Raw genomic sequence first — 72,089 nt, forward strand, 5'->3', positions numbered from 1 at the left:
ATTGTTGGTAAGGCGGGTACCAGGTTGAGATTCATTGGGAGAGTGCTTAGAAAATGTAGTCCATCAACAAAGGAGGTGGCTTACAAAACACTCGTTCGACCTATACTTGAGTATTGCTCATCAGTGTGGGATCCGTACCAGATCGGGTTGACGGAGGAGATAGAGAAGATCCAAAGAAGAGCGGCGCGTTTCGTCACAGGGTTATTTGGTAACCGTGATAGCGTTATGGAGATGTTTACTACACTCAACTGGCAGACTCTGCAACAGAGGCGCTCTGCATCGCGGTGTAGCTTGCTCGCCAGGTTTCGAGAGGGTGCATTTCTGGATGAGGTATCAAATATATTGCTTCCCCCTACTTATACCTCCTGAGGAGATCACGAATGTAAAATTAGAGAGATTAGAGCGCGCACGGAGGCTTTCAGACAGTCGTTCTTCCCGCGAGCCATACGCGACTGGAACAGGAAAGGGAGGTAATGACAGTGGCACGTAAAGTGCCCTCCGCCACACACCGTTGGGTGGCTTGCGGAGTATAAATGTAGATGTAGATGTAGATGTAGAACCTAGGCAGAGGAATATGCATGCAAAATCGGGGACAATTGACGGAAGTATCCACATTGAAATGTTTGGGTATTGAATTTAGGAGCAACATCCAACACACTATTGCCGTCAATTATAAAAAAACTACTTGCAAGCATACGAGCATCTGTACAAGGAAACAGTATGAGGCAACTGGACGAGATACAGAAAACCAAACTAGTAAATGTGTATATAACATCCAAACTTAACTATGTTGTCCAAGCTTTTCCGATGCCAATAGAAACAGCCAGAAGAATTTTATCCGCGATAGGAAGCTTTGTATGCCAAGGCAACATTTTCAAAGTGAAGTTCAATACACTAACACTCCCAACAAGGAAAGGAGGTTTACACCTTGTTGATGTCAGCTACAGGTCACGAGCGTTATATGTGTGTCGAATGTGCAAGCAATGGAAACAGATGCCCGACAGCTTAACGGCCCACTTGCTGAATGAAATTGCTCCAGCAAGCATGCAGCCGCCAATAGATGTGAAGCATATACCAGCTGGTCTTTCGTCACCTAAAACCTTTTCTCGCTGAGTACAGTTGTATCTCCTCGAGGCTCTCAGAACAGCAGTTGAAGAGAGTAAAGGACATCTATACATATTTGATAGAAGCTAAGGAAGGAAATATTATTGAAAGAAAATACCCCAACAACGATTGGTCTGCAATTTGGAAAAATATCCACGATCGGAACTTACCCTCTAAGGTGAAAGCAACTTGGTATAATGCAGTCAACAGGAAAATATCAACTAATTCCAAATTGTATGCTATACATCTCACAAATTCGCCCTTGTGCGCGTCATGCAACCTTCTTGACACTGAAGAACACCGATCCGTGTGTGAAAGAGTAAGAGACATATGGTATATAGTTAAGCAGAAATTAGCGACCGTTAACAGAACATCTCCAACCGTTTTCACCGCCGCAGATTTTCTGACTCCAGACGCAGTGCCATATCCTGATACGAAAAGAAATGCTGTTGACTGGCTAAAAGGGCGCACAGTGCACTGTATCTTGAAGGCAGAAAATAAAAGCAAAGAAGATTACTGGGTGTATCTAACGACTCAGCACCATCATCTCATGCGGGCAAAAGACTACAAAAAAAATTACGCATGCTTCCTAAATAGAATCATGGAATAAAATTATACAGAGAACAATAACCGATTAAGATTGGTACGGAATTCAGGGATGTCAGCCTTGCACGATTACAGATAACTGGAACCGGAATGTCTTCGATCCTTTCACGAGACACTACAGAAAAGAAATCAAGTCCGTGGAAAGACGCACCGGACTACATCCTCATGAAGAAATTAGACATCAAATTTTATGTATTTTTTTAATCATCTTATGCCATACGCAGAGAAGTTTTAAGTTCTAAAACACGTTTTTCAAGGGGATGCAAGATTTTATGTTTTCCTTATGACGATGAGAGACTTCACCTTTCAGTTTATTTTAATATACTTGTCTTTCCATTAGCAAGAGGAAGATTCATTACCTTTAATTAATATTAAGAAGAAATATTTATTCTCATTTATGTTAGCTAAGGTAATTTAGGCATCCAGCTTACAGAAAAAAATAAGAAGCCGAAATAAAAAAATAAAAAAATAAAATAAAAGATACAAAAAAAGAAAAAGTGGCCGAGCACTCGCAAAAAGTAAGAAAAATGAGGATTTGGCGTCAAAAACATAAAAAAGTACATAAAATAAAAAAGTAAAAAAAAGTTGGTGGAAGGATGGACTCTTAATAATAATAATGATAATAAAAACAACAAAAAAGAGATGGTAGAGCACTTGCCCGCGAAAAGCAAAGGTCCCGAGTTGGAGTCTCGGTCGGGCACACAGTTTTAATCTGCCAGGAAGTTTCATATCAGCGCACACTCCGCTGCAAAGTGAAAATCTCATTCTGTAAATGTAAAAGCTTTTACTGTAGATATTAAAAACACGTTTTCGAATGTAAATGCCGTCCTTCGCCCCCTTCCCCCCCGCCCCCTGTTCTTAAAACAGGAAGTATTTATGGGAAACTCACTGTAGGGATCGAACCCAGGACCTTTTAAATTGTAGTCTTACAAAGACAAAAAAAAAGTATCGGTGAATACCTGTACTGTAATACCGCTAATGACAAAATAGAACTACTCTCCATACGGCCTATCTATTGGTTTGTTTCCTGTAAAGGAGCTGTTTTTTCATATCGGCAGCCATAATCACAACGAACTCTCAATGCCTTGAAAATTACCACTCACAGAAGACTTACTACAACGCACTACCGATCGAACATACTAGTACTAACGAAAAAAGCGCATGTACCAACACTTGAGCACGATCCATTCTCGGATTTCTTGTATCTGATCACTTATAGAACATCCATGAGGAAATACCAGTTTATCAACTCTGCTGCCACATTGTAGACTTCGCTCCTGACAGCATCAGAGTTTTGTTGGAAACGATAAAAAAGTTTCCGTTACTCGTAGTTATTGTTTACTTGGGTTATTGAATTTACATATTTTGTATTTCCGTTTCATCCCAGTCTTGTTTTACGCTTCGCTTAATGTTAAAACAAATATTCACTTTCCATAAACACCCACTTGCATTAAAACATGGCAAACAGTCTCCGGAGCGTTAAATGTATGTAAAATGTTGCGTAAATATTACATTTGCTGTTACAGTTCATCGGGAAATTTACCTCTGAAACGTATAAATACTGTTTGCTGCTTTACTTTTGCTGGTTTTCCAGTTGCCGTAATTGGCCAGTGACCGCATGATGTCACAGTTAGATGGTAATAAAGTAATTTAAACGAAACACATCAACTAATCCAGTCGTGGTCCTTGAGTCTTACAGATATAGGTTCAAGCCAAGATCTGTTTTTTCCTGGCTTATCTCATACCACATCCTTCCACTCTTATTTCCTTGAATTCTTCAGGCTTCTAGGACATCGGATTTTCACAAACTTGATACTTGATTGACGGTTTTCCGTGTTATACCCAGTTAACTGTGAAAAGAAATGATTCACGTTTGTCTCTGCTTCCTCCAAGTTCACTGTGTACAGCCGGCCGGAGTGGCCGAGCGGTTCTAGGCGCTACAGTCTGGAACTGCGTGAACGCTACGGTCGCAGGTTCGAGTCCTGCCTCGGGCATGGATGTGTGTGATGTCCTTAGGTTAGTTGGGTTTAAGTAGTTGTAAGTTCTAGGGGAATGATGACCTCAGACGTTAAGTCCCATAGTGCTCAGAGCCATTTGATCCATTTTTTTTTTGCACTGTGTACAAATACATAACGATTATTTCCTGAGTTTGCGGTTACTAATTTGGAGACACTGAAAGAACTGATACTTGCCATCTACAGCAATATGTTGCCTCCGCTATAACAGAAGAAAAGTAAGTCCTCCCTGAGAGTAATTGCTATTCTCAGATATATTATATACTGACGGAAAGAAATCACAGCTCCAAAAAGTAATTAATGTATAGTAACCAAATTTCGGCAATACGTTAGTCCAGGTAACATATTTAAGCGATTAACATTCCAATATCACAGGTTAATGTAAGAGCGAGATAAGCAATTTCAAATGTGACATTCCGGTACATTAATAACAGGTGAAACTGCCAGAATGTTGAATGCAAGCATATAAACGTGCATCTGTTGTGAGGTCCAAGCATGTTGCATTTGGTCGATCAATAAAGGGACAGTTAATTTTAGTTGTGGATGACGCTGTAGTTGTCATTCGATGACGTCCCATATGGGCTCGATTGAAGACAAATGTGGTGATCGAGCATGCCAAGGCAACAAATTGATAGTCTGTATGTGGGCGAGCGTTATCCTGTTGGAAAACACACCGTGAAATGCTGTTCATGAATGGCAACACAACATGTCGAATCACTAAACTGAATTACAAATTTGCAGTGAGGACGCACGGGGTAACCACGAGGACGCTTTTGCTGTCTTAGGTAATCGAACCCCAAAACACAACGCCAGATGTGGGTCTAGCGTGTTTAGCATGTAGACAGTTTGGCTGCAGGCGTCAACTGGCCTCCTTCTAACCAACACACAACCATCACTGTACAGAGGCAGAACCAGCTTTCATCAGAAAACAACAGATCTGCACCTTGTCCTCCAATGAGCTTTCGCTTGACCCCACTGAAGTCACAAATGGCGGTTGTTGAGCTCAGTGGAATGCACACTACAGGGCGATTAGCTACAAAGCGTCCTTGAAGTAAGCGATTCGTAAGATTGATTGTGTTACTTGGTGCCAACTGCTGCTCAAATTGCTGCTACAGATGCAGTACTATGAACCAGAGCGACACGCCGACCACGATGATCTTCCTTCTCGGCACAGCCACGTGGTCGCGCGGTGTTTGTTTTTCTTATGACCGCGCATTGTCGTGACCACCACTGCCAGCAATCATGTACAGAGGATCCATATAGCGTAGGGAATGCCTAGCTTCTCGTAGCCCTAGTACACGACCTCGTTTAAAGTGAGTGAGGTGCTGCTAATGGCGTCTTTCTCGCCTTAAAGGCGTTCTTGACTAACGTTAACTCACCATACCCAGTCTCAAAGCTATCGATCACTTCTGTTACTGGTGAATTTAAAGCTAACCTCATTAGCATCCTCATAGTGGCATTAAATCGCGACTGGCGCGAAATATGAATAGACGATATCTTTCAGATGTAGAAACACGCCTACCTACTTTCGTTGATGTACACAACTCCTTCCTGATGTTGCGATATTTTTCCGTCGGTGAATGTTGATGGATCCTTTTCCTTATCTCCAATTATGATGTATCCCGAACAACATAACGATTTGCAAGGTGTCTGTTCTGCTGTGAAGTTTGGATTATTATTATATGTGAATCCTAATACGGATTGACTTGAACAAACTATGCCTTATAATAGATAGAGTAATCACCATTTGATATAATTATGACTCATGTGGCTAAGTAATGAACTCATTTTGACTGTAGTACAAAAATGAAAATAGGACTATGCATTTACATAAACAGGGCAACGATGAAATAATGGGCATAGCAAAGAGACTGAACAATATTTATCATGAAAATCATTTATAAGATTTCCGCATGGGGAAATGTGCTGCAACAGCACGACTCATAGTCGGTCGCAACACCATGTAGAATGTAGACCCTGTACTGTAATCACAACCGTCAAACTAACAACATTGAATATATTCTGTAGACGCTAATAATACATCTCTGCTAGCTGAAAGGGCGTCACACTCACCTTGTTTACTGTAATTGCACGCACGGAATAGGGATACGTAATGAGAATAGGGCGTGCTATCAATAATACCGAATATTTGTCAAGAATTACCAAATGCATCAGTTATCAGAGACAAAGGTTGCTTTCCACAACACACAATCATGTAATGACGGCACAATAAAAGATATGGCAATACACTTTGAAACGTCCCCTTTAAACAATTTCACAGGACTGTGCTTAACCTGACACACAATATTTTTTTAGCGCAACGCAATCTGACTTTCACAAAATCCCTACAAAAGAATGGCCCTGACTAACATTAAACTATACCTTTCACAAATCACTAAATCACTTACCTCACAATAATCTTCGTTTCTCCCACTACTGCAATACAGCAAGCGCCACTACTGCCAGCTAAATAAAAGATTCAAACTATGGAAGGCACTAACTACTGATAGGGATAGTTAGCAAATGAAAGATATTAATAGAGAACAAACAATGTATTTACCTTGATATCATCATATATATAGCAGTTCATGACAAATTACAAAACTCCGCCATCTCTCTCCCCACATCCACCACTGCTGGCGGCTCACCTCCAACTGCCCAACGCTACGCGCTGTTCACAGCCAGCTGCCTAACACTACAATGGCGAGTATTACAACAATGCAAAGCAGCCACAGGCTGCACACAGCACAGCCAGTGATTTTCATACAGAGGTGGCGTTACCAATAAAAAAAACCTAAACAGCCTACTTACAACTTAAATATCAAGTAGATGATCATGGAAACTGAAATGAGAGAGAAAATTTAAGTTCCATGTCATATAATTAATCAAAACTCAAATGAGCAGAGTAACACATGACCTCAAAGCAGCGCAGATACATGTAGAATCTAAGCCAGATATACAGAATCACATGTACCAAGCTGTAAACACGATACAAAGTATTTGATAAGCTAAACTGAATGGAAGGGTGGCTGCGTCGACTGTACTACTAAATTCGGATTCTGTGTCAAACCTTGTGGCTACTGACGTCGTAGGACACAGACGTAATAACGGCACGCCGAGCATAGTTCCACTCGCGGCGATGATAGCAACTTCGTTACGTAAATAAGCGAAAATTTACCCATAAAATGCAAATACTTCAGTAATGCTTAATGAAATAATTTTGTAGATAGGCAATATCTTCGGATAACCCCATTAACATGTTACATCACCAAATAGGAAACAAGCGACGGGATACATTCAGCCCAGGATGTCTCACCTTCATGCCGACAGACATACTATAGAAATTATTCAAAACTCAACCCAGGGTTTCTCGCTCGGCGGATACCGATGATCTTGTTTCGCTTAAAGGAACAACGAACACATGACTTCCTGTAGGTTTCAAAGAGTACCCAAGCTAACCAGATTGTCTGCAGCCGATTGTTGGTGTATTGCTTTAGCAATAACTAGTAAGCGAAACAAAGTAATATGAAAATTGAAAGTGGTTGTTTATCAGGACACTTTCAGACTCAGTGGATGAATCCACTAATTCGCTCTTGACCTACAGGCTCTCTATTCGAAGCGCGGTGGAGGAACAGAGTATAAAAATATTAATTTCATCTATTAGCCGCAAAAAGTGTGACACTTTTCACGCACACTTTCATTATATTCCGTCTGTCTGTTGGCCCTTGCAATGCTAGTTGAGGAGCTTCTTGTTTGAGAAGGAGCGACTCCGGTCACGAAAACTGACAACGTCCGGGAGAGCGGTGTGCTGACCACATGGCTCCCCATATCCAGATCCAGTGATGTAAAGCATCTGAGGATGACACGGCGGTCGGTCGGAAACGTTGGGCCTCCCGTCGCAGTGTGCCTGCTTGGCTTAGGTAGAAAAAACAGTGCCGTTTTTGACACAGAAAAACTCTGTTCTTTTTGAGCTACTGAATTACACTTGAAATTTTATAAACTCTCTACACCTACCGCACGCGCACGCACACACACACACACACACACACACACACACACACACACACACACACACGCACTTGAGAACGGTAAGATTTCGGCTGAGACTTGCTACAGTTTGGTGAACCCAGTGTGGGCCTGTTGTGTACGATGCCATCAATCATCTACGTGAATTAGAACACAGTTTTGACATTGTCGAAGGAAAATGAATGGTTGTCAGATCCTCTGACCTGGACCTTAAGTTGATCGCCGTGCTAGGTGTAAGCTACGGGTCACCACTAAGTAAACACTCTCTGAAATGGATGCCGTGTACACTGAGCCTAATCATCACATTCGTCTACTCGCAAAAGTTGCTCAAAGACTCTGTGCTCAGGTGGCCAGAGTGGCCGAGCGGTTCTAGGGGCTACAGTCTGGAACTGCGCGACCGCTACGGTCGCAGGTTCGAATCCTGCCTCGGGCATGGATGTGTGTGATGTCCTTAGGTTAGTTAGGTTTAAGTAGTTCTAAGTTCTAGGGGACTGATGACCTCAGAAGTTAAGTCCCATAGTGCTCAGAGCCATTTGAACCATTTGAACTCTGTGCTCACACACATCGCAGAGTGAAGGCAACAGAGGTAGCTGAGTAAATAATCTTTTGCAAGGAGGTGGACGAGCAACTCATCAAGGTTTCTTCTGTCGAAACTGCGAAGGTGTTTCTTTTCTTTTGCGTAAGCAAGCATGGAATTTTTCATTTTGCTGTCCGTTCCTTCTATATTAGAAACTTGGTTGTAGAGGGGCTTGCATGGTTCTTCTCGCAGCAAAAAGCTTTCATCATTTGCATGTTTGTCAGTATCAAACCGTAATTGTGTTAGCTACCATAGGTATCAATGCTCCTCTCATTTACATGATCAGTGAACTGCTGGGATGTGAGTGTCATTGACATAGAACGTACTGCAGTTGGCAAAACTTTTTCTATTATGTATTTAGAGAAGCAGCAGTTCGTGCGCGATATACAGGATATTAGGTGTGTAGGTACACATACTGTAATAAATGGTACCTTAATAAACTGAAGAACCAAAGGAACTGGGACACCTGCCTAACGTAGAATGGGTCCCTCTCGAGCACGCAGAAATGCCGCAACACGATGTGCCATGGACTCGACTAATGACGAAAGTAGAGCTGGAGGGAATTGACACCATGAATCCTGCAACGCTGTCCATACATGGTAATAGTTCGATCTCTTCTGAACAGCACGTTGCAAGGCATCCCAGATATGCTCAGTAATGTTCACTTCCGGGTAGTTTGGAGGCCAGCAGAAGTGTTTAAACTCAGAAGAGTGTTCCTGGAGCCACGCTGTAGCAATTCGGGACGAGTGAGGTTACCCACGTTAGTCGATATGTGCAATGGACATGAATGGATTAAGGGTATCAGACAGGATGCTTACTTACGTGTCACCTGTCAGAGTCGTATCTAGACGTATCAGGGGTCCCATATCACTCCAACTGCACACGCTCCACACCATTACAGAGCCTCCACCAGTTTGAACAGTCCCCTGCTGACATGCAGGGTCCATGACTTCATGAGGTTGTCTCCATTCGTACACGTCCATCCGCTCGATACAATCTGAAACGAGACTCGTCCGACCAGGCAACATGTTTCCAGTCATCAACAGTCCAATTTCGGTGTCGACGGGCCCAGGCGAGGCGTAAAGCTTGGTGTCGTGTACACGTGTGGGCCTTCGGCTCCGAAAGCCCACATCGATGAAGTTTCGTTGAATGGTTCGCACGTTGACACTTGTTGGCACAGCATTGAAATCAATTTTCAGTAGGGTTGCACTTCTGTCAAGTTGAACGATTCTCTTCAGTCGTCGTTGGTGCCGTTCTTGCAGGTTCTTTTTCCGGCCGCAGCGATATCGGAGTTTTGATGTTTTACCGGATTCCTGATGTTCACGGTACACTCGTGAAACGATCGTACGGGAAAATCCCCACTTCATCGCTACCTCGGAGATGCTGTGTCTTATCGCTCGTGCGACGACATTCAAACTCACTTAAATCGTGGTAACCTGCCATTGCAGCAGCAGTAACCGATCTAACAACTGCGCCAGACACTTTTTGTCTTATACAGGGTGACTCACGCGGTTTCCCCCGGTTTCCTTAGGTTATTTGGAACAAAAAACATAAATACAGTGCCGGCCGCTGGTGGCCGAGCGGTTCTGGCGCTACAGTCTGGAACCGCGCGACCGCTACGGTCGCAGGTTCGAATCCTGCCTCGGGCATGGATGTGTGTGATGTCCTTAGGTTAGTTAGGTTTAAGTAGTTCTAAGTTCTAGGGGACTTATGACCTCAGCAGTTGAGTCCCATAGTGCTCAGAGCCATTTGAACCATTTGAACCATAAATACAGTAATGTGATCGGATCCATAACTAACGAGCTACAACAGAGTTCCGAAACGTGCCACGGTGTATGGTGCGCTAAACTTGTGTTCACAGGACACACGATCAGTAGTTATGTAGACTGGCACCGAGTGGTACGTTTGCATAACAGCCACATTGTTGATACTGCAGTCAGTGTTTGCTGTTATTGTCTCCTGTGTACAGTACGCTTTGCGATGCCGTGCAAGTTTTCATCACAGATGTATGGAGAGATGGTGTACTATTTGGGCTTCTGTGATGGTAATGCGAAAGCTGCTGTTACCGAATATCACCGTCAGTACCCTAATTATAGGATTCCGAGTGGCAAAACATTTTGTGGAATATGTCGAACGATGTTAGCAACTGGTACTCTTCCCAGGATTCGTATTCACTCCGAAAGACATCGTGACTTTCAAGAAGATGAAAACATTCTTAATTCAGCAGAGCGCAGTCCTCGTTCAAGTACAAGACGCCTAGCTACCCGACTGAACGTTTCACAACCTAAAGCCGTCGGCACACGGACCGTGCATCCGAACGTTGAGCGTTGAACGTGCCCAGTTTCTGACGTCATAGCGTGGAATAGCACGCTCGGGAGTCTTTCCGAACGTGCAGAGCAATATCTAGCATGTCAGATATTCTGAGCGTGCGTCTGAGCGTTGACCAATGAGATGGCACAACGCCACCTACGTCACACGCACGCCGTCTCCCTTCAGCACAGAGTTGTGAGGCGCCATATTGGCATTCATTTCGAGTCTATACATGTATATGCCGTTTCTGAGCACCAGAGAAGTGAGAACAATTGGGAACCCCGTTGTTAACTGTGTGATTCGTTCCAATAAAATAATGAGAAACATCATAGTCGTGGCAAAAGAATTATTGTAACGAGCGTATTATGAGAGTAGGCTATTTGAAGGCAGCGACACACTGAAGATCCATCCAAAACGCATTGTTCTTCGTACAATTTGTTATAATTAAATTTCAATTAGTAACATAATTATCTACTATTGACGTTTCTGGCAAGGGGTAATCCAATATGATGAAGAAAGAGGATTGTGTTGTATGTTTAGCGTTTTCGCCGGCACGGTAATTCAGCGTGTTCGGTCAGAGGGTTAGTTGCCCTCTGTAATAAAAAACTGAGATAATGGATCAACTACGAACTGAAACGGGTGTCTTGCGACGTCCGCACCGAGCAGATACAACGAACGAAAACGAACAAAATGAGACTACAAAAAAAAAAGCGTAATGAGTAGCGTCTGTGTCCAGTAATGAACTTTTGTTGGGGCGGTGGTTCGCATCTGAACAGTTCCAAATTTTGTTTCCCAACATTCGCGTTTTTATTAGGTTCTGATACTTTATTATTAGTTTAATATAAGAATATGCTACAATATTTGATGTTATGTAAATATAAGTTCACCTTTTTATGAGGGGTGACTTTGTTGGATTGGCTTAATCTACAGGACAGCTTGCGCTACTTGTATAAAGATATTTTGCTCCTTTTTCTTTTACGCTTCGTAATTCACATGTTGCAGAGATTCTGCTGCTGGGTAGGAACAGTGATCAAGTAAGACTGACCCACTAAAATGTGGGAATGATGAAATAATGTTTATCTTATTCGGAGAAGTATTCTAAATTTGTACCGCACTGTTTGTAATGGAACTTTTATAAGCCTGTGTCCTTATTGATTGGACATGGTACTTTCCTTTTCGTGGACGATGGAGGAAATGTACGTTTTAATAGAGCGAACGTGGGAATTTTACGCGCGCCCGTTGAGTAAACAGTGTGATTTACGAACTAGAAACACCCCTCAACTGCAGCTGGAGTGCGTTGCGATCGCGTATACCACGTTGGGGCCCACGTACCGTATGCTCAAGTCGCATCGCTCCTGAGCGTTCAGCAACACGTTGAACTTGGCAAGCTCGACGTTAACGTTCGACTGCGCGGTCCGTGTGCCGTCGAACTAAGCGTTCAGCAGCACGTTGAACTTGGCACGCTCAACGTTAACGTTCGACAGCACGGTCCGTGTGCCGACGGCTTAAGGTATGTAGGATTCTTCATGGGAATGGACTGTATCGTTCTCATGTGCAGAAAGTTCACCATTTAGAGCCACATGACTGTGCCAACCGTTTGCGCTTTTGTAACTGGTTAAATAGAAATCGGCAGCTCTATCGCTTCATAAACTTCAGTGATGAGGCAACCTTTACAAGAGGTGGCGTACATAACATGCTTGTCTGGGCAGAAGAAAATCCCCATGCCACGGCAGTACCTCAGTTTCAACGCAGATTCAGTGTCAGTGTCCGGTGTGGTGCTGTGTTTGTCCATTTACTGGGGCCGTTTATTCTCCCGAGAAATTCAATTGGGCAGATGTACGGTAACTTTATAGTAGAAGACTTACCGCAGCTTCTTGAAGATATTCCCCTGGAAACAAGACGCCACATGTACGTCCAACATGACGGGGCACGTGCACACTTCGACCATGTGGTAACAGCTTATCTTAATCAGCAGTTCCCACATCGATGGATAGGTTGCGGTGGTCCTACCAACTAGCCTGCCAGATCCCCAGATTTAACAACCCTAGATTACTGCATCTGGGAGTGGATGAAAAACATCGTGTACGCAGTTTAGGTGGAAACACATGAAGAACTGATACAACGCATTTTCGATGGCGCAACGTCGGTAAGGAACGAGCATGTGAAATTACGAAATGCTACTCGTGCGGTCACTCCCGTGCGAATCTTTGGCAATATGCAGGGAGGAAATTTTGAACAATTGCTTTAAATCCACTCTGATTGCAATACTCTGCTACAAAATTGTTTAAATTAATTATTATGTGCATTTCTGATAGTGAAATCCTACAATAAAAGGTTTTTCTGCCATTTTACTGAGTTATTCAATTACTGTGTCTCCTTAATTATGGATCTGATCCTTTTACTGTATTTACATATTTTATTCCAAATAACCTAAGGAATACCCTCCAGAAACCGGGGAAAAGTCTTTGACTCACCGTGCATGGGCGATGCCGACTGCATCGCCGTATTCTGCCTGTTTACGTATATCTGTAATCGAATACGCATGCCTACACCAGTTTCAAAAAAATATTCAAATGTGTGTGAAATCTTATGGGACTTGACTGCTAAGGTCATCAGTCCCTAATCTTACACACAACTTAATCCAAATTATCCTTAGGACAAACGCACACACCCATGCCCGAGGGAGGACTCGAACCTCCGCCGGGACCAGCCGCACAGTCTTTGACTGCAGCGCCTCAGATCGCTCGGCTAATCCCGCGCGGCCCCTGCACCAGTTTCTTTGGCGCTTTGGTGTATGTACCTACTTCAGTGCCTTTTTTTTTTTTTTCTTATTAACCCTGAGTCGAACACTCTTCCTACAGACAGATCACTTAATTTAGTACCAGATGTTTTCTGCTCAGTCATAATTGTGCCGCGAAGTGGATTTCAGCTGTCAGTGTAGACTACCCCCTATGCGTCCATACTTCGATACCTGATCTGCTGCCCGGGGGAGAATAAACATTAATCCAACCTAAAAATACACACCTCGTAATATCTATGATTATTAGTCTGTAAATGAAGTAAATATCGATGTAATATTATTTAGTAAGCTGTCCTGAGTAATTAATAGAAGTTTCTGCTCTTATGCCCCGAAGACCATCTATATATCGTGTGTACACTTCATTAAACGAAGCAGTACCCATCATCCACCGTGCCTCCTCAGTAACACGGAAATTACTTGTTCAAAGGTGATTTGCAGAACCTCATTAGCGAAGTTGCTGAGAGCCTGCAGCTCTCGGCTGGCGAACGAGGTGTCATTTAGCAACCTGCCAGCAGCACTGATGCCGGATCCGTAAGGTGATCAACGGGTCAACTCGTAACATCTTAGCGCTACCTTGTTTACACTACCGTACCTGCAAAGTTTATGAAGTGTCATCAGATTACCTAGTCATGATTGAAGAAGATGCTATTTTTGTTATTATGCTAGCTGTAGAGGGAGAGAGTTATCACATGATAAAAGAAAGGGGGGGGGGGCGGAGGATTGTGAAGGTAGTAGTGGTTATGCCCCATAATCCGCTCAAGTCTTCTCAAACTAGATCTGTAAGTATGTGGATAGATGCTTGTAAGAATTACGTCATTTATTCTTAAATTCGAATATCACGACGTGTCCAGTATTGTTGTAAAAGGGATCAGCGGATGAATAAAGCTGCAACAACGAAACAACAACTATTACTACTTTATCATTTTTACAGTTTGTCTCACAAGGGGAGGCCGCCAATTGTGAAATTCAGATTCGATTCATACTGCGCATAATAAAAGCTCATGGCCAGAAGTGTAATGTGGCGAAGCACCAAGATGCACTTCTCAGCCGTTGTCGAGAAAATTGACAGTTAAAAGAAACCCTTGCGGTGAAATACTCTCTACAATTAATAGTTTTCTACAGCGTCGTGGCCCAGCGGTAAGCGCTCGGGTTCGTAATCCAAAGGTCACCGGATCGAATCTCGCGCCATGCAACTTTTTTTTAATTATTTGTTTTTTTTGTAATTCAAATATATATATATATATATATATATATATATATATATATAATTGCAACAATTATGCGTATAATAAGTTGTTGAAAGTCGTTTGTCGTGGAAAAATAAAACTTGAAATAAAACACAATATCACAAATAATATTCAAGTGTATACAATTTATTGATAAGTTCGGTATACACTCGCACATAATTAACAATTAGTGACCAGAAGTAGCTGGAGTATCACACGAACCAGAGTGATAGTTATCATAGAAACATGGAAAGCAGAAAACAGCACGACATCGAGCACATCTGATAAACGATGCGTTTTTACAAGAACAATTGCTTTTTAAATTATCTGTTGGGAAACACACCTGATGGACATTCTGAAAAATTGTTCTATCGTTCGTCAGGTTTGATGCATACCACGCGTATCGTATGATATCGGCAAAAAAAAAAAAAAAAAAAAAAAAAAAAAAATATATATATATATATATATATATATATATATATATACATTTGAATTACAAAAGAACAAATAATAAAAAAAATTGCATGGCGCGAGATTCGATCCGGCGACGTTCGGATTACGAACCCGAGCGCTTACCGCTGCGCCACGACGCTGCAGAAAATTATTCAGCGTAGAGAGTATTTCACCACAACGGTTTCTTTTACCTGTCGATTTTCTCGACAACGGCTGAGAAGTGCATCTTGATGCTTTGCCACATTACACCTCTGGCCATGAGCTTTTATTATGCACAGTATGAATCGAATCTGAATTTCATAATTGGCGGCCTACCCTTGTCAGTTTGGAAAACTACCTTCAGAAGAACATAACACGTTACCTGAATACTTCTAACTACGTCTGTATTCATCTACCGTAGGCCTACTCTAGCTGAATTTAGTAGTAGTTTCGTTAAACCCCTTCTGGAACTATACCGCACTATCTCTCTTCCCCACTAGATGAAGTCGGCCTTGGACCCTACAGCGTACTCCCGCTCTGGTCCCTTAAGTTTCAGCAGAAGACGCTCACTTCGGTGTTCCGCCTAAAGTCACTGCCTGTGACGAAACTGGTCAGGAAGGTAGCGTGCGACTTTGAATTAGTTCAGTCCCCTCCGTCAGATCCAGTTTATAAGTGGCCAGTACTCAGGAGTATATGACTTCTAAGAACTGCAGCGAGCGGTTCCTTTTTTCCATGTCCCTGATTTCACTAGTTAGCAAATTAGTAACTTAATAGAAGTGATACCGTAGTTAGGCATCCCCTAGTGCTTAAGTCGAGATATATTGAGCTATTTCTCTTCTTTGTGGGTATAATTTTGTAAATAAGGTGAGTTACCAGTGATGAAATATTTTAGGGTTTGCAGTGAAATTCACTGAGATAGCCTGCATTTTCGTGAACGTGTTCAGATTTAGCAGTTAAATGCTCCGACAGTGAAGAAATCATAGACAGCTCGGCAAATCAGGAGATCGAAGACACATGAAGGAGAGGAACTCGTTCATATTGACGAGACCTTTCAAGTTGTGAGATAGGGGAACCATGGGGTAACATAAAAACAGTGACCGGGCGGTCATCGTGAAGCGTTTCCTCTCATTTATGACGTAATATGTGCTTTGTATTTGCTGATTGTCGGATTCTTACTGAATGAAAGACACATGACTATCGTTATGAAGGGGGATCCAAAAGTAAGACACAAAGGAAAAGATACACTATCTCCCTAACTGGTTCTCCGGTGTTTGTTGGATTTCAGTCAAGTTCTTCAGCTAATAATGAGATCATTTTATTGATAAAAACGCTTAATGTCTTTCGTCAACAATTGACAGTTTTAGTAATACGTAGACTTTTATAGAGTGAGAGGTAAAGTTGGGATAAATTTCAGACAGAATCAAATAGAGTGGGGAGATTACAGAATAATATGGTGTGTTGGAATGATGAATAAAACCAACCTTCTTTTAGAAAAAAAATGTATATAATTCCATTTTGACTCGTATGTTATGCAACTCATCACACATGTGAAATATTACTGCCCTATGGCTGAGATCGATCAGTATCAGGCATCAATAACACAACGAAATACTGGCCTCCGCGCGGCCACATATAATCTGGTATGAGGATCTCGTGCACGCACTAGCTCAGCGGGAGTCCCTCGTCCGAGGCAGCTTACTCCGGGGTCTCCCCGGCTGAGAGCTGTTCCCTATTCTTCGCCGGGCCGGCGGCCGGCAAGTACCCTACACTACGCTACCGCCCTCCCTCCCCAGCCGGTATTGAAATTGTAGGTCGGGACGCCGTGGCACCGGCTATAGTATTAAATATTGAGCGCGCGGTCGCATGTAGTATTAAAAATCCTCTCCAGGCGCGCAAGCGGGGCTCTGGGAGGGATTGTAAACCAGCAGCACACGGCAACGTCCGCCGTCGGGAACTACAGGGGAGCAGAGCCGGCTGGCTACACTGTGGAAACCCCAACTGCCTTCCGTACGAAATTCCTTCATTTACTTGTTCTCCTTTCCCGAATTCTGGGGCCTGCAAGGTACTCGTTACACGGATCCTACACACGTATATCACTGCCATAAGAAAATATCATTCTTCTTATCATATCAGGATACCTTGCTACTAAGTTTCGGAACATATTTCTAAGCGTGGTGATTGATTGCAAGCCTGAACTCTATTTCGCTCAAACTTTTATTTCTGTGTGATCTAGTTCATACCATTATAACCAAATGAAAGAAAGAAATTATTGTAAACAGATGTGTGTTTGTTATTTCGGACATGTCTAAAAAACAGGCACCACATCTATAATTAATGCTGTGCCGGCCAATGATTCCTTCACTGCGGCTACACTGACTTCGACTTTCTTGTTCTATCACCCAGTGCAAGTGACCGGGATAACGTAACTCATCCACTTGCTTCAGATGCCAATAAACAACTACGAACGCAAGTAAAATACACTCTGGTCGGTCAACGGTCTTCCGTTCAAATTTTGTGAGAGTACAATTTACACCCACGAAGAGAAGTAGGAAAGCTAATCTGTGGATAACGTAAGGCAAAAGAACAGTAATTGCAATTGTCTTTTCTTATTTATAATTTAAAAAAATGGTTCAAATGGCTCTGAGCACTATGGGACTCAACATCTTAGGTCATATGTCCCCTAGAACTTAGAACTACTTAAACCTAACTAACCTAAGGACATCACACACACCCATGCCCGAGGCAGGATTCGAACCTGCGACCGTAGCAGTCCCTCGGTTCCGGACTGCAGCGCCAGAACCGTACGGCCACCGCGGCCGGCTATTTATAATTTAGATACGTGTAGTACACTGCTAATAGTTTGAAGCATTTCAACCTTTCGTTCTTTAGAACACACTCTACTCACACAAACCTTCAACTCAACACGTTTGACAGAACGACCAGCGTGCATTTTACAAGTGTTTACTTGTGTTTACTGTCAATTCGAGCCAGAGGATGAGTTAACGTTTCCGCGGATAACTGCACCGTGTGTTACAACAGGAAAATGAAAGTCAGTTTTACGTTACTCTTCTAACAAGGCATGTTTACGTGAATGGTACACTTATATGTTTTTGAACATGTCTTGAGGAGAGGAAGTAGATTCCAGAATGAAATTTTCACTCTGCAGCAGAGTGTGCGATGATATGAAACTTCCTGGCAGATTAAATCTGTGTGCCGGACCGAGACTCGAACTCGGGACCTTTGCCTTTCGCGGGCAAGTCCTCTACCAACTGAGCTACCCAAGCACGACTCACACCCCGTCCTCATAGCTTCACTTCTTGTAGTACCTCGTCTCCTACCTTCCAAACTTTACAGAAGCTCTCCTGCGAACCTTGCAGAAGAAGATTACCGAAAAAAATGTATGATGTTATTTGAAGAAGATTATTGCTGATCATACCTTCGTAACGAACAAAAGTACAAGAAAGGTAATTGGTCTGGTTAATATGACCCTGGTACGTAAAAAATATTTACTTGATACATTTTTCTTTTTGGCAGAAAGGTATTTTGTTTAACCAAGATTAATGGGAAACCATACGTGCCATGTACATGTAGATGTGTATATCTTATAACAACACAACTCGGAAACAGCATCATGCGTCAACGAGAACCAGAGCAAGATACTGTACAATGCTGCGATAAAACGTACTTAATGAGGAATAATTACCAGATTCATAGCGTATTTTCATATAGAATTATATTTGGTTTGGCATTTTCTGAAAATAACCAGGTTTTATTTATTGGAATTAATTTTGTGTGTAATTAACATGAATTTTCTTCTCTTTTTCTCGTTTATATAACTGTAATGACAGGGTTTGCTTTTGCTTCTAGCCAGAAAACTACAGACTTGATGGAAATTAAGCAAAGAAATAAAGTTATTTGTTGCCCGCTGTCTTAGGTACTGGAATGAGATCTTCCATAAGTAAAGATTCGCCGATGAAAAGATTTTTATTTTCAAAATGTAGGCAGGAGCCCTGTCACAAATATAGGTGATGGATATTCGTGGGGGCTCAGTACCATCTGTCATGACTGTTTATTACTGGATAATAGGATTTTTTGCGTAGTCGTCTGAGCGCTGCAAATCTTATAGTTCCAGATGCTCATTTAAGATTTCCTCTGGAGAAACAGTGAATGTGATAGAGAGTATCCTGTTGGAAGGACTAATAATAAGAGAGAGAGTTTTGAGATGACAGCTTCCCAATATCAACTATTATATGCCACCCTGAATAAGATTTATGAAAAACGTATATCCAGGTCCAGAATACGCTTGGAAACATATTTTCAAATCTCGTTTCGAGAAGGGAATGTTTAATTCGGAGTGCATTTGCAACTGTCATCTGGCTGTAAACGTGAATTCACCGTCGTATTCAAGAGACAAAGCTGCGACCATATCATTGAAACCAATAGCGTGAGTGTACTGACAAAAAGGATCAATCCTTTGTCTCTGGCACACAACGTGTCCTACAACTGGCTATTTGTAAAAAAGCACAACAAAGACTGGCTCTTGATAAGCATTTCCGTGTGGTTGAAGCAGAAACACCATGATTTACACGCAATGTTCTTCCACCAGAACAATGCGTACGCCTTTCGCTGGGTCACATACACCAGTCCACACGGTTACCCATCTCTGCCCAAACTGCAACCTTTTCTGTTGCTCTGCGAAGGACGTTTTCAACGGATAGAGAGTAGATAACTCTTAAAAGGACAGTAAATCATGGGGAGGAAAACATTTATTTTCTGGGGTAAGAAAAATTGAAATCTCCGTCGATGAGTCGTAGAACTCAGCTGGGATAATACACAGTAAAACAATTTCTTTAGATAATTTATTTTGCAGTTATGTCTGTGTGCGGACAGAAAGGTGACTACTGTTAAAAGGACAATAATGCATGGGGAGGAAAACATTTACTTTCTGGGGCAAGAAATTTGAGAGCTCGGTTGATTAAATCGTTTAACTCATTTGGGATTATATAAAGTAAAACAATTTCTTTATACTATTAATTATGAAGTTATGTTTTTGTTCAACTTAATAAAAGTCATTAATCTTTTGCAGTACGTGTTTATCAGTTTAGTGAAGCATCTCCAGTGATATGCCACCTTTATTGTAATTACTGTAATAATTCCTTTACAAGCAATTCTAGCTCTTAAAAATTCTTGTTCAAAATATGCTTTATTACTGATTACTGACTGTGTTGTAGTCTGCACATTTTGCTTGTTCCGGTTTATACGTGTAGAAGTAGAATAAGAGAGGACCATTTTACTTCAGTACCATATTCATTTGTTCAGCAGTCGTACACGATGCCTACCAGTTGTCCTGATTTCCACATTACTTTTCTGTCTTTCCGTGTGCCACTTGTGTCATTTCACAAAATAAGTTTTTTTTTCTGTCTGCAAACTACTTTCCCTCTCTCTCTCCTAGCAATCCAATACAGTAGCACTCCAATAAGCCTAATTACATAAATAATTATAGTTAAATAAAGATGTCCATGCAGTGTCGTTAATGTAATTGACTCTTCAAACTAAATAATTTCAAATTTTCTATTTCTTCTTGAGTATCTGAGGTGTATTCCACGAACCGGGATAAATGTGCTAGCACCCTCCACAAAATGTCTTTCACCCGGATATGTTGACGGAAGATCCATTAATAATGGAGGCCACTGATGTGCTGTGTGTGTGTGTGTGTGTGTGTGTGTGTGAATGGTGCGGTAAAGGAAGGGGCCACAGATGTTGGTTCACGGTTTAATAACCGTCATAACCAAAAGGCACAATTTTCCAGTCCTCTGATGACTAACTACTGGACGGCAATATATTTAGATTCCGTGAAGCGTTACGAACCGTTTCATCGTCGCAGGCGGCGTATGAGCACCCCCCTCGCATTGTCTCTGTGTTACAGGCGGTGACAGTGTGGAAATTGCTACGTCACGCGCTGTCGGGGTTTGCCCTTAAAATACGAGGAAAGCCATTAATTTCAGCGCTGTGGGCGAGCAGGTCTCAGCGATTTTCTCTCCGCTTTGCAGTTAGTTGTGTTAAACGTTGCCAGTACTTGCTGCAATGGCAGATAACTCCTGGACGGAATGAACTTACTGACAACCGCAGGCAGATCGACTGTAGAGATTTAATATTTTATGATGTTCATTTGTGTCGCATTGACTTTCGATTGTGCTATAAAATACAAATTACGCAATGGCAGTAGCCGGGTTCCGTTTGTTCGTAATGCACATTACGTCACTATCGAGAAGGCTGTTCAGCCCGAGCATGCATTTACGTGTTGAAGTGAATAAGTTTGGTGCTGCTGCTCTTTGTTTTTCTGATCAGTCCGGCCTGACAACGGAGGACAGCAAAACGAAAGCTTAAATTTTAAATTTAGCACTTGAGAAAACTTTCACGCAGGAGGATCGTACAAACATACCGCCGTTTGAGTCTCGTACAGATTCCCGTATGGAGGACATAGTGATAGACATCCCTGGGGTTGTGAAGCAGCTGAATGGGTTGAAAATAAATAAATCACCAGGTCCTGATGGGATTCCAATTCGGTTTTACAGAGAGTACTTTACTGCATTGCCTCCTTGCTTAGCTTGCATTTATCGCGAATCTCTTGCCCAACGTAAAGTCCCGAGCGACTGGGAAAAAAGCGCAGGTGACGCCTGTATATAAGAAGGGTAGGAGGACGGATCCTCAAAATTACAGACCAATATCCTTAACATCGGTTTATTGCAGGATTCTCGAACATATTCTCAGTTCGAATATAATGAATTTCCTTGAGACTGAGAAGTTGCTGTCTGTGCATCAGCACGGCTTTATAAAGCATCGCTCCTGCAAAACGCAACTCGCCCTTTTTTCACATGATATCTTGCGAACCATGGATGAAGGGTATCAGACGGATGCCATATTGCTTGACTTCCGGAAAGCGTTTGAATCGGTGCCCCACTGCAGACTCCTAACTAAGGTTCCCAAGTATGTGAGTGGCTCGAAGACTTCTTAAGTAATAGAACCCAGTACGTTGTCCTCGATGGTGAGTGTTCATCGGAGGTGAGGGTATCATCTGGAGTGCCCCAGGGAAGTGTGGTAGGTCCGCTGTTGTTTTCTATCTACATAAATGATCTTTAGGATAGGGTGGATAGCAATGTGCGGCTGTTTGCTGATGATGCTGTGCTGTACGGGAAGGTGTCGTCGTTGAGTGACTGTAGGAGGATACCAGATGACTTGGACAGGATTTGTGGTTGGTGTAAAGAATGGCAGCTAACTCTAAATATAGATTAATGTAAATTAATGCAGATGAATAGGAAAAAGGATCCTGTAATGTTTAAATACTCCATTAGTAGTGTAGCGCTTGACAAAGTCACGTCGATTAAATATTTGGGCGTAACATTGCAGAGCGATAAGAAGTGGGACAAGCATGCAATGACAGTTGTGGGGAAGGCGGGTAGTTGCCTGCGGTTCATTGGTAGAATTTTGGGAAGATGTGTAGAGGAGACCGCTTATAAAACACTAATACGACCTATTATTGAGTACTGTTCGAGCGTTTGGGATCCCTATCAGGTCGGATTGAGGGAGGACATAGAAGCAATTCAGAGGCGGGCTGCTAGATTTGTAACTGGTAGGTTTGATCATCACGCGAGTGTTACGGAAATGCTTCAGGAACTCGGGTGGGAGTCTCTAGAGGAAAGGAGGCGTTCTTTTCGTGAATCGCTACTGAGGAAATTTAGAGAACCAGCATTTGAGGATGACTGCAGTACAATTTTACTGCCGCCAACTTACATTTCGCGGAAAGACCACAAAGATAAGATGAGGTAAGTGCTCGTACAGAGGCATATAGGCAGTCATTTTTCCCTCGTTCTGTTTGGGAGTGGAACAGGGAGAGAAGGTGGTAGTTGTGGTACGAGGTACCCTCCGCCACGCACCATATGGTGGATTGCGGAGTATGTATGTAGATGTAGATGTTCTGTCGGGTTTGTTCGTTCTTTTATAAATGTTGAAGTGTGCTTTGGCTGTATGAGAAAACTGTAATAAAAGAACTAAATGTGTAGTATTACGTATCATAATTTTCGCATAGGTTGGAAAACCTGTGCGCAGTGGTTCATGTCTGCAAAGGAAGTGGTAGTATTAACATTAACAATGGTACCATCTATAGCATACAGAGGACAGCTACGATATCTACGGGCCTAACTACTGAAATTTTCACAAAAGGGCTTAAAGCTGACTATAGTGCCTACATTCGGTATCGTTAAGGCTATTTCCCCTCCTGTCCCATCCTCTACCCGACAAATATCAAAGAGAAATGACTGAAGGAATGCTCGTAAAACCCGTAAACGCTTGCTTCATTCTCATCCAAGAAGAAAAGGACAAGAACAAACCACAAAAACAGGGAAAAAGTCGTATCGGAGATGACACTAAGAAACCTGAGAAAGAACTGACACTAACGAGAGATAAAAATTAGCCTTTAATATAGAAAACAAAGCGCTGAAAACAATAAAATTACTGGCTCATGAGCCGGCCGCGGTGGTCTCGCGGTTCTAGGCGCGCAGTCAGGAACCGTGCGACTGCTACGGTCGCAGGTTCGAATCCTGCCTCGGGCATGGATGTGTGTGATGTCCTTAGGTTAGTTAGGTTTAAGTAGTTCTAAGTTCTAGGGGACTGATGACCACAGCAGTTGAGTCCCATAGTGCTCAGAGCCATTTGAACCATTTTTTACTGGCTCATGATTTTCTCAGGTAGAGGAAGCAATACCAATGGCTTAAGTTTCGATGTATTTCAAAACCAAGGAGTTTTGATAAATCAGAATTTATAGAAAGTCTTTAGAGGAAAATAAAATGTATGTCTCGTCAAATATAAGAAGATTCAAATGGTTCAAATGGCTCTGAGCACTATGGGACTTAACATCGATGGTCATCAGTCCCCTAGAACTTAGAACTACTTAAACCTAACTAACCTAAGGACATCACACAACACCCAGCCATCACGAGGCAGAGAAAATCCCTGACCCCGCCGGGAATCGAACCCGGGAACCCGGGCGCGGGAAGCGAGAACGCTACCACACGACCACGAGCTGCGGGTATATAAGAAGAGTGCCCATTGAAATCGATTAGAAATAAGCAAATTATTTCTTTTATGCTCTTTGACCTTACATTTATGTAACCATGATCGCGTACCATCAACGCAAAATTTCATTAAACTATTTTTGTGTTCAGACACTCATTTCCAACGATACAGGACACGTTAATGCTTTATACATAATATACGTGTGGTGTAGCATCAACGGCAAAATTCATTAAACTTTTTCTGTGTCCAAAGACTCATTTTCAAAGACAGAGAACATGTAAAATCCTTTATACGTAACCATCGCAGGAATTTCGTTTGTCATTCATTTCCCTCAGTGTTCGTTTCCCTCCGTCTTCTGGCGCTGCATCTTCGGTTGGCATCGGAGCGAAGTGGACGGACAGGAATCTTATTCTAATCGTTCGATGGTTAGCTCAGGAGCACGGACACTGATATATATATATATATGTATATAAAGAATTCATTGTATACTGCACTGCATTCTGAGAAGCAAGGTCAAATACAAGGTAAAAAAATATTTCTGTTATAATTTATTTTTAGCTAGCCTGTATCTGAATGCACTCACCATTTTGTATAAATGTTTATGATCCAAGCCTTTGTTTATGTTGTGACTATCCGCGTGTAACTGTAAGATGGGGTTCAGACACCTGTAAAAGTTTAGAAGCCATCTTTTATTATTTAAATTCGATAGAGCCTAGTAATCAGTCTTCGGCAAAGGCTTCTGAGAATTATTTATTTATTAATAAGCTTATTTGCAATTTAATTTAATGTTTTAACATGAAAATAACGTCAGCTAATTAACGCGTTATTATTACTGAACAACGTTAGCTAGAGAAAACTTTAATTAAATAACTTTTATTTTGTGAAAATATTTCTACACGGACGCCACTATTGTTACACCGTTAACGGGATTATGGGGGTGGGTATCTAAATCTTTTTCGCTGTCTTTCCTGGCATTTTTTGATTAATGTTTGTCGCTTAATCTCAAGCTTCTGTATAATTATGTGTGTCAAGTAATTGAAATTATGGCATTTTTTTATTGCTTCATGTTTCAATCTTCATCTTTCTGTATACGAGCAGTTTCGATAACCGAATGGTTCATTGATTGCTGCAAAGGCGTTATGTTTGTCGTCTGGAAGAGTGTTTGGAACCGACCATTTTCCCTACCAAGAAGGCTTTCGGGGGGTGGGTGCACTGTCCAGAATTAATATCACCTTACTTCCTTCCCTTCCCTATGTATTTTTGGTATTTTTTTTAAATTCAGTTATGAAAACTGAATACTACCATTCGCAAAACAAAACTAGTATTCATCCAGACCTTTGATTCTTGTAAAATATTTTTGAAAGCCCAGGGGATTTTAGATTATCCTCCTTTGATAGGTTTTCACCAACATATGAGTTTCACAGTCATAGGAAATAGTCAGGTAGTAACATACAGTCCCCGTGTCTGTGTATATGTTTCTGTCGTACCCTGGAATGTCGGTGTCAGTACAAGCTCGTGGTCTCAAAGACCTTTACAGTTTTTATCGCTGTTAATTTGCTTCATTTTATAGTGGAAGGTGTTATTAAATGAAGTAGTATCGTTATCAATCATTTTAATATACCTATTTAAGAAATTTATGTTTTGCCCAAAAGCATTTACACAAAATGGAGATACATAAAAATGAGCTGCTATCAAAATAATACACGTATCCAATGGGAAATTTTGTTGATGCAGTCTTGGCACACAGTAACACAATGTTCAAGGTAAATGTATTTCTTGAAGTTTTTACAAACCTGTCTGGTATTCCTCTTTTTGCTTTTGCAATACACACACAATGCTCGTGAGCGCGCAGTTGATTTCACTTCAAAACTTTTCGCACCACAAAACTCGCCAGTTCTCTCAGTTACCTTTTTTTAACGATGTTTTTGACATTGTCCTTTGCTGAAGAGGGTCTTGCAGAAGCGCATTTGAAAGCTGCGTCAAGAATTCTGTTCTTCTCAGTTGTGCTTTCTTATTTGTGTCGAACATAATTGTAGCATCAAATTCTCTCCTTTTCTTCCTCGTAAGAATATGCCTTGATGCAGTTACAGTATTTACAAAATACTAAAATAAGGTACCAAGCAAGAAAACGTCTGTTCTAACGCTAAACAAATCCTATACTGCCTACATGGGCACACAAGAATGATATAACAATAAACTAACACCAGTGCACGTGGTGGTCCGTGATAGCCTAGAACTGTTGTAAGCTACTGTAGTTAAAATACCAGATACACCATACCAGAGGACTCACATCGTCAATTAAAGATACTGAGAAGATAGCCTCTTGGTAGCGATTGTAAGACATTGTATTTGTGGTGTCACCGCCAGACACCACACTTGCTAGGTGGTAGCTTAAATCGGCCGCGGTCCATTAGTACATGTCGGACCCGCGTGTCGCCACTGTCAGGACCGCAGACCGAGCGCCACCACAAGGCAGGTCTTGAGAGACGTACTAACACTCGCCCCAGTTGTACGACGACGTTGCTAGCGACTACACTGACGAAGCCTTTCTCTCATTTGCCGAGAGACAGTTAGAATAGCCTTCAGCTAAGTTAATGGCTACGACCTAGCAAGACGCCATTAACCATTTGTAACGTTTCATGTACCTCAAGATAGAGTCTCACTTGTATCATCCAGAATGCTGTATACCAAAGGACAATATAAAAGTTAAGTGTTCTAGTAGCTACGTTCTTTTCTTTATCACATTCATTACGAATCCTGTTCCAGACTTAACGCCAGACGGCGTGAGTTGACGCGTGCCCTTTCGGCTACTTCACTGTGGACTGGCTGCCTTAACAGTCCACTACAGTATTAATATCAAAACATTCTCCGTGGGCTCACAGACTACCTGCATACGGGTTAATCCAATGCTAGTTTAAGCGGGACAGTTTCACACCCGAACTTCGCTCTGCTACCTCATCTCGACAGTGGTCACGTGGAAACGCTCGACAGCTGCCGAACGGATTGGCCTAACCTTCTACCTAGTAATTTTGGTGCATACAGAACAGCAGGAAGAATATAGTTGGCTCTGAGCACTATGGGACTCAACATCTATGGTCATCAGTCCCCTAGAACTTAGAACTACTTAAACCTAACTAACCTAAGGACAGCACACAACACCCAGCCATCACGAGGCAGAGAAAATCCCTGACTCCGCCGGGAATCGAACCCGGGAACCCGGGCGTGGGAAGCGAGAACGCTACCGCACGACCACGAGATGCGGGCAAGAATATAGTTCGGAGACGATTTGGTGGTATGCAGCTTGCGGAGTTTAGTACACGGAGCAACAACTTTTCGTATCCGGGTGAGCGTCTAGTCGAAGTGAGCTTGGATAACTGATACGGTTACATCATTTCATGCTGCTTCAACTCCGTGCCTGAATTCATCATTGTAGTGGTCGGCGAGTAGTGGCTCGTCAATCTCTGAGCAACCCATGATCTGGTGTTCTTAACATGAGGGAAGCCTGGAGAATATAGTTACAAGGTCTACAGTCGATCGCCCTTCGTATGGAGTCAAGACACCACGGGCGATACACTGTCTCTCGTTGTCTTATTGAAAAAGTAACGTAACTGAGACGCCATAATGTAACGGCTACTGTCCAAATTATCGGTTATAAACGGTTCAAATAGCTCTGAGCACTATGCGACTTAACTTCTGAGGTCATCAGTCGCCTAGGACTTAGAACTAATTAAACCTAACTAACCTAAGGACATCAAACACATCCATGCCCGAGGCAGGACTCGAACCAGCGATCGTAGCGGTCGCTCGGTTCCAGACTGTAGCGCCTAGAACCGCACGGCCACTCCGGCCGGGCCGGCCGAAGTGGCCGTGCGGTTAAAGGCGCTGCAGTCTGGAACCGCAAGACCGCTACGGTCGCAGGTTCGAATCCTGCCTCGGGCATGGATGTTTGTGATGTCCTTAGGTTAGTTAGGTTTAACTAGTTCTAAGTTCTAGGGGACTAATGACCTCAGCAGTTGAGTCCCATAGTGCTCAGAGCCATTTTGAACTCCGGCCGGCTATCGGTTATATGACGCCGGTGGTGGTGTGCCCATTGACGCAACATCACGCCGTGTGCTGGACATGCGATCTGGTAACATTCGTTCTGTCCAAATCCACACTTGGATACGATCATGGTCAGGCAGTGCTCAGAACCGGGACATGTCTGAACAGATGACCTTTTCCAATTGCTTTCCATTGTTGTCGACTGGGTCACTATGGTCGGTGCTCCTTTTTCTATTGCTGTGTCAAGAGAAGCTGCAACAATGGTCACCGAAGACGTCTTCTCTCTGTTGTTGTGGGTACTAGTGTTACTGCCAGCGGGCCCGTTCCAACTCAAGGTACGTGAAGCTGGCTGGACGACCCTGCACAGGCATGCGAACGTCGGTAAACAGGCTCTCCTAAACCAATCGATTCCATATTCGCACGGTAGTCGTGGAATCCTCGTCAACGTGAGAAGTGATTTAGCAGAATGGTAAATTGCAAAATAGATAGGCTACGATCCTGCCATTGTCGAATTGTTTTCTTTGTTACACGAGACAACCACGATATTCTTAGAAGAAACCAGTACTCAAATGTGATTTCTGCATAAGAAACACACTACGTAACCCTTCTTTAAATGCACGCTCTAGGTGATATTACCTCTAGTAACACTGTGCGGTTGCGCTGAAATGATAATGGTTTGTATTTCCAAATATGTAGCAGGCGAGAGTGTAGTCACTCGTAACAGTTTTCAGACGTTCGTCTCTAGCAGATGTGGAAAACATGGAAATAACATGGTATTAAAATTTAAAAATGTTGTGCTACATCCACGAGTAGCACGAAACGGGTGCACACGTCAGAGGAACAGGAGAAAAAACAACGACGACGCAAGGCGGGAAGACGGCTTACTTAAACTTATTAAGACATCGAAGAAAACTCACTCCATTTGCAAATATCACGCATTCCATGGTTGAAGACCTTCCCAATCAAGATACAAGATAGTGCTTGACCGACTAAGAATGGCTTATCTATCCAGTAGTTACATAAATAATTTTAGAAATGAACAGGATTTTACTACCATAAAATTCTGTAACCGAAGAATTACCAGCACTGTTGCGTAAGTAACAGTGTCTCCCGCAAAAGACAGTGCTCGAGTAGATCTGGCTGGTAAAGAGTTTTATGAGTCAGGCAATTTTTTCGTAGTAAGTGAGTAAATAACCACACTGCTCACGTATTTTTTAGTTTAGTGAAAGGCTAGTGATAATGTAGGTATGAGAACTTGCATAAAATGAAGCCGTATGTAAGACTGTATTTTGAATTTTTTTATTTGCATGAAGTACGACCAGTATTTACATGATAGTAAAGGGACCAGTTGCTTTAGCCAGAAGCTCTTAACTGCTAAAACATAATTCTGGTCGTGATGTTTGTTATTTCGTATTCGTAACACTTCGAAATCAGAGACTATGTAATCACGATGACGGGATAAATGATTGCTACCTCTTTGTTTTCGACACTTGTCGGATATTTCAGTTCTTTTTACGTAAACGATTGAGGATGTAACGAAATTTTGTTGTGTATTTTATTTTTGAAAGATAAAGGTATAATTTGTTGACATACCCAGTCCTCAGTTATTGCTCGGTGGAGCATGGCTCGAGTTCAAAACTACCACCTGCAAGTGTAGAGTACTTTAGTTTTCCTAGCAGCTTTGGTTAGTTAAGGTAATTCTCGCATTACCTCTACGTTGGGGCTGTCGCATACCAGTCTCGCGTTACTTCATAGCGAGTAACAATGTGGATATACAAAGCTCCAGGTAACCCACGGAATATTTTTGTTCCACACAGTTATCATCATGTCTGTTACTTAAGACTGAAGAGTATTTACAGCAAAATTGCAACTGCCAGTGCTTAATTCAGGTTTTATTCGAAAATGGTTGATCTGTAATCTGTAAAAGAGGGATGTAGCAGTAAAAGTAAAGAAAACAGTACAGATTTGTCAAATAGCGCTAGAAATTGCAATTTACTCAACAAAGAGGTAAAATAAAAGAAAAACGCAAAACAAAAATAGTTCAAACATAGGAAGGCCGTTGTGGCCGTGCGGTTCTAGGCGCTTCAGTCTGGAACCGCGTGACCGCTGCGGTCGCGGGTTCGAATCCTGCCTCGGGCATGGATGTGTGTGATGTCCTTAGGTTAGTTAGGTTTAAGTAGTTCTAAGTTCTGGGGGACTGATGACCACAGATGTTAAGTCCCATAGTGCTCAGAGCCATTTAGATCAAACATCGCTTCAACACTTCGTCGAACTTGTATAAAACATGTTTCTGTTTTTCATAAACAAGTTTCGAATTTATCAGTAAAAACAGGAAACTCTTGACTTTGATTATAATGAAGGACATTCTACTCAGTACGAAATAAGAATAAAAATTAAGTATAATTTCTTATGTTTGTGCATTTCAACTGCACTTGCATCAAAAGTAAATGCAGTGGTTACGTAATCAACTAATTTTTATTACTTATAAAATGCCATTTATATTCTGTAAGTTATAAAACACATAATGGGTTAACACTGAATGATGTGCGGTTCTAATTACGTGAAAAAGAAACAACCAAACGAAGAAAAAACAATGAGAATTCGTCCGCTCCCACTTTCTCTCTTACATATTCATTTATGTTTCTTGCCCTACCAATACTACCAGTAATCCTATCATCTACTACGTTGAAACTTCCTGGCAGATTAAAAGTGTGCCGGACCGAGACTCGATCTCGGAACCTTTGCTTTTCGCGGGCAAGTGCTCTACCAACTGAGCTACCCAAGCACGACTCACGCCCCGTCCTCACAGCTTTACTTCTGCCAGTATCTCGTCTTCTACCTTCCAAACTTAACAGAAGCTTGCCCGCGAAAAGCAAAGGTCCCGAGTTCGAGTCTCGGTCCGGCACACAGTTTTAATCTGCCAGGAAGTTTCATATCAGCGCACACTCCACTGCAGAGTGAAAATCTCGTTCTGATCTACTACGTTATTTATGTAGTGTACGGAAACTACCGAACCGTAGTTTTAGTAGAGCGCTATTCGAAGTCTGGCAGACATCGAAAGTCACGTCCCCCTAATTCTTTTGAGCAGTGTATTTGGGTCGTCGTTGCGTAGGTCATCACACATTATTTTACTTCTGACCCACTGAACTCCTTCACTTCGAATGCGTCTTTGGAATCTATAGTACTAAAAGGACAAACATTACACAGTGCACAAGCCCTAGTTGCAGGTCGTCTTTCTAACGACTGCCAGGAGCAACAAAAATTTCTCAATGTTTCATACAATTACTAACCGAACCTAAAAATTTTAAATGCGGTCATAATCTACTCACTATGAGTTATAATCTTACGTTAATAGAACAGTAAGTCAGGTATTAAAGTTAGAAACTGTGTGCATGAAACTTCCTGGCAGATTAAAACTGTGTGCCGGACCGAGACTCGAACTCAGGAGCTTTGCCTTCCGCGGGCAAGTGCTCTACCAAATGAGCTACCCAAGCACGACTCACGCCCCGTCCTCACAGCATTAATTCCGCCAGCACCTCCTCTCCTACCTTATAAACTTCACAGAAGCTCTCCTGCGAGTCTCGGTCCGGCACACAGTTTTAATCTGCCAGGAAGTTTCATATCAGCGCACACTCCGCTGTAGAGTGAAAATTTCATTCTAGAGACTGTGTGCATATCTTGACGTACTGTAAGCAACGGCAAGCAAATAATCCAGACTATATTCATCCAGTATTTGTGAATGGAGCACTTCACGACTTACTCGAAGTAATTTCACACCTTTTCGAAACTTATTTTCGATTTATTACATCAATATTGTTAACTCTATTCGCAGCACGTTTTGAGGACAGTATCGACATATATCACTGAAGATATCTGCAAAATTATATCCGTATCTGACACATATTTCAGGCGATATGACGTTTTGTACATGGGAGTTCGATTCCTTAAAGAGTCAGGAGCGAGAGGCTTACTGATCTTAATTATTGTGCCAACTCTGTCACTGGACGAAAAGAGCGAGTTCTGACAGTCTTTAAAAAAGTTGCCTGTTTAGGACACTCAGACTTCGTACCAATGAACTGCGTACTCGGCAGAAGTTCACGGACACGTGTTGTGTGGTTGAGTGGGCTCCTGCGCTTCTAATAGCACCAGAGACGGTCTTGACTGCGGTAGTGCGGGTCTCGGATAACACGCGCAACCCGAGACCCTGTCGGTCGCCGGGTGGGCGTGGGGTTGTGAGGTGCGCGGCCCTGCTAGAGCTTCGTCTGTGCGCTGCCGCCACCTGCTGTGGACCAGAGAAGCCCCGCGGAAGCGCTTAAGCCGCGCGGCTAATCCACCGCCCGGCGCCAGAGCGTCTCGCCGCCGCCAGATGCTCGCTACAACACCTGCCACGCGACTGCAGCGTCGCTCTGCTATCAGCTCTCGCGGGTTCTCTGTATGTGGGTACATAATTGTGGAAGTGATATTTATGGAAAGCTATTGATCAACCACGGGAGAAGGAAAAAGGAAGATAAGTGTTTAACGTCGTGTTGACAATGAGGTTATGAGAGATGGTCACGAGCTGGGATTGTTTTTGTCTCAGGATGGAGCCGTGCCCTTTCGAAACATCCATTCCTGCATTTGCCTGGAGAGATTTAATGAAATCACAGGAAACTTAAATTTGGATGGCAGGAGGCGGATTTGGAGCAGTCATGCCCCCGAATACGAATCCAGTGTGCTAACCACTTTTTTAAAGTTCTTATTTTTTTATTCTGTTATTTAATGAGCGTTTTATTAATGTGATTGCGTATTATTATTAATTGGTTTTTATTTATGGTTTGGTTTAGCGATTCCTTTTTACTGTTTGTTATTTAAACTGAGCCCTTTTAATTATACAGGGTGTTACAAAAAGTGAAACGTCCCCTTAGAAAAATTTATGAATTACTGTGCTGTTTAACCTCTTACATTATTTGATTTTCAAACAGCTGAGCAGAACTGAACGTACTCAGACATTTCGCTCTTTACTTATTCTGATCAACACTAAACTGACACACAATATTTTAGCGCAACGCAATCTGACTTTCAAAAATCCCTACAAAAGAATGGCCCTGACTAACATTAACCTACACGTTTCACAAATCACTTACCTCACAAAAATCTTCTTTACTCGAACTACTGCAATACAGCGAGCGCCACTACTGCCAGCTAAATAAAAGATTCTAACTACTGAAGGGACTAACTACTGATAGGCATACTTAGCAAATGAAAGATATTGATAAAGAACAAGCAATGTATTTACCTTAATAGCGTTCAAAAGTCATAATATATATGTCAGTTCATGACATCCAGTCTTACAAATTTACTGCCTCTGATGGACACACGTCCAGATCATCCGCTCTCAAAACTCCGCCATTTCTCTCCCCACATCCACCACTGCTGGCGGCTCACCTCCAACTGCGCAACGCTACGCGCTGTTAACAGCCAACTGCCCAACACTACAATAGCGAATATTACAACAATGCCAACCAGCCACAGACTGCACACAGCACATCCAGTGATTTTCATACAAAGCGCTACGTGGCGTTACCAATATAAAAACCTGAACAGCCTACTTACAAAAGGTACGGCCAAACTTTCAGGAAACATTCCTCACACACAAATAAAGAAAAGATGTTATGTGGACATGTGTCGGGAAACGCTTAATTTCCATGTTAGAGCTCATTTTAGTTTCGTCAGTATGTACTGTACTTCCTCGATTCACCACCAGTTGGCCCAATTGAAGGAAGGTAATGTTGTCTTCGGTGCTTGTGTTGACATGTGACTCATTGCTCTACAGTACTAGCATCAAGCACATCAGTACGTAGCATCAACGGGTTAGTGTTCATCATGAACGTGCTTTTGCAGTCAGTGCAATGTTTACAAATCCGCCGCACGACTCTGCCACCTCGTTCAGTGAGGATGGAAGACCGCTATGGTTGAAAAGTGTTGCACAAACGATTTTTAGTGTCCGCGCGAGTTTTCAGCCACGGTCTCCGATCCTCTTAATGTTTCCTAAAATTTTAGGCCACCATTGGACTCGACTGATGGCAGCCACCCTTCCTGTATTTTCCGTGTATTCGACGATCAGCAATAGAATACACGGAAAGGCTCAGGCCTTCGATGAGAAATATGTAATGTACCGAACAGAGAGCAAATTTCCAATAAGATTCCAATCAAGAAGAAGCTTCATTAACTATATGGACATATGACCTCCCGAATAGTATCCGTCACAAGAATATGAAACCGCCGGTATTCAACTGGAATCGGAAATTCCCAGGACTCTTCAACAGACGAGGAACAGGTGTTGCGCTACAAAAGACAAACCTATCGGGGTGGGGGGGCTACAAGATGACAGCGACATTTTCTGTGATTGTAATGAGATGCAGGATATGGAGTAGACTGCAGATTGTCCTGTCAGTCCACCGAACATTGGCTGTGAAGCTATGCAGCTACTGACGTAGCCCATCTGACTGACCTGATACGGCCCGCCACGAGGTCCTCTCTTGTGCTCACCTTTTGATATGAGAGTAGCACTTGTACCAAACGTCCGCTATTATTTATTGCACATATTCCAACCTTTATGTTTTTTACATGTTTTTCTCTGCACATCTCCCTATAGTACGATGTAAGTTCTTCCCAGATGTCTTAACAGATATCATATCATTCAGTCCCCTGTTCTTGTCAGCATTCTCCATATATTCTGCTGATAACCTCCTGTTGGGCCCACTCTTATACAGGTGTGTGATCACTTAAAACTTGCGCCGCAAATATGGCTGAAATGAAAAGTGCTATTTACGTACGGTTCTCAGAGATACCACAAACATTGCGGAAATGAAGATTGCTATTGACATGCGGTTTTCACAGAGTATATTAGTAATTTCCCCCTCTTCTGCCGTCACTTGTTTCCTTCTGTTATGTTGCCTAAGTGTTACACTACCACTTGCTCCTAACTGAAGAGACTGATAAGTAAGTTCCGAGCCGGCCGAAGTGGCCGCGCGGTTCTGGCGCTGCAGTCTGGAACCGCGAGACCGCTACGGTCGCAGGTTCGAATCCTGCCTCGGGCATGGATGTGTGTGATGTCCTTAGGTTAGTTAGGTTTAACTAGTTCTAAGTTCTAGGGGACTAATAACCTCGGCAGTTGAGTCCCATAGTGCTCAGAGCCATTTGAGCCAAGTAAGTTCCGAGGTGGTTCACGTCTATTTGGGATATCTTTCCACATACTCCACACATAGATGGGTAGATCACATAACTAATGAGGAGGTATTGAATAGAATTGGGGAGAAGAGGAGCTTGTGGCACAACTTGACTAGAAGAAGGGATCGGTTGGTAGGACATGTTCTGAGACATCGAGCGATCACCAATTTAATATTGGAGGGCAGCGTGGAGGGTAAAAATCGTAGAGGGAGACCAAGAGATGAATACACTAAGCAGATTCAGACGGATGTAGGCTGCAGTAGGTACTGGGAGATAAAGAAGCTTGCACAGGATAGAGTAGCATGGAGAGCTGCATCAAACCAGTCTCAGGACTGAAGACCACAACAACAACAACTCCATACAAGAACGAACTGCATTCTTACTACACTCACCATACACCGTAACCATGTTGACTTTTTCTGCATTGATAAATCCTGTCGTCCACTCAATCACTCGGACTGTCAAACACTGACTAGCAAGTCACAGTGCACTCAAGAAACACACAAGCACACTGAAAGCAAACCTAACAATACTACATTTAGCAACTACACAGGTTGAATGGCACAAACAAGTGTCAGTGCGGAAAATTTTCAAAATACGATATCTTGTAAACGACTCTCACTAGAATCCTGCAACAAACTGCACTAGTTAACCCTATCTTTAGTTTGTTAATGTCAATAGACATTATTACATTTAAAGAAGTGCATGTTGGCACTAACAGTACACTTTTTAAGTGGTATTACAGTCTATTGACCGGCTAACAATACGAGCCCTTGACTACCGCCATTGGTGCATATTTTCCTCTGTTTAGGAGGTCGGGTGTTAAAGTATGGACGCAAAATGGTTAGCGAGTACTGACAAGTGTAGTACGTGTAGTCCACTTAGTGGAGCAGTACGACTGTGCAGAAAACATCAGGTCATAAATTTTGTGATGTGCTTGTGGGAAGACTGTTTGATGCAGAGAAAAAACAACCAACGCTTACACTGACGTCCATATATAAACATATCCGTACTCATACACCAGGGGCGACCAAGATATTGGCTCACAGGCCAAGCCCGGGCACTAGTGCCACAGCACTCGGCCTCGCCTGACATTTCCCCACCGCTCCACCACGCTGTCTGAACGAAAGGAGGGTGACGAGGGGAAAACTGCGAACACGCCACATTTAAATGGCAGTGTAGCCGCACTGCATATGACTTTTATATTTGATTTATCAACAACACAGATTACAAACAAAATAATCTTTTGTGTATTTTTGGTGCATAGAATTCAATACAATTGTTACCTGGTACGAACTGTTGGCACACAAACAGATACAGACAATTACACAGTTTCGCACACAGGCTTCCGAGTAATCGTGACTTATGTAGTTTCATAATCGAAGAAAGGTCTTTCATACAAACATGTCAATCTAAATGTTGTAACATTCTTGCAGCCTCATTATGGGTCTTGGAAACTCTACCTGAGGAAAGCAAAGTAAACGTCCTGTCATTTCAACTGGAATTACCTTGCAGGCCAGTCACTTACGTGCAAAGGGGCTCTTTCAACTCAAATGGCAAACGGTCTCAAAAACAGCTCGAAAAAAAATGTATTAGTTACAGCAGTATCAAAACTTTTATAAAGCTATCAAGCTATCCTTGTGATTCTTTCAAGGCCACAATAAATTCTTCAGCCCTCTCGGTTTCTTTAACACCAGTGAGTACAGGGAAATAAACTGTCTTTATCATATAATCTGTCCCTTGTACAACGTGATTTTCTTTTTAAATGGCACTTCATCAAATCAGAAAGAAGTTATCTTGCAATTTCTTACTTTGGGCAGTGTGCAGTCAAATGCAAAGGGTGCAGTTCATTTCAAATGCTCTGATTTTCGATCCTACACTCCTTTTTCCTTTATAAATTCAACAATAGCATGTTTTAAATCCGAAAAACGTTCCAGGCATGCTCCTTCGCTTAACCAACTTAATCTATAAACTTTTCATACTCTTCGTTCAGTTGCACTGAAAACTGTTGCAAGTGACGATGTTATAATTTGTGCGACTCCAAAAGATTTCCTATTCGTACCACCAATTTCTTCACGAGCTAAAAGCACAACTGCTTCTTGATGTACAGAACAATGAATCCCGTCTGTCGATCTTTGTAGTTTCTTACTCTTTTATTGTCAACTAAAACTTCAAATTCTTTCTGCATGGTACTGTAACGTCGTTTCTTAGCAAATTTGCAGTATCATTTTAAAGGATTGTGACGACTGGTCGGTAGACTGCCTCTTTCCGAGCAAATTGTCGTTGGACCTGTGAACGTCTTTCGTACCACGAAGAAACAGCGAAGGGTAAAAAACGCTGACACCACGCTTCTGCCGAAATCAGGAAGTTGTGACGGCCGAAAAATCTTTCATGTGAATGTGGCCGCAGCTAAGTAGGACAGAATATTCTAACTATTTTCTAGCGCTATACTGAACAGCAAACTTACAAATATCAGCTGTTGCCGAGCACGACCTTAACACAAAATGTTGTTGGAGCCAATACAGATTGTAGTCTCTGCTTCCAACTGATAGGATTCAGTCATTCAAGTGGTCATGGAAACAATTTTAACAGAAATACAGGATACTAACTTGGAAGAGCTTAGAGGCGGCCACTTCACACTGAGAAACAGCGTAGGAAGATGTCCTATATTATTCACTGTGGTAGAAATGACGCTGCAGTGACTTATCAACGTTTTCACCAATGTATCCTCTTGTCGCTGGACTACGACATCTGTGTAATAAAATCAAGCTTTTTGCTGATGATGCGGTTATCTATAAGGAGCTAATATCTTAAGGAAGCTGGATAAATATTCAGTCAGATCTTGATAAGATTTCAAAGTAGTGCAGAGATTACCAACTTGCTCTAACTGTTCAGAAAAGTAAAATTTCGCATTTCACAAATTGAAAGAAATGTAGTATCCAATGACTATAATATCAGTCAGCCACTGTTGGAATCTGCCAACTCATACAAATACCTGGCTGTAACACCTTGCAAGTATATGAAATGGAATGATCACGTAGGTTCAGTCGCGGGTAAAGCAGGTTTCTAGGGGCTTGAGTCTGGAACCGTGCTGCTGCTTCGGTCGCAGGTTCGAATCCGGCCTCGGGCATGGATTGTGTGATGTCCTTAGGTTAGTTAGGTTTAGTCTAGGGGACTGATGACCTCAGATGTTAACTCCCATAGTTCTTAGAGCCATTTGAACATATTTAAAGCAGGTGGTATACTGCATCTTATAGATGGAATGCTGGGGAAGTGCAATCTACAAAGGAGATTGCTTGTAAATCACTTGTGCGACCGGTTCTAGAATATTTCTCAACAGGACTAACAGGGGATATTGAACGTGTACAGGGAAGGGCGCATTTTCTTGACTTGTCATAAATGTAGAGTCCATCTTGCTGGGTGTGTCATTGTAGCATCAAATACAAATGTAGTTCACGCATGGTGGCGCACCAGCACACTTTCGCCACAATGTGCGCGAAGAACTGACGCAGACATTTCAGTACCGCTGAACTGGTCGGGGCGGCCCCACACCTTGGCGTGCTAATTCCCCAGACCTCAATCCTATAGACTTCTGGTTATGGGGGCACTTGAAGGAATTGGTCTACACCCTGCCCATCAACAATGTGCGGGCAATACAGTGTCGCGTCTTCCATGCGTGCCAGTAGGTACAACTACTTGGTATGCTTCTAGGGGTGCGTCGTTACTTACGCTGTAGGGTAGAGGGGTGTATAGTCAGGAATGGGTGCCACGGTGAACACCTCCTGTAAACAAGGGTTTATTGCAGAAAGTGTGCATTTCCAGACCCATGTTTATTGGACTTGTTTTTCTTGTTTTGATGAGTACTACCATGTCTTAGACTATTCGCCAGTTTTTTTTTTTTTTTTTTGAACACCTGTACAACATGGAAACGTAATAAACAAATGGAAAAGAAGAAGACAAGACCATATGCGGACTAGGTAAACCTATAAATGCATGAAATATAAGCATAATAAATGGCAATATTTGCCTATTAACGTGTCACTGTGGCTGCCCCATAAAAGACTCTGCTGCTCATCCTTCTACCCAACATTCAAAGTACAGATGTACCGACCATAGGTGAAGTGAAAATAAGTATAGAAAAGGTGAAAGCAGCCGGATAGAGGCAATGGAACGGCTCACATAGGGACGTTTCACATTGTGCTATTACAATGAAGAGCAAAAGAAACTGGTACACCTGTCTAATATCGTGTAGGGCCCCGCGAGTACGGAGAAGTGCCGCAACCCGACGTGGCATGGACTCTACTAATGTCTGATGTAGAGCTGGAGGGGATTTACACCATGAATCCTGCAGAGCTGTCCATAAATCCGTAAGAGTACGAGGGGGTGGGGATCTCTTCTGAACGGCATGTTGCGATGCATCCCACGTATGGTCAATAATGTTCATGTCTGGGGAGGTTGGTGGCGAGAAGAAGTGTTTAAACTCAGAAGAGTGTTCCTCTAGCCACTCTGTGGCAATTCTGAAAATGTGGGGTGTGGCGTTGTCCTGCTGGAATTGCCCAAGTCCGTCGGATTGGAAATTTGTGGTAAGTTCTTAAGGGACCAAATTGCTGAGGTCATCGGTCCCTAGGCTTATACTCTACTTGATCTAGCTTAAACTAAATTACATTTAAGGACAAAACACACACACACACACACACACACACACACACACACACACACTCATGCCCGAGGATGGACTCGAACCTCCGACGAGGGGAGCCGCGCGAACCGTGGCAAGGTGCCCCAAGACCTGGTGGCTCCCCCGCGCGGCCCGTCGGAATCCACAACGGACATGAACGGCTTCAGGTGATCAGACAGGATGCTTACGTACGTGTCGCCTGTCAGAGTCGTATCTAGACGTATCATGGGTCCCATAAAACTCCAACTGCATACGCCCCATACCATTACAGAGCCTCCACCAGCTTGAACAGTCGCCTGGCCCAGGCGAGGCGTCACGCTTTGTGTCGTGCAGTCAGCAAAGGTACACGAGTGGGCCTTCGGCTCTGAAAGCCCATATCGATGATGTTTCGTTGAATGGTCCGCACGCTGACACTTTTTGGTTGCTCAGCAATGAAATCTGCAGCAATTTGAGGAAGGCTTGCACTTCTGTCAGGTTGAACGATTCTCTTCAGTGGTCGTTGGTCTCGTTCTTGCAGGATCTTTTTCCGGCCGCAGCGATGTCGGAGATGGGACGTTTAACGAGATTGCTGATATTCACATTACACTCGGGAAATGGTCATACGGGAAAATCCCCACTTCATCGCCGTGTCCCATCGCTCATGCACCGACATAACTCCACTTTCAAACTCTCTTAAATCTTGATAACCTGCCATTGTAGCGGCAGACACTTGTTGTCTTATATGTGCGTTGCCGACCGCAATGCCGCGTTCTGCCTGCACATTTGAATACGCATTCCTATACTAGTTTCTTTAGTGCAGCAGTGTATAAGTTTCATGCCAATGCTACAGTCACAAACATAGTCACCATTACGTCCTCAGTATCATGAAAACAGCACAGGCCACAAGATGTTAATTTTCATCTAACGCGTCGCAGCTGGTTAGTAGCGCCTTACGTTACACCTCGTCTTGTTTTGACGATAACACGATACGAGAAACGTGGCGAGGGCTGCAGCCTATTGGCCAGATAGCGCGGGCCAGCCGCGCCGTTCTCAGGGCGTCTGCGTGTATTTTGTCAAGCAGCCGTGACAGGCGGCCAGATAAACACGCCGGCCCGGCCTCTCTGTGGGGGCCTCGTCTGCAGCCGAGAGCCCAAGGCGGAGGCGGCGGAGGCGGCGTTTTTGGACGCGCAGCGCCGCACAACCACCTGCTGCGTCGCGCCTTTGTGTACAAAAAGCTCGGCCTCGGCTTCGGTTTCGTTTACCAGGCGCATGACGAGAAAACATGAAGACGTCACTGTGGTGTAAGGTAGCCTGGGTAAACGTTTTCTTCGCGTCCTAGGAGCAAAGGCTGATGTCTTCTCTGCTACTGGCCAGTGGCGCCTGTTACACCTCCATGCTGTTTAGTCCCCCTTAAACATTCCAACAACCACCACCACACCTCCATGAAACGACTTCTTTCAAATGGTTCAAATAGCTCTGAGCACTATGGGACTTAACTTCTGAGGTCATCAGTCGCCTAGACCTTAGAACTACTTAAACCTAACTAACCTAAGGACATCACACACATCCATGCCCGAGGCAAGATTCGAACCTGCGACCGTAGCGGTCGCGCGGTTCCACACTGTAGCGCCTAGAACCACTCGGCCACTCCGGCCGGCGAAACGACTTCTTTATTGAAGCTATTTGACAGTGGTCCACAACCTGGCGGTAATTACCCCCTGACGAGAGAAAAGAACTAAAAGATTTGATTTTGTTTCAGTCACGAAAGTAAATTATTTACAGTACATGCGTTGTGCTGTGTCCCGTCTATCGCTGAAGATAGCAATGAGACACATACGTAATAAATGCTACGTATCTCAAGCAAATGGCTTCTCCAAGTTGTAGATAGTAATTGCAGTAATCAAGAAATTGCTTCGTTACTAGCTTCGAGACAGATAAATTAATTAATTGACAGCATGACACAGCGGTAACTACGTAAGGGCTACTGTAGTTCTGTATACAGTATTATTATTATTATTAGTTACAAAGCATTAGCAGCCTTAAGCCATCCAATTTCTGCCAGTTCAGAAGTAAGGAGTGCAGCAATTGAGTGATTTACAAACAGCAAGTATAGTGCACTCATCTGAACCTGTTTGATTTTAAATGGGTTTGCTGTGTCAGGTCAAGAAAGTGTAGCAACAGAGACGAGTAATGCAGGAAAGTATGTTTCGTAACAAGTGTCTTCCGTCACTGTGGATAGTTAGCTTCCGTGTCTGAGAAGGAGTTGTGCGTAGCCCTCCAAATTGCTTGATCATTCATTCTAACACACACACACACACACACACACACACACACACATGCCTAATATAATCCATCTTTCACATCTTTCATCATTTTAATAATAAATTGGTTCACTAAAACGGTTCCATTCTACAATTTAGTTAGGTGCTAAAGTTGGTGATACTATGGGGGACGGCGGAGAGGAGGCAACAAACGGCTGGGATAGGGGAGGCGGAGGAAGGCGAGGGCATAGCTGATATCTGACTGCACTCAGGGGTAATGGTCTAAGAAAGGTTGGAAACCACTGTGTTAGACCGACTTCATACTTTGCTGAACGGTGCATTTGCAGCGGTTGGATCGTTTGTTTACCTTGGTGGCTTACTGAGGAAGGTTTTCTTTCTGTTGCGTACTGCTTTGAACACAACAGTAAGAAGAGGTGGGCTAAAGAGTGGTGCCGTAGCTGTAGTCGTAAGGAAGCTGGCAGGAGCAGAAATGATTACCGAACACGTAAACAGAGCAAACACAAGTTTTACTTAAGTTATAGCTTTCTCCAAGCGTTGCGAAGAAACTGTGCAAAAGAACAAATAGCAAATAAGGCGAGCTATTACAAGAAGCAAAGAGCGTCATGCAGCCTGACGCTCCCGCTAGTAATGCAGTAGCGAACTGTCCAAAGCTGGCCAAGACTGAAGAGCCGCCGGCCATCCCATATCGTGGCTCAGCGGCCGCGCATCACTGGATCCGCCGACGAACCGCGCGAACACTGTCAGTGTCTGTCGGAAACGTGCGTTTCTGTTGTCAGCTGTGGTATCGATCTGTGGTACCACACTTTCTGCCAATTTAAGTCAACGGGTTTGCATTGAATGTACCTTTTCACTCCCCCTCATTCTCTTTGACGTAATAGACTTCATTCATCTGTAGGTAGACTTCGAAGATTTTACACGTCATCCTTGCATAAACAGTCGTGCAGACTGAAACTTCATGTCAGATTAGGATTGTTTACCAGGCCAGGATTCGAAGTGGGCAACTTGACTTTCACAGACAATGCTCTTTTCCGTCATATGTTTAAGTCATCAGAGATATATTCCTGAAAATCTGTCAGGAGTAGGACTCAGGGGGAAATTAAAAGTTTGGTAACCTAAATAGCTCATCCCTAAGAGCATTACATGTCATACCAAAGGTTCCTGTTTCGACTCTCGTATCTACAGTGTGAAAGATTGATTCTGGAAACTAAAACTGATATTCCTGCTACCCTGTAAGCACATTTACTGGAATGACACCCAGATATAGGCCACAAGCATTTCAAAGTTTCGTCAGGTGTTGATGTGTTGTTAACGCGTAAATGAAACGCAACGAACATTTTTCGTCAGTCAGACGCATTGTGGCTTCGCGACACTCTTCGACTCGATTCAATATCTCTTCGTTAGCTAGCCGCTCTATCCTCTAACGACTTACATTCTTTTCTAGCAGTACATTTCAAAACCTGCAATTCTCTTCTTGTCTGTACCATTGATTATTTACGTTTCACCTCTACATAATGATACACTCCACACAAATACCCTAGGAAAAAATTTGCTATAAATTTAAATTATATTAGACGTTAACATATAACTCTCTTTCTCGAAAGCTTTTCTTGCTGTTGCCAGTGCGCATTTTATATACGCTTCTCTAATTGCGCCGTCGGCAGTTCTGCTGCCCAAATAGCAAAGCTCGTCTACTATTATTTCCAGTACCCCATTTCGTTTTCTTGTTCTCTCAACATCACCTGATTCGTTTCTACTGTATTCCGTTATCCACGTTTCACTTTTGTTTATGTTCTTCATATGACCTCTTTTCAAGACAATATCAATTCCTTTGAAATTTAAATTTTTAAATGTCGTGTGACTAGGGTCTCCCGTAGGGTAGACCGTTCACCGGGTGCCAGTCTTTCGATTTGACGCCACTTCGGCGACTTGCGCTTCGATGGGGTTGAAATTATGATCATTAGGACAACACAACACCCAGTCCCTGAGCGGAGAAAATCTCGGACTCAGCCGGGAATCTAACCCGGGCCCCTAGGATTGACCGTATGTCGCGTTGACTACTCAGCTACCGGCGGCGGACAAGGCTACGTATAGCGCCCTCACTTATAGGACGTTCATGAAACTAAGCCCAATGCCGTCTCTGACAAAATTGCGGTCTCATCGGCGCGCTTTAAAATTTTCATTTATTCTTCGTGAACTTTAATTCATTTTGCAAATACACTGATGGAAAAACAAATCGCAACACCAAGGAGTTGAGCGAAATAAACTTAAGTTTGAAGCCGTGTTTCTACATCTGAAAGATGATGTCTGATCAGATTTCGCGCCACTTGCATAAGAGTGGCGCTAGTGGCGCCACTGTGGGGATGCAAATCAGGTTTGCTTTAAATACACACTGTAATAGCCATGCGTGTTAGTTACCTTTGAGACTGGACTTGGTGAATTGACGTTAGTCAAGAATGCCTTAAAGAGGACAAAGAGGCCATTATCACCAGCATAGTTTTGAATGAGGTCGTGTACCAAGACTACAAGAATCTGGATGTTCCTTCTGCGATGCTGCAGAAACACGTGGCAAGAATGTAGCCACTGTTCATGACTGCTAGCAGCGGTGGTCAGGAGAATGAACGGTCGCAAGAAGACCAACTCCGGACGGTCACATGGCACTACCAAGAGAGAAGACCAACATGTTGGCGTTTGGCTCTGGCGCATGGCACTGCATCTGCAGCAGCAATTTGAGCAGCAGTTGGAACGACAGTGACAAAACAAATTGTAAAATCGATTACTTCAATGACATCTCCGAGCGAGACGCCCTGTAATGTGCATTCCACTGACTCCAAACCATCATCATTTGCGACTTGAGTGCTGTCAAGCGAGAGCTCACTGGAGGGCAGGGTGGAGGTCTGTTTCTTGAAGCAGTTGTTGAAAATGGATTCTCCCTCGGTGCCAATGATGGTCGAGGCTAGTTTACGGCCAGCAGCCATTCTACCTGTGTCCTGTGCACACTGGACCTATACCTGGAGTAATGGTCTGGGTTCCGATATCTTGTGACAGAAGGAGCATTCTCCTGATTATCCCACGCACTATGACCAAAACTTGTATTTCAGTCTGGTGGTTCGGCCTGCTGTGCTGCCATTCGTGAACGTCTTTGAAGGGAGTGTTTTCCAACAGGATAACGCTCGCCCACATACCGCTGTTGTAACACGACATGCTCTACGGAGTGTCGAGAGCTTCCTGTGGTCTGCTCGATCACCAGCTATGTCTCCAATCGAGCACTTTTGGGACTTCACCGAACGACAACTCTAGCGTCATCCTCAACCAGAATTAACATTTCGTGTATTGAAACACCAAGTGCAACTGGCATGGAATTCCATCCGACAAAGTGACATCTATCATCGGTGCAAAACAATGCACCCAGGTTTGTGTGCTTGCGTTCAACTTCGGGTGGTTTCACCGGTTATTAATGCACCGGCATTTGACATTAGCAGTGGCTTATGTCGCTCTTACATTAACCTGTGATCTTGCAGTGTTCATCACTAAAATAAGTTACTTGGACGAATATATTCCCAAAATTTCATTACCTTACACTATTTTTTGCAGTATTTTTATCAGTGTATATCTATGGTTTGATTTACTGCAGGCCACTTGCATCACTGAACTCTGTTACAGCTCTCGTGGAACGCGACAGATATGTTAATTCGATTGTCTGTAACGTAATGTTTCTTAGACGCGATCGGCTTTAATGTTGTTGCGGAGTGAGTGTATGTGACGGAAATGGGGCCGCAGGCAGCAGAAGCAGATACAGAGCAATAGGAGTGGACCGTAACTCCAGACGCCGTCCGTCGCCTAATTACGTTAGGCAGCGGGCAGCTCGTGTGGTCCCCGGCTGCGGCACTGCCTTATAAATTACTGCGCCGGCTGCTGGGACGTGTCAGAGCGGACTCTTACCGCTTTATCAACGCCGCCGCGCCGCGTAAATTGGCCGCCGACGGCATCCCCTAATCACCGCACTTCGGACCTTTATCTGTGAGCCATTTAGGGGCCGTCAGACGCCAGTTTCAAGTACAGCGCCGTTAATGCGTCAATGGCTCTGCCTATTACTGCACGCTGCGCGGGCGTGGCGCCGTATTCCCTTTTTATTTATACCTCAGGGCGAACCAGAACTCCACCGAAAAACTTTCAGAGGTGATACTTTGGACCAAAATAAGAAAGAAAGGCTGTTAAACATGGTCTCTAAAATGCAAATCTTAAAGGCTATGAGCGCTTGTTCATCTCCGCTGCCGTGGGACACATCTCTTCTACAAAAAGCTCCTCACCTTCCATATTTTGTAAGGTTGTATTGAGAGGCACCCACATGCCTTGCTCATACTGCAGCATCAAGCAGTCAGGCCTGCAAGATGAGTGGTCTGCCAAGCGAGTGGATTTATTCTTATTTATCGCAAAACATCAATGACTGATTGTGAGCTCTAGTACCCACAATTAAGCTACAAATTATTCTCCTGTTTGAATATAACGCAACGGAAACGGATAACGCACATCTGACTATTAAAAATTTATTCAACTCTGATTGTTCACTACGCACTGGCAATAGCACATTTTCTTTCTTATTCAACGGCTTTGATCAACACGTGGCCATCGCACTGAATATGAATGGCGCACACATTATAAATTAGATATCATGGCTACACGCTATTCGAAGAACAAGGCCACCAATCTTTTTTTTTTCACTATCTTTTTTACGCCGATAAAATCTATAACCTAAACACACCATTGCATTTTATACAACAATTACACATGAGAAACTCCACCCAGTGGCCATGCCTTTACATTCTTGATTCTCTATCTTATGGTCTCGTAACTATCTAACACTACAGGATGGATAGGATGGTGGATGTTTTGCTATGTCTCACACTTCGTCTCTCACACCCCTCATCACGAAAATCTACTCCAGATCGAGAGGTACAAAAAAGAACATGCATATCCCACTACCTCTGAACCTATCTTGCTACTCTCCCATGCAAACCAGACATACTTAAATTACTTGAAATACATCACACTGGCAACATACATCACAAAATATAGTCACAACGTTATAATCACTTCACTTTCAGCTTTCCCACTTCAAATTAGTATTCATCCCAGTTTCACACGACACTGCCCCACTTCGTAACTTTTCTTTCCTACTGCGAACTCTGGAGGATATATGCACGTCTTCCTGTGCAATGCAAGCCAAGTGGCGTTGCTGGATAGACTCTCAGAGTTTGAATCCAGCGTCACACGGAAACATAACACGCAATGTAATATTAAGAACATATTCGTCAAACACGCGAGTCCTCAACTGATACCATGGACGAGTACTTCTCTTTATCCTTTGTCTCATACACAGATTGAGACTCACACAGTACCCACTACGTGGAAGTACTCGTCTCTAATTTCAATTCCTGCACACGCCATTTCTTAAATATCTCCAACTTATAGTACACACGCCAGTAATTCAGCTTGACTTTAGCACTCGGAAGTATTTCAACTTAGTACTAGCACTCGCAAGTATTTCAACTTATTGCTACACGTGGTTTCACTGTGACTGTTGGTCACTTCCGAAGATTACTACGATCCCTTTAATATTACCTGCCTGTCATTTAATTCTCCCCCCAAAAGTTCCTGAAATAGAGAAATAATTATTCCAAACTACTCTTAAGTATTTCACACGCATACCATTTTCTCCACTCTTTTGTCTTTACGGCGCACACCTAAGACAGGTCTTACCAACAGAAAATCCAGCGTCAGAGTGCTGAAACATGGCCGTTCTTCAGGTCAGCTCGCACCTCCGTCGCGGTGGGGGAGCACCTTGCTACCGTATTGGTCAGCCACATTTCAGGCGCTCAAAGCTCAGGTAAATTTCATCTCTTTGGTTCCACCAATGGCGACCAAAAGACCGTCTCAAAGATGATCATGTATTGCACATTCACTATCTGCGGTTAATAGACGACCATACATTCATTCATATCACAGATCTCACCAAATTGGATGTAGGGATTTATTTTGTGGGAGTGCACATGTGATAAATTAAATAAATAAATTGTCCTTCTTCCTACACTGGTATCCAGCTTCGGTGTATTAAGTGAAATTGAGTTATTCTTACAAAAAATATGTTGTTCCGACAAGAACAACGAAGGATGTTGTACGTATTTTCAATGTCTGGTGGTACTGTACCCTTTCCGTTATTACGGGCCAGAACAGGAAGAAACTTTCCCGTAAACATGGGCTCTAAAGTGCACATCTTAAACGATTGAGTACCAGTGGTTTCTGCCTGAAACCACCGTCTTTTTTTGAAGTTCCAGTGCCTTTAGCACGAAAACCAACGATGCTGTTGCAAGACAGAGACATCTAGTGGTACACTGATGTACTACTAGAAATGTAGTGCATTGTAGCTGTCACTCACAGCGTTCAAAACAATAGTCGGCAAGGAGATAGTGCTTCGTGATTGTGGGAGATTGTGACGTGCCGTTTTTTGAATAGTGGCTTCGTGAGGCGATCGTTGACTATGAAAGTAAGGAAACTTAGTGTGCTAGTGATTCCAAAGTGAAATCACCTTCTTACAACAATTTATCGTTCACTTTCTGTCAATTTGGATAGCAACATAAGATCCAAAACCGGCAGCTGTGGTGCGCTATGGGTCGTAGATGGCATAGGTGAACAACAGTGCAGATGCGTAAGGGTGGACAGACATGAACTGTTGAGCAGTTGACCGCCCTGATGAACCAAGAAGCTACTAACAGTGTCTCTTAGACGACCGTTCAGCAGACGCCTGGTTCCTGCACACATTCTGACCGGTCTTCATCGACCACGAAGGCTGGAATTTCCACGCCAGTACCGTAATTAGACGTCAACCGAGAGGCCTTTTCGGATTAATTGCGTAATCCCTACGATTGAGTACCAGTGGTTTCTGCCGGAATGCAAACGCCCTACAACAATCGTCGGAAGGATCCAGGTTAGGTGAGGGAGTATTATGGCCTGGACACTGTTTTCGTAGCATTATCCGTATGATCTCCTTATTCTGGCAGCAACAATGGAGCAACAAAATTATGCTTCGGTCCAACCCTGCACACAGTTTATTTTTCCTCAACACGGTGGCATCTACCAGCAGGACAATGCAACGTGTCACACAGCTTGCAGTGTACTTGCGTGATCGATGGTTTGAGTGCCCCACATAGATACCGAATTTCCCGGAATTAAAACCAATCGCGAATCTGTGGGATAACCTCTATAGGGTTGTTCGCGATATGGCATGGATCCTCAGCCGAGAACCCTAGCGCATCTGTCACTGGGGTAGGCGTGGCTCCAAATCCCTGTCGGTGCCTACCAGAACCTCTTTAACTCCCTTGAAGTGTGTTTCGCAGCGGTTCGCGATGCGAAAGGTGGTTGTTCAGGCTTTTGACAAGTGGTCACATTAATGTGGCTGGACAGAATATATGGCCTTGCAGTCTCTAGCCCTGCGATATTAACTTTTTGTTTTATTGCCTCAGTATTTTTCAACACAAAATGGTCTCTTACCAGTTAGAACTTAGTGGTACTTCTTTGTGGAAAGTAGCTTTTCTCCTTCAACGTATTTGGTTTTTTTCATCTATGTCAGCAACAACTGCTCGCCACTGCTGTTACCAGTAAATAAATGTGCAAAAACAGGATAAAAACGTGTAATATTAATGAAACGCCCGCTAAAACCGCTGGGGAGAACAGGTGATTAGGATTGTGGGAACAGCCAAATAAGTTTGGGGTCAGTTTCACCTTAAAATTGTAATTTATTATAATTTAATAACACATCAAACACCAAATCTTTCACGGCTGAAGGCCTCCAAACAAGAAATGTTAAGAAATCAGCAAGGTAACATCAAGTGACTAAAGACACGCAGTTACAATTACGAATGAAAAAAAATATATATATATATAAAGTTGCAATACAAACGTCTCAAGGCCCACAATAAAATTTTCAGAATTTTAACATAAATTTCCATAACCTTTCAAAGGCAGAAGGCCGCAATGTTTAAACTTGAAAGTTTTAAGAATAAGGTTCTAAGGCTGAAGGCCCACACTAAATTTTCCAAAATTTAAAAAGAAATATAACTTTAAGCCTTAAGTCTTAAGTAGCTGAAACCGGACTAAAAGAAAAGACAAAACAATGGCAATAACTTTTCAGCAAATATCCACTTGCTGGAATTCAGGCTTACTTACATAAAACACAGTAAAACCAAGAATTTTTTTTAATCGTTGGCGATGATAAACAGACAATTAAACACCGGTGAGGAAGACAGTAAGGATAACAGCACTCAGAAGCCTCCAGGTGGTCAGTCTGCCCTTGTTCACTTATGTGAGGCAGGTGGTGAGCCCAACTACACTTGATCCGTCGGAACACAACCAAGGGACAGCCACAGACCGGCCGACAAACAAATTGCTTGCCACGAATCGGTACATGAGAATTCAAACATAAAATTTTACAAGCATGATTATCTATTATCAAATATGTATATGTATTAAGCTGTCAAAACTACACATCGTGTTGGACAGCGACAGCAGATGAGGAAAGAACACTGCCTGAAATTACGTTAGTGGCCAGGGCAGGTAACCGGAACACTAACGGCCACAAGGCAGAAAATTCCGCTGGTGCACTTGAATTGTAGTCAACCAATATAGTTAATTCCACCGCATGGCGGCTAAATTTGAGGATTACAAAGACTCGGTGTTGCTCACAGAAAAGCATCCCCTACAGCGAGCCACCGAAACGAACCACACAACATGAATGGACGTGGCTTGGGTACTTGAAACCACTACTCAACTTTGACGTCCTGGGTCGGTGATCCACGAAGCTGGTAGCTATCGGACAGCTCCACAAACGCTCCGACGCTGCGCAGGGACTGCCAGTGGACCCAGCCGACTGCACCGCGTGGAGATAACTTCTCTGGTCCGCAGCAACCGACCAACTGCCCTACGAATGCCGACTACATCTAAAATAGTCGTCAGTGGAAGTAACGCCAACTACACACACAACCTGACAAACACTTGCATGAAGACCTGAACGAAACCCAACAGTAACTAAGCACGCATGAAGACAAATCGGGACTCCTAGCACACACACAGAGCCGACTCAAGAACGATCGGCGAGCCAAAACGTGTCGTCCCGTAGGACGACCGACCGACGATCCAGCAAGACCATGGCCCTGCTCAAGTGATGCGTGGCGTCAATGGTCGTGCGAACCATGTCGACGCAGACCTCACTGGTGCTCCAACCCGACTGCACTAGTGCCGCATTGCAACTCCCCAACTGGCAGGTCCGGACTGCGCTCCAGACGCGTTCCAACTGACTGGCAGCCCGAACTCGCGACCCGAACTGGTTTAGGACAGACAACGACCGGGAAGTAATAGCAGTCGAGCAAAGATACTACGAGAGGGGATATATCGATAAGTGCTGCTAACGCCGCTCATGGTCAGGCAAAGCAGCAACTCAGTGACAGTAGTAATTTAAATTAACTTAGTGAGGTGGAAGTACGTTAAAAAGAGAGGGTAAAATACGAGGGTTGCCCAGTAAATAATGCCCCATATTTTTTTTCTCCAGAAGTATTTATTCCACAACAATCAAATTTACATATGTGAAAGACTGATGTTTTGTCTACTTGCTTTATTTTTCCACATAATCTCCTTCAAGTTCGACGGCCTTTTTCCAGCGAGACACAAGAGCGTGTATTCCCTGCCGGTAAAAATCTTTACTCTGCCTACGGAGCCAGGTTGTCACTTCGTGAATCACTTCTTCGTCATCGGCAAAACGTCTTCCACGAATGAAATTCTTCATTGGCCCAAACAAGTGAAAGTCTGAAGGAGCCAAATCGGGGCTGTAGGGTGGATGGGGTAACACTATCCAACCCAGTTTCGCGATGTGTTCACAAGTCCTCAAACTTGTGTGAGGACGAGCGTTATCATGCTGAATCAAAACATCCTGTGGGTTAACATGACGCCCAAGGCGCCGGAAGCGCTGCTTAAGTTTGTCTAATGTTTTGACATAAGCCTCTGAATTAATGGTACTGCCTTTTGGCATCACATCAATGCGAATTACGCCCTCGCAATCCCAAAACACAGTCATCATGACTTTTCCGGCTGAAGGACCTGTTTTGAATTTTTTCTTCTGTGGAGAATAAGCATGACGCCATTCCATCGATTGTCTTTTTGTTTCGGGCTCAAAATGATGCACCCAAGTTTCATCACCTGTCACAATCCGTGACAAAAAGGCCTCCCCGTCAACGTGAAAGCGTCGCAACAAATCGAAAGAAATGTCTTTTCTTTGGGATTTGTGATCGACAGTAAGACACCGAGGAACCCATCTTGCACACACTTTTGAGTATCCAAGCTGATTGATAATCACATCCACACTTCCTTTGCTTACTGACAACTCCAGTGCCAATTGTCGAGTCATAATGCGTCGATCCCGTCGAATGAGAACATCAGCCCGCTGCACAGCCGTGGGAGGCCTTCCCGACCGCGGCAAATCTCGGAGCTCCGCAGCACCGCCCTCTGATGCTTTCACCCTCTGTGCCCAGCGACCAACAGTACTCCTATCGACTGCAGATGTTCCGTAGACGTTGCACAAGCGTTTATGGATATTGCCCACGGTTTCTTCCTCTGCTACGAGAAATTCAATCACTGCACGTTGTTTCTGACGGATGTCACTTGCAGACGCCATTTTAGAACATTCCTACACCACCGCTCTCTGTCGGAGGAAATTGAAACTTTGCGTACACACGCGGGAAACTTCAAATAACTCGCACCTAAAGTTTCACATTTCTAATATTTTTTATTTCGGAGAAAAAAAATATGGGGCATTATTTACTGGGCAACCCTCGTACATAATAGCGGGAACACGAGCCACGCACGGCTCAATTAAAGTTTTTGTCTCAGCACAAAATGTTAAGTCAGGTAGTAATCCAACACTTGCTAGGTGGTAGCTTTAAATCGACCGCGGTCCATTAGTACATGTCGGACCCGCGTGTCGCCACTGTTAGTGATCGCAGACCGAGCGCCACCACACGGCAGGTCTCGAGAGACTTACTAGCACTCGCCCAGTTGTACGGACGACTTAGCTAGCGATGCACACTGACGAAGCCTCGCTCATTTGCAGAGCAGATAGTTAGAATAGCCTTCAGCTAAGTCTATGGCTACGACCTAGCAAGGCACCATAGCTATTGATAGTTATCGTATGAAGCATGTCTCATCAAGAACGATGTATACAAATGATGGATTAAAGTTAAGTATTCCAGAAGCTACGTACTTTTCTTTATAGCATTCATTACGTATCCTGTTTCAGACCTATCTCTAGCCTGCGTGAGTTTAACGCGTGCATTCGGCCTCCTCAACCAAGTAGTGTGCGTAGTGTTGGCTAACTGCTAACACTACAGTATGGGCACCTCCATATCAGCTCCATTTTCTGACTACGATGAAGGAGGAAATCCCCGAAAGCTAGGTTTTTCATACATAGTTATTGCAACAAGTGGGGGGGCTACTCGGAAAGTAAGGTCGGATAGGGTGGAAATGGAAACCACAGTCAAAATCCGATGAAGCTCTGCACGGCTATATTGGGCAGTGTCTCTAGTATGCTCGTCGATCGTGTTACGTCGCTCTTTTCGGTTCTGAGCGCACAGTGAGCACGTAACGATGCTTAGAACAACAGTGTCTCCCGCCAATTACGAGAGCCTTCTGTGAGATTTCGCCGTATGTCAAGCAGCCCACATAACGTAACTGTCATACGTTTCCTTGTGCGTGACAATACTCGACAGAACTCTGAAGGGCAATGAAGATGATTCTGCATCACTTTCGATGGGAAGTGTTTGACCACTCACGTTAGATCGCGTAATTGACTCCCCTTGAGTTTCATCTCAGCTCACATGGAGAAAACCTTCTGGCTCAGACAGCCAGTTGTAATCGAGCGTAGAGAATTGGCAGGAAGCACGGGCGGCATGCTTCTACAGGTTGTTACAAAAAGGTACGGCCAAACTTTCAGGAAACATTCCTCACAAGCAAATTAAGAAAAGATGTTATGTGGACATGTGTCCGGAAACGCTTAATTTCCATGTTAGAGCTCATTTTAGTTTCTTCCACCTACGCTCAATGGAGCACGTTATCATGATTTCATACGAGAAACTCTACCTGTTCTGCTAGAACATGTGCCTTTACAAGTACGACACAACATGTGGTTCATGCACGATGGAGCTCCTGCACATTTCAGTCGAAGTGTTCGCACGCTTCCCAACAACAGATTCGGTGACCGATGGATTGGTAGAGGCGGACCAATTCCATGGCCTCCACGCTCTCCTGACCTCAATCCTCTTGACTTTCATTTATGAGGGCATTTGAAAGCTCTTGTCTACGCAACGCCGGTACCAAATGTAGAGACTCTTCGTGCTCGTATTGTGGACGGCTGTGATACAATACGCCATTTTCCAGGGCTGCATCAGCGCATCAGGGATTCCATGGACGGAGGGTGGATGCATGTATGCTCGCTAACGGAAGACATTTTGAACATTTCCTGTAACAAAGTGTTTGAAGTCACGCTGGTACGTTCTGTTGCTGTGTGTTTCCATTCCATGATTAATGTGATTTGGAGAGAAGTAATAAAATGAGCTCTAACATGGAAAGTAAGCGTTTCCGGACACATGTCCACATAACGTATTTTCTTTCTTTGTGTGTGAGGAATGTTTCCTGAAAGTTTGGCCGTACCATTTTGTAACACTCTGTATATCGAGGGTACTGAAAAGTTAATACAATGCAACGACAAATGTCTAAATCGGAGCGGCGACAGTGTGCAGAAGAAACTGGAAGGTACAGCTAACTGTTGCAAATAAAACATTTTTGATTTTCAGAGTGGTTTCCATTTTGCGACTGTTCGGACCTTACTCTCCGAATAGGCCTAGTTCATCGAGAACACTTAATGTACCGCTTGACTCATATTTTTCATTTATACGTAAATAAAATTCTCTTCTCTTGTTTCAAGGTAGTACGCTCTGAATTATCCGTTGTTTGGAAACACATTAAGCTAAATGTAATTCATGTATAGCGCACTCTCTACAAATTGGATCAAAGGTGAAAGCCTGTACTCCTGGCGGCTAAGGCATCGCTCGTCCTTCGTCGAGCACTTACGCGTACAATTAACACCCAGGTATTCGGGGCCTCCCTTTACTATTTCATAAGAGCTCTGTCCGCGAAAGAGCTTTTAGCAGAGACATTGCGTTTAAGGGCAGTGTCACATCTCTTGGCGTCGTGCCCAATTTGCATAAATCCCGAGGCCACTTACAACTGTAAATAATGAAACGGTTACAAGGAAAAGGACATTAATAAAATTAGTGGCCTGTTATGGCCGAAGCTCCCTCACGAGTGGCCTATGCAAATACGCAGAGCGTGTTTTTCCTGTTAAATATTTATTCGCTCGCTATAGGCGCGCGCCGCTACCACAAAGGCAACTGCTAGCATTTTGTATAGCGTGTATTATACGCGTCCCTTGAATATTCATGACTGCGGCAATGTTATTTAGACGAGAGGCTGTTGCTCCGCGGCACGTTTCATATCAATTTTTCGCCGGGTAGTGGGAAGGCGGAATTTGTCACTCCGAATTAAATCAGCAGAGCGCTCACTGGGCAACTCTCTCACGTCTTACTCCGCTTTCGTTATCATTGCGTTGTAGCTGTCAAGTTATAATTCTATGTTTAATTTTTGATGTCTAAAACTCGCTTCTCTGAACTCTCTGACGTTTCTACATATATGACGTGTTTGTACGTACCTGCACATGGACACCTTGGCTGCTATGTGGTGTATGTGCATAATTCAACTCTCCCAGGAGAGCAAATTTAAAGTTTGTAGCTCATAATTAAATATTTATTCAGTAAATTAGGGCACAACAATTGTAGAAGCAAACTCACTATGTATAAGTCCGTTGATTAAAGGTCTCAACTACCTCAGAATGAAAGCTTTCAAAATGGTTATTTAAAAAAAAATTGATTTGGGATGGGTAATGAGCAAGCATAAAAGTTGACAAAATATTCAGAAAACAGAAGCGTTGTTTTTTCTTGTCAAGAAATACTAAGAAAAAATTAAACGGAAAAACAAAACACAAAAATTCAGACAATTTATTATTTTGGTGTTGTCACTGCTTCATCAAATTATCCGACATTGTTTCAAATGGTGCTACGAAGACATTGGAAATCGAGAAAGATGTTATGTTGGCAAGGGGTATAAAGTTCAAAAGATTCACCATATATATATATATATATATATATATATATATATATATATATATATATATATATATATATTTCTTTGCTTCTGTGACAAAACTTCGATCAGGGTAGTAAGCTGCTTAAAAACTGACCTTGTCATTGATCGTTTGATTGTAAAAAGCAGATGTTCCATGCACTATGTCGTACTTGGGACGATGCATTTTCAGCCAGCAGCTTACACGTTTAGCAAATTTTTTTTTTTCCTCTCCTTAACAAAGTCTGGGTCTGTCAGAAAATCTGAACTTTGCATTTCGTAAACCACAAACGTATTCGTTATAAAGCGGTGGCGTCAAATCTGACTTCTTTGAGCATTTGACTTCCAAGGCGCTTATAGTTTCATTCAGTGTTAGCGAACTATTGATCTATGACGCACGCCACATATCGGGAACAAAGATCGACTTGTCTAACATAGATGAGTGGCGTCGGCCCACTTTTCAATTTTTGTGACTTACACCACTTAGCAAGTAACTCGCCCACATATGAAAGGTGTGGGAGGGAACTTCGCTGCAGTGCACTGATACGAGTGTGTCCGTAAAATACTTTTACTTTTCTTGTTGAGCAGTTAAAACTAAAAGTACGAGTGTACCTCAAGAAGATCCTATATATGTTGTGTGTTGTACTGAATACTTGGAACAATAATGGAACGTATGCATCTAGACGCTTATTATTGCCTCTCATTCTCCAATAATAGAGGACAAAGGTAAACTTAGAAGAAAAATACAGTGAAAATCTTGTTAAAAGAAAGTGACAGGATCGAAATATTTTTAGTGTTAACGGAATTTAATGTTGAACAATGTGTGCAAGAAAAAACCAAAATCATATTTTCGGTCTCGTCAAATTTTATTACAATGACTAATTCGATTTCCTGATCAAATTTGCGTTCTACATATAGTGTACGTTGAAAGTTTGTACACAGTATATTACGAGGAGTGATCAGTAAGTAACGCAACACAGTTTTTTTTTTTCTGAAAACATGTCGGTTTTATTCAGGTTTCCAATAGACGATGTTATTCCCACTCTTTCGGCTAAATAAGCCTATTTTTTGAACATAATCTCCGTTCAATGCGGCGGCCTTACGCCACCTCTCTTTTAAGGGGCTCCGGAACGCCCTATACTTGCAATGTTAAAATAACGCTTATAAATTACATCTTTCCTCACAAAGTATTTGAGGTAGGAAGTTGAACTTTTTACAGATTATTTATTGGAATATGGGCTACAACTTAACACAGGGATTTTACAAAATTTTAGTTCAGTTATTAAAGATGATTTTTTTTTCAATTGTAATGAAAATTCACAACATTTTTTTGCAATTTTTTATTTATATATTCAAAAATATACAGTTTTTTGGAAAAAGGCTGTGTTAAATTATGCAGAAGGTACTGTGTAACATTTACTGAAAGTTTGAAACAAATATGTTTGGAAGATCCTTAGAAAACATGTAATTAGTATGAGAAAATAAAAGTTTTGGGAATCGAGCGACAAAGATTGGATTAACTTTTTAGTGCATTCCAGGTCCATAGGATGGATTATCTTCATCCTCTGCAAACTCCTCCTCCAGCTTCCTCTTGTTCCTCCTCCTGTTTACTCTTGCTTGTATTTCTAGACTCTTTACAGCCCTGTCTGCAGCCCGAAGGCGTTCCTTGTCTAAAGCAAGCATCGCTCGTACCATGTTAGAATCTATCTTCATTCCCATATTTCTAAATACCTTGCACCTTACAATGTTGCCATCATTGAAAGTCACAACAGCATCATACACACCAAAGTGAAGTGTTTCTATTCCAACAAATACAGTCTTGGGGATTCTCGACCATATAACACTATTTACACTTTCATTGGGGTTTTGAGTTTTTCCGTGAATACACTTTTTCAACAGTTCAGGTGCTGCTAAGTCTCTGAAAATAGGTTTTATCACCTCCATTAATGCATGAGGCAGACTATGCTTATGAGTGTACACTTCACCAGTTAGCAATCCTTTGTTATATTTACACCAACTGTCTTCTTCTTTGGGACACAAGCTATGTTGGGGATTTTCATCGGTTGAAGAAGTATGTTTACAGTAATAACACATACCTTTGGCTTTCCAACACTTCTCCTTTTCTTAAAGCCTTCAGAGGATTTCTAATAACTTTACTTTTACTCATTATTATACTTCAACAAAACAGAGACTCAAGAAACAGAATTAATTACGAATATTTTCGAGATAACGACAGAGTAAATAAACATGAAACAATCGACAATCACACCAGCGATATATATTGAACCATCACAGGTTAGCCACAACACATACTTTATCTCACATCACTAAAATGTACCTGATGAACACGGACGTTGATAATAACACCATTTGACAGCAGTTTAACAGCGCCACAGTGGGTCACGCCCATGTAGAACACATTTAAAAAAAAAATTAAAAATAGTTGTAGTCTTCGGAATTGAATAAATTATATATCTATTAAAAGGTAATAGTCTGCAGATTCAGAAAACGCAAAAAAGTAAAAATTGAACTTTTCATGATTTTGAGCCTTTCCGGAGCCCCTTAAGGGTTGTATGCCCGCATGGTCGAGGTAGGAGCGAACGTCTTGCATCAATAACCTATCATCCACTTACTGCTACCCGCGGAGTGCTTCTTCCACTGAACCAAACAGACGGGCCTTCGTTGTTTTTATTATCTTCTGTTAAGCGGCAAGGAACCCAGGGGGTACACCAACTGGTGAACGAGTGTGTGATCACTGCCAATACAGACGTCCAGTTGAGCAGCAAGGTGTTTGACTGTGGTCCGTCGATCGCCTCTAGTAAGAGTGTTCGCACGTTCCAATATTCCAGAAGTCACAAGTGTGTGTGGCCGGCCGGCACATGGCAGATCGTACAAGTTTACACGACCTTTTTGCGATGATGACAGGCGCCTCGCCAAGCCACTTAACGTACTTTTGTTCACTGCCAGATCTCTGTCGACAATCTCTAAGCGCCTGTGAATATCAGCGATGCTCTGATTTTCCGCAGAAAGAACCTCAGTGACAATTCTCTGTTTGGAACGCACCTCCGTCACAGACGCCATTTTGGAGGCTACGTATAGCACCGGCACCTATCGGAACTTCATGAAACTCTTCGAGCTGTAGAGTATTTCACAATATCCCACAACAAATTCTGCATTTTTCAAAATCGAAATGGCCAAAGAAAAATGTGTTGCATTGCTTATGCATATTATCTTTTGGAAAAATTTTGTTACTGGCTATCCAGATAGAGAAAACAATCGGCGTACATAGCGGCCACCATCCACACTTGTTTTGTTCATCTTATATTCGACTGTTAACGTTTTTACATTTTTTTTAAAAATACCGATATTTTAAAATTTTCCCTTTGACAAATAAATACAGGTTTCCAGATCCATCAGACTCGCATCCTACCAGAATTATGATTATTTCCACAGAGATATTTTCCCCCATAAACGCGATTTCCCCTTAAAAGACTAAGTTTTCTTGAGTAAAGAGCGGTAGAATAAGCCAGTTTCGTCTGCGTTGAAGACAGCTTTCGCTGTTCAAGTTGCTGGATTTGCAGAGAGAGTGCAATAACTTATCTTTGTTTTGTACGTTCATCAGGTCTTTCCGTCAAAAACGTTCCTGATATGGGACATTCCGAGACCCAGTTTGTCGAACCGAACTATCGACGGACTTAAACAATGAACGTTTTCAAGACCTGGTGTCTTAGTTGCTGGTGATTGTTCCGTCAGAAACGCAAAAGTGTCACTGACCACGACATAAAATCGGGAACACTCACCAGCAACTAATCAACGCACTCTCTACACCTTCGTATTTGGAAGTTCTCTCATCTGGCTTGCCTAAACATTGCGGCAATTCCATCTCAGTTTTTAAGTACTGCGTATTATACTGAGGTAACAATGCCAAACTATTTACAGAGTTTTCTTCGACCTCTGGGTTTCATCATTGCCCACGCCTTCATTTTAAGAGAAATAACTGTTTACTACTGATATCTCCGCCACCACCCTAAAGTAATTAAATAGTATTTGTATCTAAAACGATAAACTATGAAAGGATTTTGACCTTGAATTCACAGATTTCGCCACACAGTTCAACAACCGACATACAATCAGAAAACGGAATGAAATCTTTCGACAATAGCAGTACCCAAAAACAAGCGGTAAAATAGGAGCATTATTTACTTTGTTCGGTCTAATGAAAAGTAAATAACCAGTAAATCTAGATCGCAGCTGCTGGCATCAGGTGTATTTATTCGCTATAGTAGTGAAATCATTTCGTGTTAAAAATTTTTTCGCATTAAAAGAAAAAAGTAAGAAATTGCTGTAATAGTATTTTGCTGGGACCTCTGTATCGTTTTGTTTTACTCGATATTTCATGTTAGCCGATTTTTCGTTTCAAGTGTTTTCCATTGTACATTGTGTATAAGTCCTTATAATGCAACACGTTTTCAGGAAGCCTACACTTTAAATATTTTATAACCATAATTTTTAGTTCAGTATGTTGATTGAATTCTCAGAGGTAATTTTAGATTATCGTAACGAAGGGTAAGAGATTACCACATATTTGAGAAAAAAAGGCCTAATGGTGGCCAGTGACACAATTTCTTTACTCACGGGCTAATCAGTTCATCAATGCATCCATCGAGACATCTGAAATACAATACGACAGGGTAACATAATTGAGGTCATACTGTTTGGTCAATATATGCACTGAAACAGTAATCATCGCTACTCATAGTAATATGAGTGTAATCACTAATGGTATTACATGAACGTAATAGTTACAGGCATAAACGTCATGGAGTAGTCGCATTGATCTGTTCTAGCTCAAAATAATTTAAGGAGCCTTTCTGAAAACCACCTCACATTGTGATTTCCCTTAGAGTATTAATAAACGACAATTCTAGTAATTCTGAGATCTGACATTAATCGGTAATAGCCTCTCCAATTTGGACACTTAATTTTTTGTCTATTAATACGTCATCTGCAGTAGGGCAGGGAGTACGAATACAATAAAATGCTATGGACACAATATAAAAAGGTTCTACATCAGTGAAAAAACGTATCATAAATAATTTAAAATTGAAATACAACGTAGCATGGTGCTAATCACAGTCTACTGTGTGCATGGACAGTCAAAACATTTGCTGCATTGCATTCCACGAAAGAAAAGCTGCTATTGTAAGAAGATTTAAAAACTGATATCAAGGTACAAAAATACTGACGTATTTATCAACGTTTCGTAATTACACCTAGTCGGATAACGTTTGTCTACTAAATTAACCAACAAACAAGTGTATATTCCGCACCAAAGATATTATGTTATGCAACATCGTAAAATAAACACGTTCACAAATGTAAACGCGACACTTGTGACGTTTCTGCTGTGTTTGTTACATTACGACAAATATCGGGAGTAAGTGCAAATGTTTCGAATTTTTATCACGAAAATATCTCACAAACACTAATGGAATATTTGCAAAATATAAATAACCTTTGCATAGGAAAACCTTTTGTCGTATAAATACTACAGGAAGAAAACACAATAGAAAGACTTTAAGTATACAGTATTGTCTACTGTCTGATAAGGACACTGATTAGAAGTACTCCAAATCATAAAATCTCATTAATTATTACAAAGTTCGGTTTCATTAAGCCACGCCCATACAACCATCTCAACTCTGGAATGTGATTTATGACGTTTCGAGCGTTAAAGATAACAGAATATCCAATGGCTGAGCGGACAAAATATCCGACCCTGCGGGTAATCGAACCGGGGCACCGGCGGATAGCAATCCGCGTTGGTGGCCGTGCAGCTGAGGGGGACCGGATATAGTTAACACGAAAGTCTGTCGCTGCTACAACTGCATCAAATAACGAAGTGGTAATTGTAATTGTTGTTGCCTGTTGTTATGTGTTGCACAAAGCAAATGTTTGTGCCTTGTAAGGATATGTACGCATAATCTACTTCCATTTATTGTCCAATACGTTAGATGTTTCAAGTACTGAAAATATACCTCGCGGAAACTGAGAAACATTTCACAAAGCAAAATTCCGCTTAAAACAGGACTTTCTTCGCGGCACTGGAAGGAAAACGTTTCGGACAGATGCAGGGGAGGCGTAAAATGGATTGAAACGGTAAGAAACATAAATTCCTGTAGGGGAAGAGCCGCAAAAGTTTTATAACAGGGTAATGAAAATTTCATGGCCTCTAGCGCTACATAACTGGATGCCCTGTTTCGCCGAAGTTAGATGGCGGCGGGGTTCCCAGCACACGGCCGACTACAAGCCTTTCAAAACAAGTTTCCTACTTGTGATTACCTATAATGCTAAGAAAAATACAGATAAAATTGACGCTTCTCGTCCTGTACGCCTTTGTCAACGACAGAACGATCGTTGTTTACTCGAGTATTTTAATGAGCTCAGGAAAGAGTTATTGATGTTAGATTTTTTTCAGGGTCGATAATCCTCATTCCTCGCCTATCTTCAGTTCTCATTCACTTATTGTCCGATTATATACAGATTTACTCACCTCTTGTTTGACGTAATAGCATCGTTAAATACAGGATGAAATCGAACTTTGTCGACAAAATTACGAAGGTTATTTCGGGGCTTTTATTTGTATTTTCAAATCAGGGACCCGTGCCCGCCAGTGACTCGTCACAGAACAACTGCATTTCGTTTTATTTCTTACCAGTTTTCTTTGTATCAGGATTGCATTGAAATACACACACAAATGCAAGTGTCGGTGAAATGCACTGTGTCTCTTGTCTGAAAACAGACTTTTTCCTTCTACTCACGGTACTGCTGTTGGCAACATTGAACCTAGAGCACCGATGGGAGGAAAATGTTACATTGCATTCCAAACCGTCGTAAATTTTACTACTACAAATGTTATCCAAAGAAACCCATAATTTATAGATTATGCACTAGTTAATTACGATTGTTAAACCTCCTGTGCTATATTCCGTAGAAAATAAGTCAAAATTTCTTGTTTTATATCCTATAATGCCAGTTTTACTGCTCAAAATGTTATTAGAAAGTAATTTTTTGCACTAGGTACAAGTTACTGTAACTATTATAACTCCAAGAGGATGGTGTTTTACACACCAAACGAGTATACTGCTTGACACTTTTATTACAATCTTAAGTAAGACCTAGCTGTGCTGCACAAATTGCTCTTGAACAGTGATTACAAATTGTAGTCATTCTTCATTTGCTCAAAGGGCAAAACAAGCATACTTTTCTCCTTTGAGATGGTTGTTAGTTCTACTACTGCTGTACCTCGGATGAAGTTCCCAAAGCAAATCACCCGGTATGTTAGTGTTAAAATCAGAATCAGCGCCATCCGAATTGTGCTAATTTCAGTGGCGAAAGACGAGATTAGCACTAAAGAGTGCCAGTGTGATATAAACTAACACTGCTCTAGCTTTGACTGCTTGAATTTCATCTAAGACGCCACACCAAGATAAAACCTAGGCAGTAAAAAAATGTGTTGACTATTAGAAAAGAAGCACACCATTGATAAACATTCGTAACATTTACGACAGGGGCACCAGTGTCACGAAAGAGGTGGTGTCAGGCAATAAATCATTCAGCCATTCTTAACCGCAATATTTACCACGAAGCTGCTCAAGAACACGTGTCACTCTTGTGTCCAGACTGTTGGCAACCGCAAAGAGAAACGAACTGGAATCGTAAGTTTTACGAGGATTTGGCAATCTAAGGTTAATGTTCACTTTACTCTTCTTTTGTGTTGTTTTGAAAATTCCCCTTATGCAAACACTACCTATTTCTTTTTATTAACCCAGACATGTTTCGACAACTGTGTGTCATCTTCTGTGGGTCTAGTTTCGTTCCTGAAAATTACATTGCTAGTGAATATTATAAAATTATAAACGAATTTTTCTACCCTTTTCTTGCCTTTTTGACAGCATGCCGTATTTTCTATCATGTTGTCTATCACTTGGGGATATCTCTTTCTATTGCTATTGAGGTCACTGTTCCCACACTCCGCTTACAACTTTAGTTCACAAGTATTTTCCACAAAACGGTATAAAACATGATTTGAGCAAACACTTCTGTCAGTGTGAGTATGGAAGCAGTGTACCCGATAACAGTAGAAGGAAATATCGACCATAGATACGCAACAGGACGAAAAATACGATAAATGCTGCCAAAAACGAGAAAGAAAGGACACAAAAACCCATCTATAATAACGCAATTTCACTAGCAATGTAATTTTCAGAAATAAATTTTAACCTTCTGAAGATGACACGCAGGTGTCGAAACATGACTGGGTGCATAAAAAGAAATAAACAGTGTTTGCATTAGAGGTGTTTTCGAGACAATCCAGTTTTAAATCGCAAACACGGGTAAGCGTCAAGAGGAGCTCCAAACCTTGGTAAGGTGATATACTCTTTATCTTCTTGTCTGCGTTCGTTACTGTTCTATTGTGTACCGGGTTTGTTTTTGCGGCGGTATTAGTTGTACGTTAATAGTGACACACAGTAGAACGAGTAGCTTTACTGACGAAGAGTTGTAAGAGTTTAAGACTGAGGTGCAGCTGCGGTCGCTACGAAAACCATAGCCTTAGCGTCAATGGACGGCTCTTCCATTTCATTTAGTGAACCCATACACGAGGTGTATGTTGACGAAATAGTCGTCAGTAAAAGTACCCATCTGCCGTAAGTACAAGTAACCGAAAAAATAAATTCGACACAGACCCGAGCAGTTCAGAATGCAAGCCTGAGGGTGTCAAGTAAACTGGAAATTTGCTGTTATTTGCAGCAAGTACTGGGAGAGAAAGGAATAAGTTTGTTTCCAAACGAGACACACAGCTCATAACGTCGACGTTTGACTTGTTGTGTAGATATTCTCAGTGCAATACAGATACAAACATAAAGCGACGTAAAAAACTAATCGAAATGCAGTTACTCTATAACGAGCCACTGATGACCCCGAATCTTTCATTGGTACCCACGCGACAGCGTGCAATATGTAATATGTTCCAAAACGGAGGGCATAAAAAAACGTATTTTTCCTGGGCTCATTTTTTGGATTCTATTGATGGTGGAACGGTACTGTCCAGTGTCTTGGATTGCCCTTTTGCTAGGGTCCATTTGTACACACAAAAATAGGCTCGCATTAGTGTCTCTATCCTACAGTACAGAGTCAAAGTACGGATATTGCGCTCTTCTTGCTTAGACAAATGGAGGAAATCGATGGTCCTTTTTGCATTTGATGTGGTCTACGGTGGGCTTTAAGGGACTTATAAAGGAACAATTAGGTCATGGGCGGTGCCGTAGGAAACCTCAAGAAAAGGATTTTTTTACCAGTTTTTCGTGTCAAAACCGAACCGCAGATTCCAAGAATGCGTGCACAGCAAATGCCTGAAATTCTTGCGGTTTGTTCTTAAGATCCCCTTCCCGAACAGCCTCAAAAACTTTGTTGATATTTTTATCCGTTTCCGAGATACAGGGGTTCAAAGTTACCCTATTTGCACATGGAAAATACGAACGTAATATCCAGTACGAGGCGAAAAGGTAGTTTATAAAATGGCTTATCACCGAGAAATTTACAGTAAAGTATCTCCGTTATCGTCAGAAGGATTACGGGAACCCCATACTATTGTACTGCACCTAAAATCCAGTCTGAGGTGTATATACTGTACAGATTTGCATTATTTCAATTTCGAATAAGGAAACTATCAAAATCTTACGAACTAAAAGTTCTTTTGATGGAAGTGACATGCTCTGCTCTAGTGGGGAAAAGAAGGGCCCAGCGAAAAAATGAGTGTATCGGAGCACAAAAAGGATAATATGCTCGTGTATTAAAAGAGTCTGATAGAAAAGTAGGGCACGAGCAGTCCTTTTTTTCCCCAAAAATTTGCGCATGCGAACATATTCGACCTTCTTTACGCTGAGAGAGAAGAAGAGGCAGAGGGAAAGAGAAGGAAAAGTAATAAATACTGGAAGATAGTAGACAGTTATGGTAAAGAAAGAGCGGAGACAATGTCAGTGTGAGAGAAAGAGAGGGACACAACGGCAGTAGAACATAGTTCACAGTGATAGTATAGTACTAGGATACTGACAGTGAGCATAGGCATTAGCACTGGGAAAGAAGGAATGAGGTAGTAGCAGCAAGAGAGAGAGCATGATAGAGACAGTGACAATGAGAGGAGACAGTAGTAGGAAGACAGAAAGTTGTGAGATAGGAGAGAGTGGCAAAGGAACGCAAAGAGACAATGACAGTTAGCTGGGTGGAATGAGTGAGTGAAATGGGCAAGTCGGAGTGAATAGGACTAGTGGGTGCGAGTGAGAGTAAAAGGTGAGTTACAGTTAAAAAGAACGCGAATACGTTTGCATGCCAAAACTTTTGGGAAAATTTTTAAAGGTGCTGAGTAAGGCAGAGTGAGTCAGCTGATACCCCATTTTCCAGTCAAAGTCTTCTATACAAGAGCATATTCGCCTTTTTGGTGCTCCGGTAGAGATATTTTTCCCCTGGTACTAAAATACTCAGGAAGTATACCTGCACAAAATCAGAAATTTTGTCGGTGGAGTTCTGGTTCACCCTTTCGATTATACAGGTTCTTAATTTACTTTTTCGTGTCTGGAGATCAAAGTTTTTCAGCCCAGAATTGGGCTGTAAAGCTTCCTTGTTTCCTTGCCGTAATTCATCGAGCGTACATTTAGTCTGACATCCATATCCTGATATTCGCGCTAATAACGTTGTTACATTCATCTGTAAGGCCCCACTTGATCACTTTGCCTTCACTGGTGCTGGCCCTGTTCTGATCAGGTTCCATCTCACGTTATAGACTCTCCTGAAGCGGAGGGTAATCGCTTGGAGTAATTAGCTAGCAGTCGACATATTTCATTTCAACTTACATTGACCTTTCTGGCATATACAGTTTTGGATCCGACGAGGAAGCACATTCTGCTTGGAGATGCACAGCCCTGGACTGTGCTTCTCAGCATCCTGTTTCCTGGGGTCTTCTCGCAGTGCTACTTGTTCTTCAATACCGGCCCAGTAAAACATCGAAATTTGACTTTACGTGTGTATTCCAGGTTGATGCCATTCCATGTTAATTCAGCTTTTGGATTGCTTGTTATGGTAGAAGTCGCAAGGCGCCGATTTGTGTCTTTGAAGCTTTGACTTAAGGGAATTTTCCTGGTAAATCCAACATTGTGCTATTACAGCAGCATATTATATTTCTGTTTATGTTTCGATTTTCGCATTCTATCAAATTTTTGTTGTAGATACCAAATTCGTTTTTCATGCTACAAAGTTGACAGTAAATACTTGGTAGCTCAGTCTCTTTCGTAAGATGTTAACATATTCAATTTTACTGTTTAAATCGTATTTTCACCGTTTTGTGAGATTCGGTTTAATAATGTGACCATACCATACCGCACTGAACGGTAGTAGGTGTGAGCTATCACTTCGCCTTTGATGAACTCGATGTCGATATCCGTTTCAGGTTGTCCTGACATGATTAGATTGAAGCGTTGCTGTTTGAATGAGCTCGCAGCTCGTACCTAAACTGTCGGGAAGGCACGTTTATTCAATGAACTGTTTCTAATCAACAATCATTTATACCAGTCAATAACCGTTGTGTTGAGCGTTACATATTTTATGCCATTTGGATGTGTGTCTTTGATTCCTGAAAATTAATTTTATTCATTTACCGATAACATACTGTTTAGTACAGTGCTTGTTGTATGACCGTCAGATAATATGCTACCAGTTACGATAATTACCGTTATCAGGCGCAAGATGTTACTCAGTTGAAATATTATCTGAGTGGATACACACATGGCATACCATTTCATCCAACGTAACGTAAAATACTTCAACTGTCTCAATATACAGAATTTAAAAATTGAAAAAAAGGTTCAATAAGTCAATAGTTTACGGCACTGAGTCATTGGAAAGCTATAAACTGCTGGAACAGCGTACCTGTTAGACGTTTCGACCACCACAGAAAAATGTTCCGTTGTCCACTTCAACTTACTGACTCTATGCAGAGTGTTTATGTATATTTGACACTTGCTCATATTCTGTTATACGAAGACTGGTTTATAAGATGGATAATACGTTATTTCAACATTTTGTGTCATATAAGTAATGTTCTTAAATATGTAATCACATGTTTTCCTCGTATTATGCCCTGTACGTTTTCAAAACTTCTAGTTCAAATTGTGCTTGAGAATGGCTATGAAGCCGAAATCATGACTGTGTGAAATAAATTAATATTGATTCACACTCAAATAACAAATATTTCTTTCAAAAAATATATAGAGTGGGGTGAATCCTTGTGTAAGTTATATTTACACTCAAACTTTGTAATCAAAAAAACATCTTGTGCCTGACGATGATTAGTAACAATCGAAAATGGTAGCAGCAAACAAACAGCTGTCTGTGGTACAACATGATTTCCGATAAATATCTGCTATGGGCCTCGCATAGACGCCAATAACCGAGTCGTACAGTCCGGCCCCTGTAGCTGAGTGGTCAGCGTGACGGAATGTCAATCCTAAGGTCCCGGGCTCGATTTCCGGCTGGGTCGGGGATTTTCTCCACTCAGGGACTGGGTGTTGTGTTGTCCTAATCATCATCATTTCATCCCCATCGACGCGCAGGTCGCCGAAGTGGCGTTAAATCGAAAGACCTGCACCAGGCGAACGGTCTACCCGACGGGAGGCCCTAGCCACACGACAATTCAGTTCAATTCACCGAGTCGTACTGCTTAATGGAAACAAAGGAGGAACAAACAACAGCCTCTGATGTAGCTTCTGATCTAGCTTTGCCCAGAGTCTCAGTCGGGAGTTAACTAATTCTTCTACGGCGCTGCATGTGTCTGCGAGCTATGATATGACACATCACGAATGGTAAAGGAATCGGTCAATATTAATTACGGGAATTTTTCCTGTCACAAAATGTAATTCCTGTGTCCTATTTCATAAATGACTCACACTATTTTATTGTTCTTATTCTGCTACCAAGGCAGAGAAATAACCAGTGAATGACGGAGCAAGGAGGACATAAAAGGAAGACTAGCACTGGCAAGAAGGGCATTCCTAGGCAAGAGAAATCTACTAGTGTCAAACATAGGCCTTAATTTAAAGGAGAAATTTCTGAGAATGTACTTTTGGAGCACAGGATTGTATGGTAGTGAAACATGGACTGTGGGAAAACTGGAACAGAAAAGACTCGGAGCATTTGAGAAATTGTGCTACAGAATCATGCTGAAAATTAGAAGGACTGATAAGGTAAGGAATGAAAAGGTTCTCCGTAGAATCGGCGAGGAAAGGAATGTATGGGAAACACTGACAAGAAAGATAACACGGAATAACTTCCGTTGTACTTGAGGGAGCTGTACATGACAAAAGTTGTAGAGGCGAAGACTAGAATACGTCCAGCAAATAATTGAGCAAGTTGCAAGTGCTACTCTGAGATGAAGAAGTTGCCACAAGGAGTAGAAGGAGAACTCGTGGCTGCATCAGACCGGCCAGAAAACTGATGAAAAAATTCCATGTTCAGCCGTAGTCCCTTCTACAGTTGGTTGAATTAGCCGTCCTTGAAGTTGGAAGGAGAAAAGACCGTACCACATACACCACTTCCAGCAGGATCATGTCAAGTTCAGCGTTGGTGGTTCTAAACACCAATCAAATCTAAGACCTGTTTACACGATTAAATTCGTATATTTGATCAACAGAATAGCTCAGGAATCTTTTCTCATAATGAATATGCGTACCTTTTCCAATTAGGCATTCGTTATTTCGCTGCAGTGAGACAGTAAGATCACACAACAACATCTAACCAGCGCCCAAGAGATCAAGCGATTCGTGGGACGTGCAGTGGAACGGCTATATGACACTTTAAACACATTTCACAGAATTCCAATTGAGCAAACAATGTGTGGGTCGAGAAATAAACATACACAATGGCACCGAATTGTCCGATGTCAGGGATTTAAAAGTTCGCTAAATGCAAACATGTAATGCCTTCCGGTAAAATAATGGCACACCACGCAATTGAAATTAGTTATTTAAACTGACCGAGAAAGCAGATTAAGGGATAATGTACAGAATTCCATGTTTTTAATTTTTGAGTGGCATTTGCGTAAAACGTGAGCCAGACGAACATTTTTTTGTATTTATTTGCGAGTTGTGCGAAAAAAAGCAATTTGTACTGAGTGTGTTACGATCGTGTGTGGTAGGGGAATGTGGCACAAGTGCGGAGGTGTGTTATTTATTTCCTTTCGTAGCTGTAAGTCACTGCCATTCTGGAAGCGTTCCGTTTGTTTGTGCGTCAGTCTGACGGGACGGACCGTCAGCTTAGCTTTGGAGACGGAGCGTTCAAAAATAAATCGCCGTCACTCGTGAGCATTTATTTTTGATCATAAATTTTGTGACTGTTTTTGAACGTGTGGAGTTTGAAACTCCGAACAAAGCAAACGGCTGCCGAGGTATCAGTTCGTAGGCACAAGATCAGTTCCCCTCGTCGAAATATCAAGCATGGAATTTGTTCTGTTAATTATATTGCGTGCTTCTGCAAGATTTCACGCAGCAGCTGAAGCCAAGGTCAGCGGGATGGGTCACTGGGATTGTGTTTACTTTAAGAGTCAGCGTTAGAACGGATATCTTCCAGAAACAACAATCAATGAACAGTGGTGGCGGAGGAGGAGGAGCAGGAAGAAAAGAGGAAGAAGAAGAAAATGAAGAGGAAAACAGATCTTCTTGTTATCGTTCGGCTCAATATCGTGTGTCGCTCGAACTTAGTACAGTAAAAGTTTAAAGAACTTTAAACACTTTAGTCGATTATTGTTTGCTACAAGTTCAATAAAGTCCATTTGCGCAAAAACTGTAAATAAATTATACAGTTATTTATTATCTAAGTCTGCACTCGATTATGTCCTGGTTTGAAGATATATTTGATTCACTGCTTGTAAATTATGACTCGAGTTAATGAGTGTTCAATACCAACTATCCCCCTCGCTGAGGCAGTTCTACCACTAACTACGTTAGCAGTTCTCAAGTCAAAACATATATTCAGTTATATTCTTGTTGTATGATGTCGAGGCACAGAAATTTATAAAAAGATTACAGTGTTAAATTGCGAGTGTCGCAGAATGACTGGAATTGTAGGATGAAGACAACACATGTGACGACTCATTACTATGACAACTATGCCCTAAAAATGCGGGTTGCAAAAATAATGAGTTTGTGTATACCATTCTCTCATATTATAGGTGTAATGGTTATTTACACCGCTGAGATTTTAATATTATGGATTTTCAAGAAGTAACAAATTTTTATTCAGTCATATCAATATTATATGAATAATAAAAGTATAGTATTATAATTGAATTTAATTGCTTTTATTGTGATAACGTGACGTACTATGACATATGTAAAAGCATCATCACTCTG

This window comes from Schistocerca nitens, chromosome 2 (assembly GCF_023898315.1).
Source record: "Schistocerca nitens isolate TAMUIC-IGC-003100 chromosome 2, iqSchNite1.1, whole genome shotgun sequence".
In the NCBI taxonomy this organism is placed as follows: Eukaryota; Metazoa; Arthropoda; class Insecta; order Orthoptera; family Acrididae; genus Schistocerca; species Schistocerca nitens.